The sequence below is a fragment of the Rattus norvegicus genome, chromosome 8, assembly GCF_021556685.1.
Source record: "Rattus norvegicus strain SHRSP/BbbUtx chromosome 8, alternate assembly SHRSP_T2T, whole genome shotgun sequence".
NCBI classification, from domain to species: Eukaryota; Metazoa; Chordata; class Mammalia; order Rodentia; family Muridae; genus Rattus; species Rattus norvegicus.
The window spans coordinates 42,176,773-42,248,861 of NC_141541.1; the positions used below are offsets into that span (position 1 = coordinate 42,176,773).

Genomic DNA, 72,089 nt, shown 5'->3' on the forward strand with positions numbered 1-72,089 from the left:
GCACTGCAAAGCTGAAAAGCCAATGTAAGGGTCTCATTCAGGCTCCAAACTCAAGCACCAATTGGAGCTGAGTTTGTGGCTCTGGTGAATAAATAAGCAATAGCCAGTAAAAGAGCTGGCTGTATGCTGAGATAACACATTCATGAAGGTTCATGACCACAGGAATCTACAAAAAAAAAGTTGGAAAATCGATGCAACCTCATACCATGAGAATAGACCAAGTTATCAGAATGAAAAATAGGAGTTCTGATGTGGGGTCCCTAAAGTACCACACAGCATTATGATTCTAGGGCATCTAAGAGAGAGAGATGGCAGAAAGGGACAAGAGTCTGACATTATCAGACAGTATTGTATTCAATGCATAAACAACAAAGGAAAGCATCTCTGATACAGGAAATCTTCACAGGAATCCATTTTTAAAGTTAGTATTCTATCATACTGGATTGGATGAATCAATATTTTTACTGTTTACATCCTGGTAATGAATTTCCTTTCCCACTTACAATCCAAATATAAGCCAATGTGCATGTAAACTTGAGGAACTGAACATGCTTAAGCACTACAGAGAACAGACATGAAGAGAGGTGGAAAGGAGAAAGAGAGAGAGATGGTGACATGGAGCAGGAGAAAGTATGAAGAGAAGGAAAGGAAAGTATCTTTGAGTGCGAAGAGATGAAGCAAGGGGAAGAAGTGGATATAGATATCAGAATGAAGCAGGGTCAGTTCTAACGATATCCTATTTCATGCTAATCACATCCCCTAAACTGTAGAATCAGTGTGTCTGCCTAACAGTGGCAAGTACCATCTGCCAGTACCTTACCTTGCAGGGAGCTCATGAGCAAAGACAGGACCAGTGGGAGCAGCAAGATATGCTTTCCCATTGCAGTGAGATTGATCTTCAAACCAGAAATCAGCAGAGAAGAAGAAAGAGTACACAGGACCCATATCAGGAAGGCAGGTTAATATTGTAACCTAGGTTAGGATGAGCAGCCAATGGGATACCAGGACATGGACTGAGCATACAGCCAGAGGGGAGCACAGATTTTTATTAACTTTGTGATGCTAAAATTATCATCTGTAAAACTTCCATTTAGGGAAAACTTAAATTCAAGGAAAACTGCGTCAGAGTTAATAATATTCCCCTTCGTGCTTCCAGGTCTTTTCAGGAACCTGCAGTGCAACGAACTGGCCAGAAGGAAAATTGACTTCAGGTGCTTTTTTTGTGCCTGATACTCCCAGTATCCAAGCAACTCTGCTCTCCCCATTTAGAATACTAAACTGAAATATGGTATACTCTTTTTAATAGCAACAACCAAAACAACAACCCAAAACCCAAAAATTGATAATCAGTATCTCTTTCTGTGTTTAATCAATGCATCTAGGTAATCAAAGTTTTAGCTCTTGCTGCACTTTCCACAAAAACTTTCAAACAGGTATTCATGGCTCTGAGATTCACTCGTGTGATCTGATGGCCAATACATTTGAAGCCTGATGTGCACGCTACTCTGAATTTCCACGCAGAAGAAAACTACTTGTTTCAACCTGATACATCAAACTTTTCAAATTCTGTGTTCATGGAAATGGGATATATGCCTACATATAATTTTCATAGTTCAATAAAACAGTTGTAAAATAGCAGATTTATGTTTGTCTTCCAGAGACATTCTTCTATGAAAGGTTATAAAAAAAGGAAAATTAAAGATATTTGGGGAAAGTGTGAGAAAGAAAACAGCCCTTCATTGAGGGTCTGGTTTTCCTTTTCTGTTGAAGAGTCAGCAAGCTTCAGGAAGCATGGGTAAACTCTTACAAGATAATAGATTTTCTTAGAATGTATCTGATGCCCTAGTTAGACTTTGTTGCAACCTTGACATACCCTAGAAAAGGGAATGTCAATTGAAAAATTGCCTGAATCATATTGATCTATGATTGTGACTGAGTTGTTGTTGTTGTCCAGTTGATGTAGGAGAGCACAGTATTACACAAATAGTATCAACTTTAGGCAGGAATAATCTATCTGAGAGAAATGAGTGAGTCAACCGAGAAGCAATGTGCCTCCATAATTTCTGTTTCAGTTCTTCAGCCCTTGCTCTTAAGTCCTTCAAGGACTACCATGGCCTGTAAATGTAACCAAAAATAAGCCTTTACCTCTTTCAAAGTGCATTTGGTGATAGTGTTTGTCACAGCAACAGAAAAAAAAGTTGGGAAAGATGTGAAAGATGATAAATTAACTTCATTTTTACCACCCAAATGATATATAACAATGAGTTTCTCATATTTTCCTCTAATTTTTACATTGGTAAATCCGCCTGACATCTTTGTTTCATATGAAATTTTTCTAAATATTTACCATTGTAGTAAACTATAGTCTGAACAATGATTAAAGGTATATGGTTCTCCTTTTAGGAAATAATATCCTGAATTAATTCACTTTAAATACAATTTACACAGACACTCCCTTAAGGAGCCCATTTATAAACATTTGTATTGTGAAAACACAAGCTTTCTATTTTAAAATGTGCAAAAAGAAAATATCAGGACATGATTCATGCTAACCTTCCCATGCTTCTTTGTAAACTAAGACTGTATCGGGATTATCAAAAATATGTGATTGCTTTTCTCTGGGAAGAGGAAACAGTTTGGATTACCTCCTGTAAATTAGATTTTAGTTCTGGCCAAGCTTCCTATCCTCCAGAAAACATTATACAAGTACATTTTCAAATTTTAATCTATCTAACTGAATTATTCACACCCAAACACAACAGCCCTCAAGCAAACACATACAACGAGAGAAGGGATGAGGGAAAGGGGAAAGGGAGGGAGTGAGGGAGGGAGGGGGAGGGAGACGGAGAGGGAGAGGGACAGAGACAGAGACAGAGACAAAGACAGAGACAGAGGCACATTGTGCCAAAAGGAAAGATTGGATAAAGATGAAAATCTATTTAGATTATTGTATGGGACTCAGTGGAACTTTGTCCAGGTCTTTCCTGAGAGAATTTCTTTATAAAGAACCTAATTTAGAGTCAGTGTTATATTTTTATTGGGTAATTTTATTTACATTTCAAATGTTAAACCCTTACCTGATTTCCCATCCATAAGCCCCTTATACCATCCTCCCTCCCCTTACTTCTATAACAGTGTTCCTTTCTCCAAAATCCCTTCCTTCCAGCCTCCCTGCCCTGATATTCAAAAGCACTGTGAATCCAGTATTAGCAGAACCAAGGACTTCTCCTCCCACTGGTGACCAACAAGGCCATCCTCTGCTAGATATGCAGTTGGAGCCATGGGCCTGTGCATGTGTACTCTTTGGGTAGTGGTTTAGCCTCTGTGAACTTTGGTTAGTTCGAATTCTTGTACTTATGGGGTTGCAAGCTCCTTCTATCCTTTCTCTAACACCTCCAAAGGGGATCCTAATGTCATTTCAATGTTTTCATGCTAGAATTTGCCTCTGTACTTGTCACACACTGGATGAGCCTCCCAGGAGACAGCTGTATCTGGATCCTGTCAGCATGCACTTCTTGGCAACATTGTACGGGTTTGGTGACTGTACATATATGCGCTGGATCCCCAGGACAGGCAAGCTCAGAATGGCCATTACTTCAGTCTCTCCTACAATCTTGGTCTCCAGATCTCTTCCTAGGAATACTTTTGTTAACCCTTTTAAGAAAAAGTGAAGAATCCATATTATGTTAGTCCTTCTTGAGCTTCACATGGCCTCTGGTCTTTGTCTTGGGGAAATTGAGCTGTTTGACTAATATCCACTTATCAGTGAGTGCATACCATGTGTGACTTTTGTGATTAGGTTATCTCACACAGGATTATATTTTCTAATTCCATCCATTTGGCTATGAATTTCATGAAGTCGTCGTTTTTAATAGCTGAGTTGTACTCTATTGTATAGATGTACCATGTTTTCTAAGTCCACTCCTCTGTGGACATGCCTCTGGGTTTTCTTTTCAGCATCTGGCTATTATCAATAAGGCTTCATTGAACACAAAGGATGATGAGTCCTTGTTATATGATGGAACATCATTTGGATATATGCCAAGGAGTGGTATAGCTGAGTCCTGAGGTAGTACTACATCCAAATATCTGAGGGACCACCAGACTGATTTCAAGAGTGGTTGTATTAGTTGAAAATCCTCCCAACAATGGAGGAGTTTTCCTCTTTGTAGACATCCTTGCCAGCCTCTGTTGTAATCTGAGTTTTTCATCTTAGCCACTCTGACTGGCATGAGGTGGAATCTCAGGGTTGTTTTGACTTGAATTTCCCTGATGACTAAGGATGTCGAACATTTATTTAGGTATTTTTAAGTCACTCAATATCCCTACATGAATATTCTTTGTTTGTGTCTATACCATATTTTTAATAGAGTCATTTGAATCTCGGCATTCTAAATTCTTTTGTTCTTTTTATATATTGAGTATTACCCCTCTATCACATGTAGGGTGTGTAAAGATCTTTTTCCTGTCTTTTACTTGCTGTTTTATCCTATTGACAGTGTCCTTTGTCTTACAGAAACAAGACAAAGGATACTTTGTGCGGCCAATTTTTGATACTCGATCTTAGAGCATAAGCCATTGGTGTTCTGTTTAGGAAAGTTTCCCTAGTATCCATGTGTTCAGGACTCATCCCCACTTTACTTCTATGAGTTTGAGTGTATCTGGTTTTATGTGGAAGTCCTTGATCCAATTGGACCTACATTTTGAACAGGGAAATAAGAATGAATTGGTCTACATTCTTCTTCATGGTGACCTGCAGTAAAAACAGTACCATTTGTTGAAAATGCTATCTTTCTAGATTCTGGTTACTATAAATAATGCTGATATGAACACAATGGAACATGTGTCTTTGTTGTATGTTGGAGCATCTTTGGGTATATTCCCAAGAAAGGTATAGCTGGGTCCTCAAGTAGTGGAATGACCAATTTTCTGAGGAACCTCCAGACTGATTTACAGAGTCGATGCAACAGTTTGCAATCCCTCTAAAAATAGAGGAGTGTTCCTCTTTCTCCGTATGCTGGCCAGCATCTGCTGTCACCTGAGTTTTTTATCTTAGCCATTTTGACTGGTGTGAGGTGGTATCTCAGAGTTGTTTTGATTTGCATCCCTGATGGCTAAGGATGTTGAACATTTCTTTAGGTGCTTTTCATCAATTCGATATTCCTCACTTGAGAATGTTTTGTTTAACTCTGTACCTCATTTTAATGGGGTTATTTGGTTCTCTGGAGTCTAACTTTTTGAGTTCTTTGTATATTTTGGATATTAGCCCTCTATCAGTTGTGGAATTGGTAAAGATCTTTCCCAAACTGTTGGTTGCCGTTATGTCAAGATGACAGTGTCTTTTGCCTTACACAAGATTTGCAGTTTTCTGAGGTCCCATTTGTCTATCCTTGATCTTACAGAATATGCCATTGGTGTTTTGTTCAGGAAATTTTCCCCAGTGTCCATGTGTTAGAGACACTTCCCCACTCTTTCTTCTATTAGTTTGAGTGTATCTGGTTTGATGTGGAGGTCCTTTATCCACTTGGACTGAAGCTCTGTACATGGTGATAAGAATGGATTGATTTGCAGTCTTCTATATGCAGACCTCCAGTTGAACCAGCACCATTTTTTGAAAAATACTATCTTTCTTCAATTGGATGGTTTTATCCCCTTTGTCATATACCAAGTGACTGTAGGAGTGGGTTCATTTCTGGGTCTTCAATTCTGTTCCACTGACATATCTGCTGGTCTCTGTACCAATAGCTTAAAGTTTTTTATAACTATTGCTCTGTAATACTGCTTGAAGTTAGGGATGGTGGTTTCCCCCAGAAATTCTTTCATTTTTGAGTAGAGTTTTCACTATCCTGGGTTTTTTGTTATTCCAAATAAATTTGAAAATTGCTCTTTCCATCTCTATAAAGAACAGAGTAGGAATTTTGATGGAATTGCATTGAATATGTAGATTGCTTTAGGCAAAATGGTCATTTTTACCATATTAATCTTGCCAATTCCTGAGCAAAACAATCGGACAATTCCACTACATACCAGTCAGAACGGCTAAGAGCAAAAGCTCAAGTGACAACAGATGATGACGAGGATGTAGACAAAGAGTAACACTCCTCCATTGTTGGTGTACACCACTCTGGAAATCAGTCTGGAAGTTCCTCAGAATACTGAACATTGCACTACCACTACCTCAGGATCCAGCTGTACCTCTACTGGGCTTATAACCAAGAGATACTCCAAAAAAAAAAAAAAGACACATGCTCCACTATGTTCATAGCAGCCTTATTTATAATAACCAGAAGCTGGATAGGACCCAGATGCCCTTCAACAGAGGAATGGATTAAAAAAAAGAGTGGTACATCTACAAAATGGAGTACTATTCAGCTATCAAAAACAATGACTTTTTGAAATTCATAGGCAAATGGAATGAACTAGAAAATATCATCCTGAGTGAGGTAACCCAATCACAGAAAAAAAAAAAAAACTTGGTATGCACTCATTGATAAGGTGATACTAGTCCAAAAGCTAGAATTACCCAAGATGAAATCCACAGACCACAGGAACCTCAAGAAGAAAGATGACCAAAATGTGCATGCTCCCACTCCTTCTTGACAGGAGGAAGGACTGAAAGAGTTGAAGGGCCTTGCAATCCCAGAAGAACAACAATGCCAACCAACCAGAGCTTATAGGTACTAAACTTTTGTGAGCGATGCCTTTGAAATCCTCCATTATTGATGTTATTATGGTTAGAGTTAAGTGTGACTAGGTCCATGGAAAATCCCCAGCCAGCTGCACAAGACTAATACAAATCTGATGGTCAGGATTAATAATGATATGTTAAAGTTGTGACCTTGCTGAGAAATACACCTGATGGCTGTAGAGGGCCGCAATATCATTCGCCAGCACTAGATGACGCTGGCTTCCACTGCGCCCCACGTGGAAGGCCAGGATAGACTCCGCCATTGCAAGATGGCGCCAGCCTTCGCCGCGCCAGCCGGCCCCCTTTCAGGAAGTTAACTGTGCGCATGTGCAAGAGTGCCTTCGTGTCAGGTCTTTGCCCACTCCAGGGCGTGCCTTATGAGATCATGGGTAACAAACAATCAGGTGTGGGTGCGCCGCACTAGGGTTTTATAAGTGCGCCATGTTGGCGCGGCGTGGCTTTTCCTCTTCTAAGATTAATAAAGTGGTCACAGTAAGGATTTCTAAATGTCCGCGTGCTTCTTGCCAGTGGGAGGTCGAGCGCGGGACATTTGGTGCCGAAACCTGAAACACAAAAAAGCTACATCATCGCCGGTGCCAAGAGGAAGCCTCCGTTTCACGGAAGAAATCCAGAAACTGTGGAATGCAGGTAAAAAACTCTGAGAGACTATGTTTAGCCTTGATCTGTTCCAGCTCAGTCCTCTGCCGGATGCAGCAGAAGCCGCTATGGTTGCTCTGGCAGCCCTTGGGTTGTTTCTATTGACCTTTGAGTTTCTAGCTACTGCCAAACGGCTTCAGAGGTCGCTTGCGAACTGCCCAGCTGTAACAGCAAAGTGGAGAGTGTTGGGAGAAGGGCGAAGAGGGTCAGAAACAGAGGGTAGTGAAAAGTTGCAACGAACTGATCGATCTCAAGCACCAGACCCTTCCAATTCGGAAGTGAAAGATTGGGGAAAGAACGCCCCGGGTGAGAAGGGAGGAGGTAAAAGGAACACAGTATTTTGGGAGAAAAATTTTGTCTTTGTGCCTGTTAGAAGTGTGCTTAAGGTCTGGCGCTGGCTCTGGGAACGCCGCGGCGTCCGGGCGCTGACGCGACAGCTTTACAGAGTCATACTGATCAGATTTGATAGAGGCAGACCGCCTGAAAATTTATTCAGGAGAATCAAACAAAAGGACATCTCAGTGCCCGTGCACAGCCTGATAGAGTTAATGTAATTGGGTTGTGAGTAAAAATACTCAGGGCTGTGTTTCAGTTCCATACCATTGGCGAATGTCGGTCGTACTGCTCAGATAATATCTCTCAGTATCTTACAGGAATTGGGTTTCAACACGTTGGTGGACTAGTCCAGGAATTGAGACAATCCATCGCCCATATCAACTCCACTCGAGTGGATAGTCACCGTGAACACCATCTGGTTTTTTCCCTATTTGTCTATTGTTTGTCTCTGGTGCACCAGGATGTCCCCATGTCTGTCAGTGTATGTCTGTGGTTTTTGTTTCTCGTCTAAATTTTTATGTTTCATGTTCAAAAGAAAAAATGGTAAAAACTTTACCTGCTGGTCGTGCACACCTTGACTTGGTTTTAACTCGTTTCAAAAAGGAACAAATGAATAAAAATCAGTTTCAATCAGGTTTTTAGAGCCCTGTGCCTGGAGCCAGGTGTCTAGATTAGCTGGAGAAGCTGCCCAGAGGCTAAGCATCTACACGAGCTGATCTTAAAAGCGCCAACAGCTTCTTCATACAAGAGTTGATAGCTGTTTCTCTTAGAAAAATCCCTGACTTATTACTTGACTCAACAGGTGACAAGGTGCTTCTCTTAAAATCATAACAAAAAGGGTAAAAATGGTGTTTGGTCTAAATATTAAAGATAGGTGTAGCCACTTCAATTTTGTTTCTCATTGGTTTTAAATGTATAAATATGCTCTACTTGCCTTGGTTATGGACGATTGGCTTTCAAGTTACTGGATATGGTTAAAAAGGTATAATATTGGTAACAGAAAGTTGACATAAGGCTGATAATCTAGATGGAGTCATTCTAGATAACATGTGACATGAGCCAACCTAGGGAGACAGGTCTAAATTGAGGTAATGTTTTTATGGAATTCTTATTCTAGGAACCAGGCTTCTAAAAGAATTTAGGACATTGTCCCTTGTTGAGGTATTGGAGACCACACCATTGTGCGTCCAAATGTAAGAATTGACAGTCAAACTTTGTAACATAATAGATAGACCTGGGGTGCCTTGGAGACTAGATTGTTTGTTGGAGGTTGAGTTTTGCTTTCCAAAGTTGTGGCTTACCCTAAAGCTATCAGTATTTTATGCTAATTACCACTGCCCTAAGGACAGCTGCCTAGTCACTACTCAGAACTCAAGTGACCTCGTGGCTGTGTTCTGGTGTTACAAAGAGAACTTAAAGATTGTGATTTAGGATTGCCAGTGTTACATTGACTAACTCAAACTTATTTTTAATTAAGGAAAAATCAAACAGGTAGAGATTGTTACAAGATTTACGAAGGATTGATAAGGTTTTGGAACTTGTGAGAACATTACAGCCAGTTTACTTACTCCAACTGCCATTTCAGGATAGATTTAGAGGATTGCTAACAGCCTCATATTAGGTAATTTTGTTGCTTCTTCAGTGTAAGAAGTTAGAACTTAAATCTTTCAATGTATATGGAAATTTTTACTACAAACCTTTGCTCTCAAAATGAGCTTTAATATTTGGGAGTAGCTGTTAAACTACTCCGGATAAGAATATTTGAAGCTAATTTTAAGCTTCTAAAGATATGTTAATTGGCTAAGTACCTCACCTTCCCAGAGGAATTAGGTCTTTGTTATGCACATTGGAGATAAAGCTTCAGCTGTGTTAGTACAGAGTTGTGGACTGGAGTCATGGAAGTATTTTGAATAGAAACCTGGTAAAACATATCTTATTCCAAACAACAGTTAATTGGTTACTACAAAATACTGATATTTGGCCTATTACATATACAAATTTTTCAGATGAAATTGATAATTTTACTCTTTACATGCTTTTGTACTTCCTGTATATTTGTGCATACAACCCATAGGAAATGCGCTTACTGTATTTATAGGTGGTTCATCTAATGAAAAGGCTACAGGTATGATTGGATCACTTGTTTATTCTCTTGAGTTTCTATTGCTTCAACACAGATTATTAAATTCCATAGTTTAGCCACTGTTTTTAAATCAAACTTTCTATTCACATACTGATAGCCAATGTGTGGCTTGTGGTTTACAATTGATTTTGAAAGGAAAATTATACGAATTCTAGGTCTAGAAATATAAAATTAAAAGAGTAAGCCCCAAAAGCCACAAACTCAGGGTTAAGCCCTGCCGCCAGGAATAGCAGGCCATAAAGATAAAGAAAAGGAATACAAAACCAGCTCAGGCTATCGAGGACTGACCCATAAACCATCCAAAGACATCCCCCCAGCTTACTCAGAGTCATATTTTAACCAGATGTCCTCCAGACCCTGATAAGCCTCGACTTGTGCTTTTCAGCCATTGTGTCCTACAGAGAGCACTCCAGGAAACCGGGCAGCCCAAGCCTAACCAGAGGTGTTTCAAATACAGATGCTACATCAATTTTGACAAACTTTTAAAAATAATGAGGACCTGAAGACCCAACCCTTCTCCTGATTTAGTAGCTCTGTTCCAGGAACCAGGGGGCCATAAAACCTTCTGGTGTCCCCTTATCTCCTGGAGCCATAAAACAATCCTGTAACTTGTGGTGCATTCCCCTTTGACATCCCCCATCCCCTGGTGCTCACAGCCTCTGCCTTTAAATACTCTTTTTCCCAGCCTCTCGGGGCCGACACCTCTGTCTCCTGCACGGGATATGTGTCGGCCCGGAGATCTCTGTAATAGGTCTCCGTAATAAACCTCGCCTTTGCTTATTACATCCAAAATGGTCTCTCTGTGTCTGGGGTCCGCGATTTCCCAAGACTTGAATAAGGGTCTCTCTGCGTGGGATCTTTCATAATGGGGGCTCGTCCGGGATCTGTGCGACCACCCCAGACTCCGAAGACCCCTTGGAGGTGAGTTGGATGTTTGTCTGAGTGTTTCTGTGTGAGCGGCGCCGCAATTGTCAGTCTGTGTCTGTCTCTGTTTTGGTTCCGCCATGTGTGTATATATGTATGTCTCGGTACTGGTGAAGTCTCACTCTGGTCAGTACTTAGAGAGTGGACGTGGAGTCTCACTCTGGTCAGTACTTAGAGAGTGGAAGTGGAATCTCACTCTGGTCAGTGCTTAGAGAGTGGACGTGGAGTCTCACTCTGGTCAGTACTTAGAGAGTGGAAGTGGAATCTCATTCTGGTCAGTGCTTAGAGAGTGGACGTGGAGTCTCACTCTGGTCAGTACTTAGAGAGTGGAAGTAGAATCTCACTCTGGTCAGTGCTTAGAGAGTGGACATGGAGTCTCACTCTGGTCAGTGCTTAGAGAGTGGAAGTGGAATACGTGTTAGTGTCTGTTGTCTGTATTCTGTTTCTGTGTTTGGTATCCCAGAAGCAGCTAAGGTTAAGCTGCAGTTTGGGCCAGGTACTGAAGGTACCAGGCATCTGTGAAAATTGGTTATAGGATGCTTTGTCTTGGTCTTGTTTGTCTGGTTTGTTTTCTGTGGTATTGTCGAGTGTCTTTTTGGCTTTTGTTTCGTTTTTGAATTTTGGACTGATGACTGTGTTTGAATTTGGACTGACGACTGTGTTTGAATTGAAATCTTGGACTGATGACTGTGTTTGAAATCATGAAACTGTTTGCTTTGTTCGTCAAAGAGTTTTACTTGGTCCTCCTGGTGCTTAAGTTAAAAGTTAAAAATAATTTGCTTGAGAAGAGGTCAAAATACCACTATTTGCAGATGACATGATAGTATATTTAAGTGATCCCAAAAGTTCCACCAGAGAACTACTAAAGCTGAAAAACAACTTCAGCAAAGTGGCTGGGTTTAAAATTAACTCAAATAAATCAGTAGCCTTCCTCTACACAAAAGAGAAACAAGACGAGAAAGAAATTAGGGAAATGACACCCTTCATAATAGACCCAAACAATATAAAGTATCTCGGTGTGACTTTAACCAAGCAAGTAAAAGATCTGTACAATAAGAACTTCAAGACTCTGAAGGAAGAAATTGAAGAAGACCTCAGAAGATGGAAAGATCTTCCATGCTCATGGATTGGCAGGATTAATATAGTAAAAATGGCCATTTTACCAAAAGCGATCTACAGATTCAATGCAATCCCCATCAAAATACCAATCCAATTCTTCAAAGAGTTAGACAGAACAATTTACAAATTCATCTGGAATAACAAAAAACCCAGGATAGCTAAAACTATTCTCAACAATAAAAGGACTTCAGGGGGAATCACTATCCCTGAACTCAAGCAGTATTACAGAGCAATAGTGATAAAACTTGAGAAAAATTGTTTTCTGCCAGGGAGTTTTGTCTTTCTCTCTTGAGCCTCCTCCCCAAAGAGAGAGGCCCCTCCCTTTACTCCCTTTGTCCAACCTAGCTGCTGTTAACAGTTGTGTAAACAGACATTAACAAAAACCTTGGGGAAGAAACCGCTCCTAAATAAAAAAGTTCCCCAGATTAGGCCTTCTGCTATAAAACAAGTATAGTGAGTAGAAAACTTAATTTTATTGATCCTGCTCTAGTGGAGGTGTGTTGGTTGATAGCCAACGTTAATTTTTAAAACATAGTGTTTTATCTGTGCTTGTGCTCGCAACACACAGTAGGGGGGAGCGAAATTAGCTGCGGAGCTGCTGCAGTGAGCATGGGGACTTCTCAAGTCTCACCCAATTTTTCTGGCTCTTCAGGAGCTGTTTAAAAGGAAAAGGCTTAAGGTAAAAAGAAACACTATAGAGAGATTTCTTAGTGAATTACTACACCTTGGTTCGCGATCTCTGGGAATCTCATGGTGGACAGCTGAGATAAGCTAGAAAAGGATTTAAATTTTGCTTGGGAACAAAGAATCTTAAAGGCGGAGTTTCAGCCGGTATGGCACTTAGTGCGTAGCTGCCTAAAAGATCAGAAATGCTGTCAACAGGATATAAAAAAGGGACAGGCTGTGTTAGAAATGCTACAGGAAGAATGATCTAAAAAGGCTGAGAGTGAGGTGGGGGAGGACTCTAAGGAAAACAAGAACAAGAAAGGAATTTCTGCTTTTAGTGGCCAGACCTTCAACTCTTGCTCACAGAAAGAGGGTGCTCATTAGGAGAAGTTCTTTAAGGAGCCTGCCTTATCTGCTGGCCCTATTCCAAGAGAGGGGTCAGTCTCCAGCATTAAATTACTTTTCTCACTGGTCATCATTAACATGGAGAATGCCTTTGATCCTATCCCCACAGCAGCCAGTTCCTGCCCCTGTGGTCGAAATGTCCCAGGTTGGGGGACAGAGAAGCCCCTAAAATAGTTTCAAAGAATCTACAACAAACTGTGAAAAACTTTGTTTTGTTTTGCCAGTTTGAATTTAGAACTCAGGCTTTGGCTGTGGCCAAGGTCAGGATTAATGTTTTCGTTTCCATGGGCCCTTAGCCCACTGAGACAGTTTGGTGAAGGACTACTACTGCAGTCCTGATATTCAGAGACATGGAGAGAGCTATAGTTTTTTTTATTATTAAAGGTTGGTACTATAGTATTAACAATCTCTTTATTAGATATAAGAGACAAGAAGCCCAGGTGAACTGGTTACAATTCTTTTGTCAGCTGCTTAGTATTGAAAGACCCCAGCTTAGCAGCAGTAACGCCATTTTGCAAGGCTGTACTTAAGGTGACTGGTTCAGAGAAAGGTTAAAACACTGAGTACAAAGCGGCTGCCAAGCAGGATGTGTTTGGTTGAAGGCCTGGCAACAGGACGACTGCGGTTGAGCACCTGACAATGAAAAAAAGCCCCGGGAGAGGTCCCACACCCTGGTGGGGGGCCGAGTCAGTCATTATGTTCCAAGAAGGTAGCTAAGAAACTTGCCCCTGGGCTAAACCCTTGCCATATTAGAATCCACCAATTATATCCCTGTAACCATGCATCTGCTTCTGTATGCTTGCTTCTGCTCCCCAAAATCCTATAAAAGCCCATCCTTGGTTCCGTGGTCATTAGAGTTGGAGGGTCTCCATCCTGAGGGAAAGTTCTCCCTGAGAGCTTTTCAGTATCTAACACTCAGGTTCTAACCGTCTCTCCATCCTTTTCTTATTAGTTCTTACTAGAAGCCTAGTGTCCGTCAGAGGCTGGGTTTATTGAGAGACAGAGTCACTGAGCTGGCACCAAAGGGAGGTACTCCTTAAGGGAAAATCTAAGTCCAGAGAGACAACCTGTAACAGATAGACTGCCCCTATGCTCACTTTTCTGTTTCACAGACACAAGGCTTTTTGTCCCAAGAAAGCCTCCTGGCTTAGCTGTGTGACTAAATGCTATTTGTCCTCTTCAGTGGACCTCTATTCTCAAGATTCCCTTGTTTTCTCACCATCCCATTTAAGATGCTTGTTAGTAGCTGTTACAGGTCTTCTTTACCACCGAGGAAAGACGGAATCCTACTAGAGGCCAGAAAAAGTGTTCCAGAGATGGATGGAAGGCCCTCACTTCTGCCTGCTCTCTTCAAACGCCTAAAGGTAGGGAGTGCCAGGTCTGCCACCAGGCTCCAAGGGTGGGTCTCTGAGGGGCTAAAAAATGCCCCACCAATCTGGCTAAGATAAGAAAAGGATAAAGAGAATGTTACAGAAATTTAAAGGGTTAAGTTGCTGAGAGTTAGTATAAGTTACAAAGAAAATAAGGTTAAAAAAGAAAGAGATAAAAAGAACAGAAAGCTAGAAAAGAAAAGAGACAAAAAGAAGAGGAAGTTAGAGAGCTAAAGAGAGATAAAAGACAAGAGAGGAACATATACTGGCCACAGTAGTTAGGGAACCTAGGAAGATAGTACCTGACAACAGAAGAGAATTCCTGGCTAAAGATCAGTGTGCCTAATACAAAGAAAAAGGACACTGGGTCAGGGACTGCCCAAGAAAGAACAAGAGGGGCCACTGGAGAGCTTCTTGGTCCTAGAGTGCTGGACAGGGACGCAATGCTCTGTGCTCCTATGCCCCCCAGTGGGCCAATATCCAAAGACCTTGAGTGCAAGGAGCTACTGACAATGAACAATACTTATGGACTGCCCGAAGAACAGTGGACCTTGGCGTGGGCCGGGTAACCCACCCACTAATTCATGGTCATCCCTGACTGCCCCTATCCCTTGCTCATGAGAAAATTGCTCTCCAAATTGGCTTGCGTGGGCTGAAATGGCTGGATGAGGCCATGTGTATACATATCTATAGACTGTGTATGTGGAGCTTAAGACCTGTCTCAGTACACCAGTAACTGATGCTGGGAGATGAATGGCTTAGTGCTTTTCTGCTTGGAACACATCATTCCTGCCAGCCGGGCACTAATAATTATCACCCAATCCAGGACTTAAACTGTGATAGAGTGGCTGATAGAGTGTCCAAAGATGGGACCACTGGTCAGCTGCCATGGACTAGATTCTCCACCGGTTGGGGACAATCTGGTCACCTTGCTGCCCAATCCGGACCTGGAGCCACCACAGCATGAGTGTCAAACACTGACAGAAGCACATGGGTGAAGAAAGACCTCTGTGACTGGCTGATTGACGCCTGCTGAAAGCCGAGGACCTTGTCCACAGACTGGAACAGTTCTCTTCATGAATGAAGGTCAGAGACAAGTGGGTGCTGCCATGGTGGACAACACAATGTCATCTAGAATGGCTGAACCCCAACCCCCAGCACATCAGCGCCACAGATGTCTTTGCCATCTCTTAGATGCCCTGATGAAGCCAACAACTGTGAGTACTATTCATTGCTCAGGATATCAGGAGGGAAGAGATTCAGTGACATGGGACAGTAACAAAACAGATAAAGTGGCTCGGGAAATGGCTATGCAGGAGCCTATCCTGGTTACAGGCCTACAAGAGACAGCCACTGAGAACTGAGATTAGACTAAGGGATGGCCTCACTTAGAATGTACAACAGAAGAAAAGGCCCAAGTTGTTTAAAAGATAAAAGGACAATGATACACTTGGGGAGAAAGCTGTACCCCCCCCCCAGAGAACAAACAAAAGACTCACTTTGCCAAATTAAGAAATAGACTCATTTAAGAGATAAGAAGTTTGTCCAAATAGTTAAAATATATATAATAGACTTTAAGATTTTAGCCAAGAGAGACAGTAAAAAGTATAAGATAGGTCAATAAGTAAATGCTTAACAAGCAAACAGGACAAAGAGACCTAGAGAGTTTAGTGAAAAGTCAAAATGAACTTCACTGAGATAAAACCAGAAAAATATAATCACAAGTATCTCCTAGTGCTTGTAGATACTTTTTCAGGAATAGATAGAAGCTTTCCTCACCAAACGAGAGACGGCCTCTACAATCATCAAGAAGATACTAGAAGAAATCTTCCCCAGGTCTGGAATGCCCAAGGTAATCTGGTCAGACAACGGCCCTACTTTCATTGCCAAGGTAAGCCAGGGTGTGGCCAAGTATTTAGAGGTCTATTAGAAATTACATTGTATTTACAGACCTCAAAGTTCAGGACAGGTAGAGTAAATAAGTAGAACTCTAAAAGAGACCCTAAACAAATTGACCATGGAGACTGGCACAGACTGGGTGACACTCCTTCCCTCTTGCTCTCTTCAGAGCAAAAAATACCCCTTCCAGACTCAGCTTTACCCCCTTTGAGATCTTATATGGGGCCTCAGCTCCCCTGACTGTATTAGATGATGTTACTGAACCAACATGTCATAGTGCCATAGTAATAATGATTTGTGTGCCAGGCTAAAAGACCTACAGGTGATACAGAAAGAAATCTGCTCACAGCTGACAGCAGCCTATGCCCCGGAGACCCCTGAGACATCCCATCAGTTCCAGGTCGGAAGCATCTACACTGAGCCCAGACACTCGAGCCTCGCTGGAAAGGACCGTACTTGGTGCTGCTGACCACCCTGACAGCCGTCAATTCTCAGCCCTCACCAGCCGTGTACTAGCTGTTAGGGCTGAGAGCTGGGACCTAGAGGGAAATTCAGTCATGTTTGTCCTGGGTTCCATCGAGATAGGTGTGGGGATAAGCTTGATTTCTATTACAAATGATGTAACATTACATATGTTAATACTCCTAACACTTCTTGGGACTGTGCCTCAGGGATCACAACCTGTATAAGTTTAGAAGTTCTAAAAGACAGTCATGACCTTGGTGTATAGGTTCAGATAGTGTCCAGATTGGAATCCTGATGCTAAAGACTTAGTAAGACACAAAAAAAGGAGTTGAGAATTACTTAGGGCTAGGGCTATCTAGGTGCTACAAGGGCAGCACAAGGACATCTGCTGTTGCCCTACAATACAAGGCTTATAGAGAATTCAGAACTGCCATTGACTCAGATATAAAAAGAGTAAAAGACTTTTTAGCTGACCTCCAAGAATACCTAACCTCCCTCTCAGAGGTAGTACCTGATATTTCTTAAAGAAGGAGTCTGTGTGCTATCCTGAAAAAAAATGTTGCTTCTATACAGACCATTCAGGAGTAATTAAAGACTCCATAAATAAACTTAAAAAAAGGATAGACAAAAGACAGACAAAAAAACACATCAGAGATGGTTCGAGAGCTAGTTTAGTAGATCTCCATGGATGACTACCCTACATTCTGCTACAGCTGGGCCATTATTAATAATTTTCTTGGTTTTAGTTTTTGGCCCCTGCGTGACAAACAGGTTAATTGCTTTTGTTAAAAATCGAGTGGGTGCTGTGCGGTTGATGGTTGTGAGACAACAGTACCAGTCAGTTAGGACAACTGGTGAGACCAAATACGAGACTTGATATCAAAATTCTAAGATTAGAATTATTTAGTAGGAGAAGACGGGAATGAAAGGAAAATTATACGAATTCTAGGTCTAGAAATATAAAATTAAAAGAGTAAGCCCCAAAAGCCACAAACTCAGGGTTAAGCCCTGCCGCCAGGAATAGCAGGCCATAAAGATAAAGAAAAGGAATACAAAACCAGCTCAGGCTATCGAGGACTGACCCATAAACCATCCAAAGACATCCCCCCAGCTTACTCAGAGTCATATTTTAACCAGATGTCCTCCAGACCCTGATAAGCCTCGACTTGTGCTTTTCAGCCATTGTGTCCTACAGAGAGCACTCCAGGAAACCGGGCAGCCCAAGCCTAACCAGAGGTGTTTCAAATACAGATGCTTCATCAATTTTGACAAACTTTTAAAAATAATGAGGACCTGAAGACCCAACCCTTCTCCTGATTTAGTAGCTCTGTTCCAGGAACCAGGGGGCCATAAAACCTTCTGGCGTCCCCTTATCTCCTGGAGCCATAAAACAATCCTGTAACTTGTGGTGCATTCCCCTTTGACATCCCCCATCCCCTGGTGCTCACAGCCTCTGCCTTTAAATACTCTTTTTCCCAGCCTCTCGGGGCCGACACCTCTGTCTCCTGCACGGGATACGTGTCGGCCCGGAGATCTCTGTAATAGGTCTCCGTAATAAACCTCGCCTTTGCTTATTACATCCAAAATGGTCTCTCTGTGTCTGGGGTCCACGATTTCCCAAGACTTGAATAAGGGTCTCTCTGCGTGGGATCTTTCAATTTCAACTACTTAATGCCTTATTAGAGGCAAGTTTTCTACATGAAATCAGTGAGTGATTTCAGTGTAAATTTGTCTGACAACTCACTGTCCTTTCAGTGCTCTGGCTCAGACAACTAAACAAAACCATAGACCCAGCTCTTTGAAAATGGTAATGGAGTTGATAACACACCCTCACGAAAAGAGGAAGACTCCATTTGCTTACCTTCAACTACCAGCTTCACCCTGCCAGCTCAGGGATTTCTAGTAAGACTGAATCTGGACAATATTTACAAGATTTGACATTTCTAATTAATGCTTATGTTTAGGTAAAGAAAGTTTGTGAGGTGCTAGAGAAATGGCTTAGTGGTTAAGAGCACTATATACTGTTCCTTTATAGGACATTTAAGAACCCAAACTGGATTGCCTGGGCTCTTTAGCAAGGGAGGACAAGATACCAGACAGATTATAATCCTTACATAAGAACAATTAGTGAAAAAATCTCATTCTTTATATATCCAATACAATTATGCTAGAGACAATAATTTGGTATACAAGTCAATTTATAAATACAAGTGCTCAGTGTCCTCAACTTAATCCTCGAGGACTTACCTTAATAAATAATATCTTTACTATATCTTAATAAATAAAAAGGGGGAGTTATCCCTGTATGCTAAATAATGCTCCTTTTATTTCAATTTTAAAATTTTGGATGCCAATGTTTATGGCACCCTACAACTAGGCATACTTCTGCCTAGGTGAAATAGAGAGATCCACTTATTGACATGTTCCTGTCCAGATATTTTATATGGGGAAGAGGGAATGTTTGTGTTTTTTCTACAAGATGCTACAAGAGTGTGCCAGCTGCCTGAGTGGTTGCTGAGACTTGCTGATCCTGGTTATTCAGCTCTCCTAGTTCGGGTCCCTGGAGTCATTCCTCTGCCCTGAGAGGAAGATAGAAGATTTCCCTTCATCCTTTGTCATCACAGAGATTTTGCCGTTGCTGCAGTCAGTGTTACCGCTGCGTGTGTTCCCGTCCCACTGTGGCCTACGCTCAGACTCTGTACACTGCTGCTTGCTGACTCCAGCTGTTACACTTGTCCCTTCATTTCCCTGGTGACTCTTGCTGCCTTAACTGGTAACTGGTGTTGTCAATTTACAGACTGTAGCTTCACAGAAAGCTACCTGTGTAAAGCTACAGTGACTGGAGAACTCTGTCCTGGTTATTCAGATCTCAGAAATGGTTCCATTGTCTGCTGGTTGTTCCAGAGAAGAATGACTGATCCTGAACTGTCCTGGAAAAGACCTTGACACTTTCGCTGCTATTGTAGCAGTCATTACTGCTACAGACATTGTGTCTGCAGTATCTGGAGTTCCTCCCCCAATCTATTGTTAGACAAGTACAGTGGGTGAACTTTCTGGAGTAGTTACTAACAATTGGGAATTCAAAATTTTATTATAAGAGCAGCTTGACTACGGTCCTTGGTGGTAACAGCTGAGGAGGACCAAATGAGGTGCCCACTACTTATTTGGAGTGGCTCTGTCTGGTGCAGCCCTATGCTGTGGATCAGTGTTCATACTTGGTTGGTTTGCAAACTCAGATCTCAACAGTAACATGACAAGGCTGTTATTCACTCAAGCACTTGTGGCCATTGTACTAGGGGCCTCCCCTGGAATTTGGTTATCTTGCTCAGGACTCTCTCTGTATCTGAGTTCCCTGCTCCTGCACCCCATGGATCTGTGGGTCAATTGCACTGGGAGGAGAGGGACTCTCTCTGTATCTGAGTTCTCTGCTCCTGCACCCCATGGATCTGTGGATCCATTGCACTGGGATTGAGAGAGACTCAGTGATCCTTTGATCAGCCCTTGCACATCGCTGAGGCTTCCTCATTGCACGCGATAGGGTGATCATGACTGCTATAAATTATATAAATTATAAGGGTGAGATGTAGAGGGCCGCAATAACATTCGCCACCACTAGATGGTGCTGGCTTCCACTGCGCCCCACGTGGAAGGCCAGGATAGACTCCGCCATTGCAAGATGGCGCCAGCCTTCGCCACGCCAGCCGGGCCCCCTTTCAGGAAGTTAACTGTGCGCATGTGCAAGAGTGCCTTTGTGCCAGGTCTTTGCCCACTCCGGGGCGTGCCTTATGAGATCATGGGTAACAAACAATCAGGTGTGGGTGCGCCGCACTAGGGTTTTATAAGCGCGCCATGTTGGCACGGCGTGGCTTTTCCTCTTCTAAGATTAATAAAGTGGTCACAGTAAGGATTTCTAAATGTCCGCGTGCTTCTTGCCAGCGGGAGGTCGCGCGCGGGACAGATGTCAACATACCCAAAGTGATGACCTTTCTGAAAAACCAACACCATGTTGACATCAGCTGACCACACGAATACTGTGTCCTTGGCCTGCATAAATGTTTCCCACTTGCCCCCTCTCTCTGTTACCCCTGTTATGGTATAAATTAATCCTTGGAAAAAATTAAAATTGTTGTCTTGATCAGACTCTTGTCTTGACATACTTCTTTGTGTCTCTTGTCCCCAATTCTCTTCCAGGTAACCTCAGCACCCTCGTTGACAAATGACACCTAGCATACCGCAGTTTAGAGGTCTCCTGGAAGAGAACATTGTCCCCGTGAATAGACAGGCCTGTCTTCCTTCTTCATCGGAGCCTTTGCTTCCCCTTGGAGCCTTTGCCCCTCCCTTGGAGCCTTTGCTCCCCAGCTTCTGGCAACCATGGACCACCTGACCTAGGTTCAGAGGCTTGGTGTGTTTCTACCCGGATGACACAGATCTCAGTGGTGAGTGATGGGACAAGCATTCTACAGTCACCTTTTGTGACAGGACTCATGGAGTCATTCAGAATGTGAAGAATACAGTTAAGGAAAAAGATTTAAAGAAATTCTTATACTTTATAGGAAATATTTGTCCACAGTTCCCCCAGGAGGGAACAATTGTTACAAAAGATAGTGCAGAGTTAGTGATTATTTTATGGGCCAGCCAACCCTGTTGCTGAAGTCTGCACTACTTACTGAATAGAAGTTGTGTGCTCTTTGGGTTCAAGGTTGCCTCTCCCTGCATGATGAGCAACCCCACATACGTGGATTAAAAGCATTATACCCTCATGCTATTGCAGCGGTCACTTTGTCAACCTGTGCTCTGTGGGTGGTGCTTCCGAGGTAAGGCCACTATGGGGTCTTGGTGCATCAGCTGGGAACTATGCTCCCCCTGACCACAATTAGCAAAGAGATCAGAGGTAAGCTCAAGCAAATCTGTTTTTCTGTGTTCTGTTTTACTTTTTGTTTATCTCTCTGTCATGTTGTCTCATCTTTGTTTCTGTTGTATTGTGGGTTCTGCTGTATGAAGTGTTCAAGTCCCTTCAGAGGGGGTGTCAAGTCCCTCCAAGAGAGGGGTTAGACTCCCCTCGGTGGTTGCTATGGGTCCCTTTGAAGGGCTTACAGCTGTGAGAGGCAGACGTGCTAGTTGTCACAGGCCACAGGCCCTAGAGGATGTTCTAGGAGGAGAAAAAATCTACAGGACACTCTAGAATCCGATTGGGAGGTGAGATCAGACAGTCCACCTCATCCCAGAAGCAGCTGAGGTTAAACTGCAATTTGGGCCAGGTACTGAAAGGTATCAGGCATCTGTTAGGATGCCTTGTCTTGGTCTTGTTTATCTAGTTTGTTTTCAGTGGTATTGTCATGTCTTTTTGGCTTTGCTTTCATTTTTGGACTTGGACTGGTGACTGTGTTCGAAATCATGGACTGACGACTGTGTTTGAATCATGGAACTTCCTGTTTTGTTTGTCAAAGAGTTTTACTTGGTCCTCTTGGTGCTTAACTTGGGAATGATTTGCTTGAGAGAAATTGCTTTCTGCCAGGGAGTTTTGTCTTTCTCTCTTGAGCCTCCTCCCCAAGGAGAGATGCCCCCCTTTGCTCCCCTTGTCCAGTCTACCTGCTGTTAGCAGTTCATCCCACATGTGTATGAAGGACTCCAGGTTATTGAGTGATCCAGTCTGAAGCAGGTATTAACAAGAACCTGAAACTTTTGCCTTGGATCCTGAAGAAAGGATCTATCTGTTGCTTGGACACTCAGATCTTCTAAGGAAGGGACAGCACAGAGTGAGGAAGTGTGGGTTTAAGGGTGGCAGGCAAGCATGCCTGCTAGCAAGCAAGCTGCAGGCTGTGCGCGGGCAGTGGCTCAGCTCAGGTCAAGTCTGCATAAGAGGAGTTTCAAGGCGATGAGCCCAGCTGGGGCTGAAGTTTTGACACCAAAAAGATAGTGGTGAGTTAGAGATTATTTTAAAGACTATTATGAGACCTTCGACCGTGAAAAACATTCCAGTCACTCCCTTCAGTGGCCAGAACTTCAACACTTGCTCACAGAAGGAGAGCATTCATTAAGAGAAGTTCTTTGAGGGAGCCTGCCTTATCTGCTGGCCCTATTCCAAGAGAAGTGTTGGTGTCTAGCATTAAGTCACCTTCACCATTTATCATCAGTGACATAGAGAGTGACTCTAATCCTATCCCCAGAGCAGTCAGTTCCTGCCCCTTTGATAAAAATGTCCCAGGTTAGAGGGCAGAGGAGTCCCTGTAGTTTTAGAACGAGTCTGCAGAAGACTGAGAGGAACTTTGTTTGCCAGACAGAAATTGGAATAGGCTTTTGGTGTGTTTATTCTTAGATGATAACAGGAGAAAATCTTGGTACTGGCTCTTCAGATTACTCCAACTGGGGCTGTCTGGTTCTCTGTTTTTTGGGGATCCAGGCAGTGCTGGAAGCCCCAGGAGAGCTGATAACAGAGGATTGGGATTCCACACCTGGATCTAGCCTGAGGTTGAAGGGGAACAAGGGGAGCTCTAGATGGTCCCATAAGGATAGTTATTGGCTTGACAGTGGCAAACTTGGTTTGGCTTGGTTGTAGTGGCAGTCATGGCTAGGAGCACAGGGAGGCCTTCTTTGGAAGATTAGAGAGTGGCTCTGTAGGCAAAGGCCTTCTCTGTTGTTCCCCATGTTGTATCCCAATAAAAAGAGTCAGTCCATGGTTGAAGACATTATTATAATGGCAGAGAGTGGATGAGTAAAACAGTACCCCACTTCTCAGGGTGGATCAGAGATTAAATACCTTTTCCAGAAAGAATGTCTGGGAAGGAAAATTTACTGGCTAAGCCTCCAGGTATTTAGGTGCCTCATTATAATATAGATCTGTCTTGAGCTTTTGTGACCTGTGGCCACATCCTCTACCTGTGGAGAGCCTTGAAGGATTGCCCTTACATGACTGATGACCACTAATTTATGGAAGGTTGTGGCTAGTGATGGGGGCCTGGTTTCATAGGAGTCAGGCAAAATGCCTACTGACCTTTCAGGGTCACTGGGGAATTTATAGCTGAGCTCCTCCAGAAACCAGGCCACCTTTTACAGTTCCACAGTTCCTTGTCTCCTTTGGATATGTATGGATAAGAAATTAACATTCTTTATAGTAGGACACAATGTCAAAGTTTCTTGATCATATTCAGCATGCACCTCTACCTTAAAAATTAACATTCACCATGCAGGTGATCATTAGAAACATTGATAATTCTGACTTTATATAGTTGCATTATCTCATTCACATCTTATCTCCACCATTAGAACCATTATAAAGGTAGACCAGGTTCTAATATGGCTTTTGCCATGTCCTTCCAGTCTTGGGACATTATTCTATTTTGAATACCCCAAAAAGTCAGGACTTGCTTTACAAACAGCAAAAGCATTCAAAAATTAGTGACACTTTCCTTAAATGTTGACAGTTCTAACACATCCAGTGGCTACCATTCAAATTCTTGATAATTTTGGGAATGATCATCATCTGCTGGACTTTGTTTAATACTAACTAAATAAAAAAAGTTTGTTTTTGGACAACCTTTCGTTGGTTTCCTTCAATTTTGTCTTCTGTCTCTAACTAAGCATTTTCCTTAAATATTTTCAGTTCCTCTCAAGGTATTTGCAAATATTTCATACTTGTTTCTCACCCTGTTCCATAAGTTTCCTGTATTCTCTGTTCAAGGTTCTGTTTCCACATTTTAATTTTTATATGTTTTAATTTTGATAATTCGATGTCTATTTTATTTTCATTGATTAATTTTAAAAGATTCTCCTCCAAGCCTTTCTTCCAATCCTCATTTTTTTTCTCTCTGGTGCTCAGTCTGATTTGTCACTTGTTCTAGCTTTTGCTCTAGGACATTCTGTAGCTCCTGTCTCCAATCCTTATTTTCTTCTTTCTGTACTTTTTGTTCTAGGGTCTTTTCCACTTCCCTTCTCTAACCTCCATTTTCCTCTTTCTCTGTCTTGGTATTTTTCTCACTCTGTTTTACTAAATCTTCTAATTTCCTTTTTGTCCAGATACTAAAATTTTCTCTACGGCCCAGTTTTTTAAGAAGACATAGTAAAACAAGGCACTTAACATTATAATAATGATAACTGGCAAGGTATCAATTTCATTTAAATCTATCCATTTCAAACCATTTAAAATAGCATCGCATAAAACTCAAAAGGTATCTATTGCTTCTCATCTAAACTGTCTAAAAAATATTATCATCATAAATTTAAAATTCATATTCCCTGATCTAAAGATTCTTGTTCCTTTGTCTCCCTCCGTTATTTGATTCAGAACACTTCAATCCTCTCTGATACTTTAATTCACAGAAAAAGGCTAACTGTAGAAAGATCCACCTTTTCTGTGATTCTGAGCAATTTCAGTTTTGTGCTTGGGTTGCAGCCCACAGCATTGGCACCGACCTCATGCAGCCTGTAGTACCAGTAGTTGTCCTGTATCTGGACATTCATGAAAGCAAGTACAGGAAATCTGGCTCCAAGCGGAGATGTTCAGATCAGCCTGTGAGAAGGCTATAGCTAACTGCCATTTTTTCGGCTGTTTATCCACAACTGTGAAGGTTGAATTTCAAGCAGTCATGCCCCCAGGTCCTTGATCCTTCTTTAGGCTCTCTGGAAACCCCAACTGTGTTCCAGCACTGGTGCTACCTGTGTCCCAACTCTGGCTGGGGTGCCAATTCTGGTTACTGAGAACTGTTTAGGGATTAGGGAGGGAACTTATCAGTTAGCTCTCTGTAGACCTCGTAATCCCACGGGATGTTTAATTTCCGCCCTGATGCTATAGAGGATAACTCTAGTTGTTTATGTGATGACAGGAGGTAAACAATTCAAGTTAGTTTGATTCTAAGCCTGGCTTAAGCTTCCCCAATTTGTTGCTGGAATTCCCAACCCTGTCAATGCCACATTAAAAAAACAAAAAAAAAAAAAACAAAAACAAAAACAAACAAAAAAACACCGTCCAGTTAATAAGCAACATGGTTAGATTGGTCAAATATATCACTATAGTAACTTATTCGCCAGCTATAAGACCCCTTGCTACTTGCAGTATCCCCTAACCACCACTGCCACCTCTCCTTCACTTCCTACATCCTTCGATCTCCTCTCATTTTCCTCCTTTCATTCTACCTGTCCCCTACACTTAAGCCTCCAGTTCAATCTTCCCATCCACTGCCCAATAATTAGCTTTCACTTTTGATTTACCAGTTAATATGGGGAGGAAATTCACATGACATACCTTGCTCTTCAGGGGCAACCTCTCTTCATGAAAAATTATTAACATGAGAATACAAACAGCATCAGTCCAACCTAGTACAATTTAATGTTTTGGTTATTATATATTGGGAGGATCTACTTATCTGCTCCAATCTAATTGGTTTTCTGTATGCTTCTTGTATATTTAGAGGAATTTTTGAAGGTTGGGTGTGAGTATTTTCTTCTATGACATTGTTGAAAATATTTTCTGGTCCTTGAAGCTGGGACTCTTCACCTTCTTCTTTTCCTATTGTTTTTAGGTTCCATCTTTTTACAGTATCCCAGATTTCCTGGACATTCTGTGTCATGAATATTTTAAATGTCACATTTTTTTACTAAAGTCTCATTTCTTCTATCCCATCATCTATTCCTGACATTCACTATTCATCTCTAAGATTCTGTTGCTCTATTTTTCCTGGTCTCTTTCCTGATATTTCTAGTTCCAGAATCCTTTGCATTGTGTTTTCTTTCTTCAAATTCGTTTTCAGCTCTTTAGGAGTTTTATTCATTTATTTCCCATATTTGATGGTATTTAGGCCTCTCTCATCTTTAAAAGGTTGGATTTTAGGTCATTTTTTGTACATTGGTTGTATTAGGCTATCTAGGTCTTGTTGTAATAGAACTGGAGGCTCTGGATGTTTCAAATTGTGCTGGTTATTTTTTATTGTGTTCTTTTACTGTATTCTTTTGCCATCTGGTTGTTTGTGTAGGAGCATTTTTTTTAGGATGGCGGAATCTTCTTCTATAATTTTGGTATAACAGGTTTCCGTGAAGGCTGGCCCATCTTTCATGTTTCTGATGCAGTAAGGCCTTGTGTGGGAAATCTTGTGCTGCATGTTTCTGTTGCAGCAGACTTGGTGAAGTAAGTCAGAAAATTGACAAACCAATGGAGTTTGTAGGGACAGCCTGATGCTCAGGGGATCTGTGTCAGGCCGCTGGGTGCTCTGTGGGCAGGGGATTTGTGGTGGAAAAGTTGTAACCTGGCTGCTCCTAATGCAGCAGTCCTAATGAGTTCAGATGGAGTGATGGACAGACTATGGAGCTCAGAAGGGACAACAGGTAGTTTAGGGCAGCAGGGTATGCCATAGAGGACATTTTGGTCAGGATATTAGGGGAGAAAATGGATATAAACTGATTTTTCCTGGTGTAGTAGGCCTGGTAAAGGCAGGCAGAGCAGTGGGCAGACCTCTGCGCAGCATTTTTTTTTAAACATGCATTATCAGGATAGGTATTAGTAGAGAGGTGCTCATGAAAATAAGACATTTTTGTTAAAAGAGAAAGGATTAGAAGTTCTGAAAACTAGCAGACATGAAAGAGCCTTCAGTAAAGCCCTTTAGTGAGAAGAAGACCTGGTGACTGAGAGGTGTCATGACAAAACATCACATTCAAAGCAGCATGGCATCTCTCTGCTGGAGACCATTACCAATACAACCAAGACATTAAAAAGTTAACTTAGTAGTGAAATAATAATAGAAATATGAACTGTGGATAGCATGAGAAAAGGTGGGGTGAGAAAGCATGGGTAGTACTGTGCTTGAATCCATCTGTCTCTTCTTTTATTTGTTTTTCTCTTAAGTGTTGCCTGGTTTTATTTGAGTAGCAGACTGTAGCTACAGCTTCTGATTTGGTAAGTGTTATGCATTTGTTTATGTTATTAGATTATTTGTTTAAATTATCTCTGGTACATTTATCTAGTTCAGTGGAACATAAAATTTTAAAGTATTTTCTCATTATTTTCTGAATTATCTCATTGTTGAATGGTTTCCCTTTTCATGTCTACTATTGGTAATTTGTATCTTCTTGTTCAGCTAATTTTGCTAATAGTTTGTCGATATTTTTAATATTTTTGAAGATAAAACTTTTGGGTTAAATCTTTGTATTTTTATATATTCTTAATTTCATCTATGATTTTATTTCTATGTACCTGTGCCTACTGCTGTAGAAGATAGTCCTATTTCCAAGACCTTCACATTTATCATTAGTGCTATCATAGCACATTTATCATAGCTGTGCTATTAGTTTTAGGTTTTTAATTTTTTATATATTTACAACTTACACATATAATATATCATTTTAGCACAGCCTCCATTGCATCATGTAGATTTTGGTATGTTGTGTTTTCATATTCGTTACATTCTAGAAACTTTATTAAAATTCCCTGCTTGACTTCTCCTTTGTCACAATTATCATTCAGTACTGTGCTTTTTAGTTTTCATGAGTTTGTGTACTTGTATTGTTTCTATTGATTTTGGCAGCCAGGCTTATTCCAGGCTTATTCCAATATAGTCTGATAGAATACAGCATGTTATTTCATTTTTTCTATGTTGGGGTGGATTTGAATATTACTGTGTGGGTGATTTTGGAGAAAGTTTATATGCTAATGAGAAAAATTCACTATTAATCTTTTTGAATGTTCAGTGTAATATTCTGTTAGGTCTAATTACTTTATGAACCATTGAACTCTAATGTTTCCCAGTTTAGATTCCTCCATATGACTTGTATGTTAGTCAGAGTGGAATATTAAGCTCATCTACAACAATTGGATTGGGGTTAATCTGGATTTTAGATCAATTGTTATGTCTTTTACGAGTTGGTTAGTTTATAATCAAAATTGCAATATTCTGTCAATGGATATTCCTTTAATACATATGTAGGGATATTTAATAACCACTTTTGATTACTTTTTTTCCAAACTTTATTTTGTCAGTTATTACAACAGCTGTGCTGGCTTGTTTCTTTTTTCTATTTGTTTAGATGTGGGGAATGGTTACAGTTCTGAGTGAGTGTGTATCATTGACATGGCCACAGCTCTATAATACTGTTTGAGGTCAGGTATTGTGACTCCCCCAGAAGTTCCTTTATTGTTGAGTATAGTTTTCACTATCCTGGAATTTTTGTTATTTAAAATGAATTTGCAAATTTCTCTTTCTAACTCTATGAACAATTGAGTTGGAATTTTGATTGGAGTTGCATTGAATCTGTAGATTGCTTTGGGCAAAATGACCATTTTTACTATATTAATCCTGCCAATCCATGAGCATGGGAGGACTTCCCATCTTCTGAGATCTTCTTCAATTTCTTTCTTTAGAGATTCGAAGTTCTTGTCATACAGATCTTTCACTTGCTTGGATAGGTTACAAGGAGGTATTTTATGTTATTTGGAAGAATTATGAAGGGTGTCATTTCCCTAATTTCTTTCTCAACTTGTTTATTCTTTCAGTAGAGCAAGACTACTGATTTGTTTGAGTTAATGTTATGCCAAGCCACTTTGCTGTAGTTGTTTGTCAGGTTTAGGAATTCTCTGGTGGAACTTTTCGGGTCACTTAAATGTACTACTATATCATCTGCAAATAGTAATATTTTGACTTCTATCTTCCACAATTTCTATCCCTTTGACATCCTTTCCTTGTCTGATTGTTCTGGCTAGTACTTTGAGTACTACATTGAATAAGTAGGGAGAGAGTGGCAGCCCTCTTTAGTCCCTAGTTTTAGTGGGATTGTTCAAGTTTCTCTTGATTTAGTTTTGTGTTAGCTACTGGTTGTCTATATATTGCTTTTACTATGTTTAGCCACGGGCCTTGAATTCCTCGACGTTCCAGGACTTTTATCATGAAGGTGTGTTGTATTTGGTACAGTGCTTTCCATGCATCTAATGAAATGATCATGTGCTTTTTAACTTTGAGTTTGTTTATATAGAAGATTTCATTGATGGATTTCCATATATAAGAAGGATTTGTTCATCCATGAGATGAAGCATACTTGTTCATGATGTATGATTGTTTTGATGTGTTCTGGGATTCCATTTGTGAGAATTTTATTGAGTATTTTTGCTTGATAATATGTACATAGTAATAAGAAAAATTGGTCTGAAGTTCTCTTTCTTTGTTGGGGCTTTGTGTGGTTTGAGTGTAAGCATAATTGTGCCTTCACAATAGGAATTTGGTAGTACTCTGTTTCTATTTTGTGAAATTATTTGGACAGCATTGTTTTGAGGTCTTCTATGAAGTTCTGATGGAATTCTGCACTAAACCCATTTGGAACTGGGCTCTTTATGGTTGGGAGAATTTTAATAATTGCTCCTATGTCTTTAGGATTTATGGGGCTGTTTAGATGGTTTATCTGTTCTTGATTAAACTTTGATATCTCTTATTTGTCTAGAAAATTGTCCATTTCCTCCAGATTTTCAAGTTTTGTTGAATATACACTTTTGTATTATGATCTGACGACTTTTTTGAATTTCCTCATATTCCGTTGTTATGTCTTTCTTTTCTGATTTTGTCGATTTGGAAACATTCTCTGTGCCTGCTGGTTCTCCTGGTTAAGGATGTTTTTATTTTTTGATTTTTCTCAAAGAACCAACTCCTAGTTTTGTTGATTGTTGAATAGTCCTTTTTGATTCCATGTGATTGATTTCAACCCTGAATTTGATTATTTCCTGATGTCTACTCCCCTTGGGTGTATTTGTTTCTTTTTGTTCTAGAGCTCTTAGTTGGGCTGCCAAGCTGCTGATGTGTGCTCTCTCCTGTTTCTATTTGCAGGCACTCAGAGCTATGAATTTTCCTCTTAGCACAGCTTTCATTGTGCCCCATAAGTTTGGGTACGTTGTACCTTCATTTTCATTAATTTCTAAGAAGTCTTTAATTTCTTTCTTTATTTCTTCCTTGACTAGGTTATCATTGAGTAGAGCATTGTTCAACTTCCATGCATATGTGGGCTTGCTGTCATTTTTATTACTCTTGAAGACCAGTGTTAGTCCATGATGATGTGATAGGTTGCATGGGACTATTTTGTCTTCTTGCAGTAGTTGATGCCTTTTTTGTGGCCTATTATACAGTCAATTTTGGAGAAGGTACAGTGACGTTCAGAGAAGAAGGTGTATCCTTTTGTTTTAGGAAGAATATTCTGTAACTATCTGTTAAGTCCATTTGGTTCATAACTTCTCTATGTCTCTTTTTGATTTCTGATTCCATATTCTGTCCATTGAAGAGAGTGGGGAATTGAAATCTACTATTATTGTGTGCAGTAGAATGTGTGCCTTAAGCTTTAGTAGGTTTGTTTTATGAATGTAGGTGCCCTTGCATTTGGAGCATAGATATTTAGGATTGAGAGTTTATCTTGGTGTGTTTTACTTTAGTTGAATATGAAGTATCCTTCCTTATCTTTTTTAATAACTTTTGATGTAAAGTTGATTTCATTGGGTATTAGAATGGCTACTCCAGGTTTTTTCTTTGATCAATTGCTTGGAAAGTTGTTTTCCAGCCTTTTTCATTGAGTTACTGTCTGTCTTTGTCTCTGAGTTATGTTTTCTGTATGCAGTCAAATGCTGGGTCCTCTTCACATATGAAGTCGTTCAGTCTATGTCTTTTTATTGCGGAATTATGTCTATTGTGTCTATTGATTTCAAGAGGTATAAAGGAACAGTTATTGTTGTTTCCTGTTATTTTTGTTGTTTGAGGTGGAATTATGTTTGTGTGTCTCTCTTCTTTTGCTTTCGATGCAAGGATATAACTTTGTCGCTTTTTCTACAATGTAATTTCCATACTTGTGTTGGAGTTTTTGATCTATTATAATTTATCGAGCTGGATTTGTAGAAAGATACTGTATAAATTTGGTTTTGTCATGGACTATATTGGTATCTTCATCTTTTTTTTATTAACTTGAGTATTTCTTATTTACATTTCAAGTGTTATTCCCTTTCCCGGTTTCCGGGAAAACATCGCCCTAACCCCTCCCCTTCATTATGGGTGTTCCCCTCCCCATCCTCCCCCCATTGCCACCCTCCCCCCAACAATCACGTTCCCTAGGGGTTCAGTCTTAGCAGGACCAAGGGCTTCCCCTTCCACTGATGATCTTACTAGGATATTCACTGCTACCTATGAGGTCTGAGTCCAGGGTCAGTCCATGTATATATAGTCTTTAGGTAGTGGGTTAGTCTCTGGAAGCTGTGGTTGCTTGGCACTGTTGTTCATATGGGGGTCTCAAGCCCCTTCAAGCTCTTGCAGTTCTTTCTCTGATTCCTTCAACAGGGGTCCTATTCTCACTTCAGTGGTTTGCTGCTGGCATTCGCCTCTGTATTTGCCGTATTCTGGCTGTGCATCTCAGAAGAGATCTACATCCGGCTCCTGTCTGCCTGCACTTCTTTGCTTCATCCATCTTGTCTAATTGGGTGGCTGTATATGTATGGGCCACATGTTGGGCAGGCTCTGAATGGGTGGTCCTTCTGTCTCTGTTTTAATCTTTGCCTCTCTATTCCACAGCAAGGGTATTCTTGTTCCCCTTTTAAAGAAGATATGAAGCCATCACATTTGATCATCCGTCTTGAGTTTCATGTGACCTATGCATCTAGGGTAATTCATGCATTTGGGCTAATAGCCAATAATCAATGAGTGCATACCATGTGTGTTTTCCTGTGATTGGGTTACCTCACTCAGGATGATATTTCCCAGTTTCCTAAATTTGTCTATGAATTTCATAAAGGCATTGTTTTTGATAGCTGAGTAATATTCCATTCTATAGGTGTACCACATTTTCTGTATCCATTCCTCTGTTGACGGGCATCTGGGTTCTTTCCAGCTTCTGGCTATTATAAATAAGGCTGCTATGAACATAGTGGAGCATGTGTCTTTTTTATATGTTGGGGCATCTTTTGGGTATATGCCCAAGAGATGTATATACCTGGGTCTGCAGGTAGTGCAATGTCCACTTTTATAAGGAACCTACAGACTTATTTCCAGAATAGTTGTACCAGTCTGCAATCCCACCAACAATGGAGGAGTGTTCCTCTTTTTCCACATCCTCACCAGCATTGTTGTCACCTGAGTTTTTGATCTTAGCCATTCTCACTTGTGTGAGGTAAAATCTCAGGGTTGTTTTGATTTGCATTTCCCTTATGACTAAGGTGTTGAACATTTCTTTAGGTGTTTCTCAGCCATTTGGCGTTCCTCAGGTGTGAATTCTTTGTTTAGCTCTGAACCCCATTTTTTAATAGGGTTATTTGTCTCCCTGCGGTCTAACTTCTTGAGTTCGTTGTATATTTTGAATATAAGCCCTCTATCTGTTGTAGGATTGGGAAAGATCTTTCCCCAATCTGTTGGTTGCCGTTTTGTCCTAACCTCAGTGTCCTTTGCCTTACAAGAGCTTTGCAGTTTCATGAGATCCCATTTGTCGATTCTTGATCTTAGAGCATAAGCCATTGGTGTTTTGTTCAGGAAATTTTTTCCAGTGCACATGTGATCGAGATGCTGCCCTAGTTTTTCTTCTATTAGTTTGAGTGTATCAGGTTTGATGTGGAGGTCCTTGATCCACTAGGTCTTAAGCTTTGTACAGGGTGATAAGCATGGATTGATTTGCTTTCTTCTACATGTTGACCTCTAGTTGAACCAGCACCATTTGCTGAAAATGCTATCTTTTTTCCATTGGATGGTTTTGGCTCCTTTGTCAAAAATCAAGTGCCCATAGGTATGTGGGTTCATTTCTGGGTCTTCAATTCTGTTGCATTGGTCTATCTGTCTGTCTCTGTACCAATACCATGCAGTTTTTATCACTATTGCTCTGTAATACTGCTTGAGTTCAGAGATAGTGATTCCCCCTGAAGTCCTTTTATTGTTGAGGATAGGTTTAGCTATCCTGGTTTTTTTGTTATTCCAGATGAATTTGCAAATTGTTGTGACTAACTCATTGAAGAATTGGATTGGTATTTTGATGTGGATTGCATTGAATCTGTAGATCACTTTTGGTAAAATGGCCATTTTTACTATATTAATCCTGCCAATCCATGAGCATGGGAGATCTTTCCATCTTCTGAGGTCTTCTTCAATTTCTTTCTTCAGAGTCTTGAAGTTCTTATTGTCAAGATATTTTACTTGCTTGGTTAAAGTAACAAAGAGGTACTTTATACTCTTTGGGTCTATTATGAAGGGTGTCATTTCCCTAATTTCTCTCCCGGCTTGTTTCTCTTTTGTGTAGAGGAAGGCTACTGATTTATTTGAGTTAATTTTATACCCAGCCACTTTGCTGAAGTTGTTTATCAGATTTAGTAGTTCTCTGGTGGAACTTTTGGGATCCCTTAAATATACTATCATATCATCTACAAATAGTGATATTTTGACTTCTTCTTTTCCAATCTGTATCCCCTTGATATCCTTTTATTGTCTGATTGCTCTGGCTAGAACATTAAGAACTATATTGAATAAGTAGGGAGAGAGTGGGCAGCCTTGTAAAGTCCCTCATTTTAGTGGGATTGCTTCAAGTTTCTCTCCATTTAGTTTAATGTTAGCAACTGGTTTGCTGTAGGTAGCTTTTACCATTTTTAAGTATGGGCCTTGAATTCCTATTCTTTCCAGGACTTTTATCATGAAGGGGTATTGAATTTTGTCAAATGCTTTCTCAGCATCTAATGAAATGATCATGTTGTTTTATTCTTCCAGTTTGCTTATATAATGAATCATGTTGTTGGTTTTCCTTATATTAAACCATCCCTGCATGCCTGGGATGAAGCCTACTTGATCATGGTGGACGATTGTTTTGATCTGCTTTTGGATTCGGTTTGCCAGAATTCTATTGAGTATTTTTGCGTCGGTATTCATAAGGGAAATTGGTGTGAGGTTCTCTTTCTTTGTTGGGTCTTTTTGAGGTTTACGTATAAGAGTAATTGTGGCTGCATAGAAGGAATTCAGTAGTGTTCCATCTATTTCAATTTTGTGGAATAGTTTGGATAGTATTGGTATGAGGTCTTCCATGAAGGTCTGATAGAATTCTGCACTAAACCCCTCTGGACCTGGGCTCTTTTTGGTTGGGAGACCTTTAATAACTGCTTCTATTTCCTTAAGACTTATGGGGTTGTTTAACTGGTTTATCTGTTCCTGATTTAACTTCGGTACCTAGTATCTGTCAAGGAAATTGTCCATTTCCTGCAGATTTTCAAGTTTTGTTGAATATAGGCTTTTATATTAAGATTTGATTATTTTATGAATTTCCTCTGAATCTGTAGTTATGTCTCCCTTTTCATTCCTGATTTTGTTCATTTGGACACACTCTCTCTGTCCTCTCATTATTCTGGTTAAGGGTTTATCTATCTTGTTGATTTTCTCAAAGAACCAACTTTTGGTTCTGTTGATTCTTTCTATGGTCCTTTTTGTTTCTATTTGGCTGATTTCAGCTCTGAGTTTGATTATTTCCTGCCTTCTACTCCTCCTGGGTGTATTTGCTTCTTTTTGTTCTAGAGCTTTTAGGTGTGCTGTCAAGCTGGTGAAATATGCTCTCTCCTGTTTCTTTTTGCAGTTACTCAGAGCTATGAATTTTCCTCTTAGCACAGCTTTCATTGTGCCCCATAAGTTTGGGTACGTTGTACCTTCATTTTCATTAATTTCTAAGAAGTCTTTAATTTCTTTCTTTATTTCTTCCTTGACTAGGTTATCATTGAGTAGATCATTGTTCAACTTCCATGTATATGTGGGCGTTCTTCCCTTATTTTTATTGAGGACAAGCTTTAGGCCGTGGTGGTCTGATAGCACACATGGGATTATTTCTACCTTTCTGTACGTGTTGAGGCCCGTTTTTTGACCAATTCTATGGTCAGTTTTGGAGAACGTACCGTGAGGAGCTGAGTAGAATGTATATCTTTTGCTTTAGGATAGATTGTACTATAAATGACTGTTAAGTCCATTTGGTTCATGACTTTTCTTAGTCGGTCTACATCTCTGTTTAATTTCTCTTTCCATGATCTGTCCATTGATGAGAGTTGGGTGTTGAAATCTCCTAATATTATTGTGTGAGGTGCATTGTGTGTTTTTCTTTAGTAAGGTATCTTTTACGTATGTAGGTGACATTTTAATTGGGGCATATATATTTAGGACTGAGAGTTCATCTTGGTGGATTGTTCCTTTGCTGAATATGAAGTGTCCTTCCTTACCTTTTTTGATGACTTTTAGTTGAAAATTGATTTTATTTGATATTATAATGGCTACTCCACCTTGCTTCTTCAGACCATTTGCTTGGAAAGTTTTTTCCAGCCTTTCATTCTGAGGTAGTGTCTGTCTTTGTCTCTGAGGTGTGTTTCCTGTAGGCAGCAGAATGCAGGGTCCTCATTGAGTATCCAGTTTGTTAATCTATGTCTTTTTATTGGGGAGGTGAGACCATTGATGTTGAGAGATATTAAGGAATAGTGATTATTACTTCCTGTTATATTCATATTTGGATGTGAGGTTCTGTTTGTGTGCTTTTCTTCTCTTTGTTTTGTTGCCAAGATGATTAGTTTCTTGCTTTTTCTAGGGTGTAACTTGCCTCTTTATGTTGGGCTTTACCATTTATTATCCATTGTAGCGCTGGATTTGTAGAAAGATATTGTGTAAATTTGGTTTGGCATGAAATATTTTTGTTTCTCCACCTATGTTAATTGAGAGTTTTGCAGGATACAGTAACCTGGGCTGGCATTTGGGTCTCTACAACATCTGTCCAGGATCTTCTGGCTTTGGTAGTCTCTGGCGAAAAGTCTGGTGTGATTCTGATAGGTCTGCCTTTAGATGTTACTTGACCTTTTTCCCTTACTGCTTTTAATATTCTTTCTTTATTTTGTGCGTTTGGTGTTTTGACTATTATGTGACGGGAGGAGTTTCTTTTCTGGTCCAATCTATTTGGAGTTCTGTAGGCTTCTTGTATGCTTATGGGTATCTCTTTCTTTAAGTTAGGGAAGTTTTCTTCTATGATTTTGTTGAAGATATTTACTGGTCCTTTGAGCTAGGAGTCTTCACTCTCTTCTATACCTATTATCCTTAGGTTTGATCTTCTCATTGAGTCCTGGATTTCCTGTATGTTTTGGACCAGTAGCTTTTTCTGCTTTACATTATCTTTGACAGTTGAGTAGATGATTTCTATATAATCTTCTGTTCCTGAGATTCTCTCTTCTGTCTCTTGTAGTCTGTTGGTGATGCTCATATTTACGGCTCCTTGTCTCTTCATTTGGTTTTCTATATCCAGAGTTGTTTCCATGTGTTCTTTCTTGATTGCTTCTATTTCCATTTTAAATTCCTTCAACTGTTTCATTGTGTTTTCGTGGAATTCTTTCAGGGATTTTTGTGATTCCTCTCTGTAGGCTTCTACTTGTTTATTTATGTTTTCCTTTGTTTCTCTAAGGGAGTTCTTCATATCTTTCTTTCCAACATCATGATCAAATATGATTTTGAATCTAGATCTTGCTTTTCTGGTGTCTTTGGAAATTCCGTGTTTGCTTTGGTGGGAGAATTAGGCTCCGATGATGCCATGTAGTCTTGGTTTCTGTTGCTTGGGTTCCTGTGCTTGCCTCTCGCCATCAGATTATCTCTAGTGTTACTTTGTTCTGCAATTTCTGACAGTGGCTAGACTGTCCTATAAGCCTGTGTGTCAGAAGTGCTGTCGACCTCTTTTCCTGTTTTCTTTCAGCCAGTTATGAGAACAGAGTGTTCTGATTTTGGGAGTATAGTTTTTCCTATCTACAGGTCTTCAGCTGTTCCTGTGGGCCTGTGCCCTGAGTTCACCAGGCAGGTCACTTGGAGCAGAAAAGTTGGTCTTACCTGTGGTCCTGAGGCTCAAGTTTGCTCGTGGGGTGTTGCTTATGAGCTCTCCGAGTGGGTAGCCACCAGGAGGACCTGTGCCGCCCTTTCTGGGTGCCCCTGTGCACCAGAGTCCCAGATGGAGTTTGGTGTTTCCCTCTGGAGTCAGAGAGGTGGGCAGAGTGTAGTCTCTTCTGGTTTCCCAGGCGTGTCTGCCTCTCTGAAGGTTTACCTCTCCCTCCCTCGGGATTTTGGTGCAGAGAACTGTTTATTCAGTCCGTCCCTTCAGGTTCCGGCGGTGACTCAGACGCAGGGGATCTGCTGCTTCTGTGCCCTTATCTCTATCTTCATCTATCTTAATTGAGAGCTTTGCTGGATATAGTAATTTGGGTTGGCATTTGTATTCTCTCAGGGTCTGTATGATATCTGCCCAGGATCTTCTGTCTTTCATACTCTTTTGGTGAGAAGTTTGACATAATTCTTATAGGTCTCCCTTTATATGTTAATTGACATATTTTCCCTTACTGCTTTTAAAATTCTTTTCTGTTTGGTGCATTTGTTGTTTTGACTATTATGTGATGGGAGAAATTTCTTTTCTGGGGCAATCTATTTGGAGTTCTGTAGGCTTCTTTTATATCTATGGGCATCCCTTTTTTAGATTAGGGAGGTTTTCTTCTATAATTTCGTTGAAAATATTACTGGACATTTAAGTTGGGAGTCTTCACTCTCTTCTATACCTATTTTCCTTAGATTTGATATTCTTATTGTGTCCTGGATTTCCTGGATGTTTTGGCCTATGAACTTTTTGTATTTTACATTGTCTTTGATGTTTGTGTCGATGTTTTCTATAGCATCTTCTGTCCCTGAGATTGTCTCTTCTATCTCTTGTATTCTGTTTGTGATGTTTGCATCTTTGTCTCCTGATCTCTTCCCTAGGTTCTCTATCTCAAGGCTTGCCTCCCTTTGTGCTTTTTCATTGTTTCTATTTCCATTTTAAAATCCTGGATGGTTTTGTTCAATTCCTTCACCTGTTAGGGTGTGTTTTCCTATAATTCTTTAAGGGGTTCTCTAAGGGATTTTTGTGTTTGCTCTTTAATGGCTTTTGTGTATTTACTTGTGTTGTCCTCTACTTCTTTAAGGGAGCCATTTATATCTTTTTTAAAGTCCTCCTTCATCATCATAAAATGTAATTTTTAAATGTAAATATTGCTTTATTTGTGTTTTTGGATATTTAATATTAGCTTTGTTGGGAAAACTGGGCTCTGATGATGGCAAGTAGTCTTGGTTTCTTTTGCTTAGGTTGCTATGCTTGCCTCTCACCATCAGGTTGTCTCTGGTGGCAACATTTCTTGCCATTTCTGACAGTGGCTTCACCCTTCTGTAGGTCTCTATGTCAGCACTCCTGTAAACCTCCTTTCCGGCATTCTTTCACCTGGAACTTAGAGTACTCTGCTCTCAGGCGTGTAGGCATTCCTGATAACTGTTTTTCAGCTCTTGGCACATGCACGAATCTGAAGGGTACTGCCCCTTACTGCTCCTAGGTTCCTGCGCATAGGTAGCACATATGACACTAGGTGATTTCCCCTTGGGTGGTGAATATGGGCAGAGAGTAGTCTCCTCTGATTTCTCAGGAGTGTCTGGATTTCTGAGGATCCAGCTCTCTCTGCCATGGGATTTTGGTACACATAGCTGTTTGACCAGTTGGGTTCAGCTCCAGGAGCAGATCAGAACAGCAGGCTCCTGCTGTTAACTGTTCCTATAGTCTTATGTTCAGAGGCACTATGCAATTTCCTCTTGGGCCATGGATGTGGTAAAAGTTGGGCAGAAGCGGCAGTCTGTCCTTCAGCCTCAGAATGGTCCGCACTTCAGGGTGTTCATCTCTTTCGCCCATGGCATTTGGGAGCAGGGAACTGTGGGATGAAATCAATTCAGGTCCAGGCATGGCCAGAAACTGGAAGTGCCCTGTCCCTTACGACTTTGTGGGTCCTGAATCCATCAGTCAGGTCACTTAGAGCAGAAAAGTTGGTCTTACCTCTGCTCTCAGGTGTGTAGGTGCTTCTGGTAACTGTCTTTCTTTTCTTGGTGCTGGCAGAAATCAGAAGCATCCTGCCCCTGACTGCTCCTAGGTCCCTGCGCCCAAGGGCACAGCTGTCACTGGGTGATTCTCTCTTCAGTCTGGAATGTGGGCAGAGGATAATCTCCTCTGATTCCTCAGAAGTGTCTGCACTTCTGAAGGTCCATCCCTCTCCCCCTTGGGATTTGGGTTCAGGGATATACATTTTTATTAACCATCTTGGCATTGTAATTTCCGTGTGTGTGCTTGGGTGTGTTTTTCTTTCTCTTCAGAATGATGTATTTCTTCTCATATCTTCTGTAGAATTTAACTAGTCAGTATTTATCATGGAACAATGTGTTTCTCCTTCAATTTTAATAGGTAGCTTTGTTTGGTGTAATGTTTCTTATGTATTAGAACTTGGCATACATCTTCTAGAACCTTCACTCTTTTCAAATTTCTGTGGAATAATCACACTATTCTCATGTGCTCACTTTTTTGATAAATAGACCATTTCTTTTCCTTCCTCTTGTAGCTTTCAGTATCCTTTCATTATTCCATCATTTGTTTTTTTTGCTTTTAATCTTTTGAGAGATATATGACTGCTGTTATGGATAATTATATTCTTGTCATCTCTGGTTCTGAGGACTATTCTTGACCACTGCCTGATATTGTCTCTGGCTTGGTTCCATCAGTGGTTCTGAACATTGTTCTCTTTTTGCTTTGCTTCTAGATTAGACATTTGCACTTATTCTCTGCATTCATCATTCACTAGATTTCACAATTCTTTGAGTATCTCACACACAAATCTGACAGTAAAGCCCATGGGAAAGAAGCCAGAAGAGTATATCCTACTAGGTCACAAAGTAGCAATGAGGAACCTGGATTCTCTCCAGGCAAACTGCTCAATCCATAGCCTGGCATCACTCTGCATTTCCTTCCTTGCCTGTACATGCTACTTCCTGAGTTCTCTGTCTTCTCTCTGCTACTCTTCAGTTTTAGAATCTCAGTGTAAATAGAAATTACTTCTTGGTGCCTCTGCTGGTGAACTTCCTGGAAATGAGTTCATGGCAGATGGTAGGAACCAGTGCTTGTGTGTAAACATACAGATCATGTTTTGTTCTTTTGGGAGATCTGCAATAGATGGTATTTGACTATGGTTAAATGAACTCTTCATTTCCATACCTGTACATTCTCCTTCTCCCCTTGCCACTGATATGACAATCATAGTGCTTTTCTCTTTTTCCTGTTCCTGGTCCTCTGTCAAATTGCTTATCTTCTTTCTCCTCATTTTGTTTCTTTTATACTTCATTTTCACTTTTTATTTAACTTACTTGTTCATACCCTAAATGTAGTATAAAAGGTGGGCAAGAAGAGTTCTTAATAGGATGATGATAATGAGAAAAATGGAGGAACTGTCCAATCCTGTATGGCCAGCTCAAGCAGGCTTCATCACATCTCCTATTTTCATCCTTAAAGTGTGTCCATTACCTTGATTTAGGGTGGGGAAAGATTTTTGTCCTACTTAAACCATCCTGTTTAAGAGTCAAAGTCATGATTTCCCTGCAGAGGTAAATTCAATATACATCCAACTTCTCCCCTCATTTTTTTCTTATACCGAGCCATGGGCTCAGTTCCTGTACAGTGTTTGAAGCTGGGCTCAAAATGATCCTCATACACTTGGTTTCATCCTTTCAACACTAAATTGTATTCACTTTGAACTGATCAATTCTTCCAGGATTTGTAAAACAGGAGTTAAGTACCTATAAACCTACAAAAGATCAGAAGCATCTCTAATGGATAGTTTCAATGGGTATGTAAGTCCTTGGAGATTTTAGGGTATTCTTGCATGTCTATGAGACATAAAGTTCTCTGTGATTTTTGGCAAAGATGTTGAGCATGGGAGAATGTGACTCCATGTAAAATTTGGAAAGAATTCTTCTGTTTCTGGTATTGATTGCAAATAACTGTAGGACAGGACAATAATCCAGTTCTGAGAAAATAACTGGAGGGCAGGGAGGATTCTCTTGGTGGTCTTCATGACCAGATTGATGAATGAAATCATGGTTTATAGTTTATTTACTCACAAATTTCACTAAGCATTTTTATAACAAAAATCTGAAAAAGGAATATGTATGTTATAATGACCACTCTTTATGTAACAGGATTTAAAGGCTTAAGACTTGCTTGCTGTGTTGTACTTAAGTAAGCCTTTAACCCATCTGTGTACCTTATAGCCAAATGATGTGAGACCATCAATATCTACAACTGTGTAGATTCTGACACCTGCCTTGGCTTAGCATCAGGTTTTGGTAATTGACAGGTGAATTGTCACTCTCCATTTCTAGGATTCTGGCTTCTTTACATTTCTTAATCCATACTTTCACCATTGACTGTATTAATCAGGATTCTTAGACTCACAGAACTAATAGATAGTCTCTATATGGTAATGGAATTTGTTAGGATGACTTACAGTCTGTAGTCAAATTCCCCAACAATGGTCAGCTGCGAATGAGAAGTCCAAGAATCTAGTAGTTTCTTAGTCCTACAAGGCTAGTTGTTTCATCTGATCTCCTGTAGATTCCAACAGATGTGTGGAAAGTAAATGCAAGCAAATGAAGAAGAGCTAATCTTCCTTCTATCAATGTACTTAAGTAAATATTCAACAGGTGTAGTCCAGATTAATGGTATGTACCACCACATCCTGGTTCTTGTCCTTGTTTTGTCCTAGGTTGACCTTGAACTCAAAGATCTCAGTGCCTTAGTCTCTTGCAATTAAAGGCATGTACTACCTTGACTGGTCCTAAGCTTTTCATAGCCTCTATACCTCAATATCTTCAGGCATATGTCAAAGTCAGAAACTTGTGTCTCCCAGGCTCAAGATTGGATCACAGTTGAGCCCTCCAAATCTGGATTGAATTCATTCCAGATATAGTCAAGTTGACAAACAGGATTAGCCATTACTCTTACATGTGCACTCTCCCCTTCCTCCCTTTATTGTTACCTTTTGTAACACATGTGTCTTATCTGACAAATATTGTAAATAGGGGTGGTTTCCCTGTGAATATAACAGACCTGATTAATGAAGCTTTACTTCAGCATTACCTTTTCTGTCAGGCTGACCAGCAAACAAGAGCTCCAGCATCTCACTTCATTCTTACTCAGACAACACAGGGCACATGTTAGACAGCTTTCCATGACTGTAACCAGAGTAAAACAATGAAAGAATAAAAGAATTTTATTTCATGATTTCAGAGGTTTCTACCACCATGATGGAAGGATGCAGGAGAACATAGTTATTAAACTCATGGCATTTGGGAAGCAGCAGAACTGAGTAAAATTGAAAGGAATCAAGGAAAAAAGTACATCTCTCAAAGAAACATTCCTAGTCTGATACTTCCACCCCAAGAAAACTTCCCCATCTGTTAACAATATGCCAACTGTTAAAATGCATTAATGTGTTAAACCATGGATAAGACAGAGACAACACAGGCTAATTGTGTCAGAAAATAAGAATTGTGCTTACAGAATCTCTCAGACATCCTCAGTGCCATCAAGTGACTAAGATGAGACAACACAGGTGAAGGTGCTCATACACCACCGTGTCCTTTTCCACTGTGTTCACACACATGTGATTCTTTATACTTCTGGAAACCTCACTATTTACCTTTGCTTTAGTAAATTCCATACTTTTTAAAATTGGGGGTGTTTGGGATATTTATTTTTATATTTTTCATTCTCCTAAGAAAATGTTCACAGTGCTGTTGGGAGAAAATGTTGTTAGTGATCCCATTCCAAAGATCTTTTTGAAGGTTTCCTTACATTTTAGGTGGACATTTAAAAGCTTTAGAATTATGAGTAGGTCACAATGTGAATATGTACATTTTAAAACATAAGTGTGTGTTTAATATATTTACTGAAAATATTTTTCTAAGGTGTGTTGTTGTAATATTATAAAAATAAAGCAGTCTTTTGACCCGCTCTAGGGCCGGCACCACAGTGTTCCAAGATATCTGGTAGATATCTTTGACTCAGTGAGCAAAGCATCTCATCCGCTCTGCTCCATCCCATATCACACTGCTGAAGGCCTCTCTCTGAGCCTGAAAGAAATCTCTCTAGCTATCTAATTCCAAAGGCAGGTTTCCAGGACAGAAACACATCCCAAGTCCTATGCGGCCCAGATTATCTGCCACACACTCTTTTTTTTTTTCAGAGCTGGGGACCGAACCCAGGGCCTTGCGCTTGCTAGGCAAGTGATCTACCGCTGAGCTAAATCCCCAACCCCCCTGACACACTCTTACACTTAAATCTGCACATGAAAAAACATACAACACAAAAACATTTGATCTAATTGATAAGATAAAATTGCTCACCTAATCATACAAAGCCCTGTACACATCCATCCCTTAAGAACACCTCTACCCAGCAGACTGGAAATGATAAGAAGGGGGCTCCTGATGGGGGACCTGGCTTGAGCAACAGCCAGGACCTGGACAGCGGAGTAGGCCAGACTAATGCGTGTACCCACAACTAAGAGAGCTCTGAACATGACCTGCTCAGGGATGAACCTCCCAGCACCACCAACACCCCTGGAAGCCTGCGCAAGTTCGGTCTACAAGGGGATGCCCTACAGAGCAGGGACTTCTACTTCAGCATAATTCTTTGCTAGCTGAGGGGGCAGGGCTGGGAGGGGCTGACCTTCCTGGGCTCACTGATGAGGAGTATGAACGCTGCGGGGAGCTGCTGGAGATCAAGTGCCACCTGGAAAATGGCAACCAGCTGAGTATCTTCTTCTCCCGGGCCTCCAGTGGCAACAGTGCCCTAGATGTCAACCACAATGAGAGCCTAGGCCATGAGATGGCTATGCTGGAGGAAGACCTTCGGCACCTAGAGTTCAAGTGTTGCACTATCTTGTGGGCACCGAAGATGCAGCAGTTGATGGAGTGTTGTATGAAGTTCTGGCTGCTGGAAGAAGAGAGTTTCTATGACCTGGCAGCCAGTGAGCCCAAAAAGCATGAGCTATCTGATATCTCTGAACTGCCAGAGAAATCAGACAAGGATAGCACCAGCGCCTACAACAATGGGGAGAGCTGCCACAGCACTCCACTGCTTGTGGAGCCTCTGCCTGAGAGCCCCCTGAAGCAATCTGCTGCTGGCAATTCCAACTTGAACTGTACCCCTTCTCGCCCTCCTGTCACCACCCACCTCAAGGGTGCTCCTTCACCAGGGAGCTCAGCCAAGTTCTGATAACTTTAGCGGGATCCCGAAGTGGGTCGTAGACAACACAGAAGAGCATGTCAGCCGCAGCACCAAGACAAGTGTTACTCTGGAGCGTGTGAGCCCTGTAGGTAGCCCTTACCTCTCCAGGTGCCACGGTGGCCAGGAGATCAAGCAGTACCATAGCTGTATGCAGTTGGCCCCGCCACGTACCCTGGAGGATCTGAGTCATGGCTACCTGAGCTTGGCTAGTGGTCTTCGGGTGGACAGGTTGGTGGCTGCAGCTGTTGAAGCACCCCGCATGGACTGGAAAGTGAAGGTGTGAAGTGATGGGACCCACTATGTGGCCAAGTGGCCTGTACGAGATCGGCTGCTGAAGGTCAGAGGCCTGAAGATCCGAGAGGCGTGCAGTGGTATGACCACTGATGATGATGCAGTAAGTGTGATGAAGATGGGCCGCTACTGGAACAAAGAAGAGAGGAAGCGACACCTGATTCGAGCATGGGAGCAAAGGAAGCATGGTGAGTTCATGCAGAGTTATCTGGAGTGTCTAAGGGAGCAGCAGAACGGTGACAGCAAACCTAAGCTCAACATCATTGCGCTGAGCCAGTGTAAGACCATAAAGAAGAGAAACAAGAAGATTCTGGACAACTGGATCACCATCCATGAGATGCTGGCACATGGTGCCCGCTCAGCTGATGGGAAAAGGATCTACAACACTCTGCTCTCTGTCACCACTGTCTATGCTGCTCCAGCAGGAGCCCAGCCCAGGCCTAGAGAATCTGACCCTCACGCTCCCTTAGAATCTAGTGTGTGTCGATGTGTGTGCTTGCACGATGTGCTCATGCACACTCCTACCTGTATATGTATGTGTGCATAGGACTTTGGTAAGTAGAAAGCCCCAGGAAGGAACACTTCTCTTACACCTAGTTCCTTCTCCCCAAGAAGCTATGCCAACAACCAGCATAGAGGCATACCCATAAAGAGCACCTATGTGTGCTTGCACATGGTATTCTTGCTATGTTCTTGGAGACAGGAAAGTCAGTGCGGAGAGGTGAGGTGAACTATCCTAAGCACAAGAGAATGTCCAACTTCATGCAGAAAACGACCTCTCCTCTTCTAGGAGCTGCAATTATTTGGAGACAAAGGCAACCCTGAATTTTGTGATTTTCTTGTTTTCTGTGCTTGCCAATAGTTGTTTTCTGTTTTGTGGATCTGCTCTGGGGGCTGGCAGCTCCTTTAGGTAGCCTGGCAAAGGTGAACCCCACCGAGTGCTGGCTGAGGAGGTTGAGGGGGGGGGAGAGAGATGGTTGTGTGGGAGGGAAAGGAAGAAGATGGGTTAGAATAAAAAGCCGCTGTCCTGGTGGCCTCTACACTGAGGAGTAGCAAAGGGGTTCTGCCTTGGCTTTCAAGGCTTAACCATGAGGCCCACTTCTCTCACCAGTGACTGAAGGAGAATGAGATCACAGGGATTTTGGGCACAGTATCCATTCAAAAGAATTCTTCTATGTCAACTGTGGCAGAGCCACTCTTCTCACTGGCATAAGTAAGGAGTGCCAAACCAAATGAGCAACACAGAAGACCTTATGTAGTTTAGAGATGATCTGGTGGGAGTTGGGAGTCTTGGACCCAATGAAAGGAAGGTGGGCTAAGAGATGACTAGGACCCAGATGATGTAACTTAAAAGTGCCACTTTTTTGGTGCCTCTCAGGCTTGGTGAAGCTCACTGGATTCTACAGGATGCCCCTGATCCCCAACTACATCCCAAGAATAAAGCAAGCTGCCTTTCTTAAAAAAAAAAAAACATTAGAACATTCATAACAACCTGTGAAGTAACAGCGTGGAATCTTAACATCAGTCTCCAAGTTCTCTTTCAGTGGTGGCTTCTCCTGTTCCTCCTGTCTTTTCCTCCTTTCTTTTCCAGTCTCCTCCCCTTCCCTCAAACTTTTCTCCTGCCCATCCTTCCTTCTTGTCCAGTGACAAAACTCATTCTATCTTATACCTGCCTCGCCTGTGACATCATCCCACAGAGATGTTCATTCAGTTATTGCCCTAGAATATGTCACCAAGAATCATACTAACTCAAAACCCTCAGCCCATACCATGTTTCCTACATAATGTACTTGGATACTGTTCCTATTCTGTATGATACATATACCTCTATTTTGCATTGGGTAGTCTGACATATATTGTATGCCTAATGAAACTGATTTCACTGTTCAATATGATTTCTTGGATAGTTTCAGTTCAGTTTGTTTTATTCTTATTTATTTGTATGTGTGTTGGTATGCATATTTAAGTGCCCATGTCTATAGGTCAGAGTTCAACTTGGAAAAAGCAGTGTTACCTTTCCACCATTCTGATTCTGAATTACTGGCATTATGGATGTCAGACTTCAATTCAAATGTATCAATTGAATCATCTTATCAGCCCTCGGTTTTTAAAATGACCAGTAAGATAGTTCATTAGTTCTGATAGCCTGAGTTCAACCCCAAAATATTTTTGAAACCACCAAAGAAAATATTAAATATATTGCAAAGATAAAATTTACAACCCTTGTAGCATTTTGCCATTTACTCTAAAGAATAATACAGAGAAATCCAATGTCTTGCATTATTTAACTGTAAGTATTTTCAAGATCACGTTTTTGTTTTTACTATTGAGAAAATTAGGTATACCTGATTTTGTACTATTCTCAGTCATGTCCCCTTCAAATAGCAGAGCTTCCAGGGACTAAGCCACTACCCAAAGACAATACGTGGACTGACCCTGGGCTCCAACCTCATAGGTAGCAATGAACAGCCTAGTAAGAGCACCAGTGGAAGGGGAAGCCCTTGGTCCTGCTAAGACTGAATCCACAGTAAACGTGATTGTTGGGGGGAGGGCGGTAATGGGGGGGAGGAGGGGGAAAACCCATATAGAAGGAGAGGCAGAGGGGTTGGGGGATGTTGGCCTGGAAACCGGGAATGGGAATAACATTCGAAATGTAAATAAGAAATACTCAAGATAATAAAAAAATAAATAAATAAAAAGGACAACCCTTGTACTATTTTGCCATTTACTCTATAGAATAATACAGAAAAATTCAATGTCTTACGTTATTTAACTGTAAATATTTTCTAGATCACATTTTATTTTTACTATTGGACAAATTAGGTATACCTGATTTTGTACTATTCTCAGTCATGTCCCCTTCTAATAGCATGCATATGCAACTTATCAGTTGTACATGAAGGACTACACTGATGAGTGGAAGAGCTATACTGACATTGTTGATAATGTAACTTGGAAGGGCTACATAATGCTACATTTGAAGTTCTATGGCAGGACTACAGTGGCACTGTAGATAGAGGAATGTGGAAGGAATACAGTGACACTACATAATGAAGACAACCTATAGGCCCTTGGATTCTTTCTGCAGTTGCTGTGCATTTGATTTTGCATGTGATACACATAGCATGATTAAGCCTTATTGTTTTGCTTTCACTAGAAATTATTCTCTGGAACAACTGATAGTTAGGGAAATCATGTTTGCTATATTCATCTTCATTCTACAATTTGTTCTCTAAATTTATATGGGCCCCAATTTTCATTTGTTTTTATGTTCTCTTTCATGTAAGGTGAAACTTCTGAAACAACTTCTGTGATAATAAATTGATAAGCTGATATATCATATGCATAGGAAATTTTTACTTTTAGTTAAAAACTGTATTTGGTGGGTGTAGCACTCTGACTGGGGTAAGTGTGAGTGTGTGTGTGTGTGTGTGTGTGTGTGTGCATGCCTGTTATATTTTTTTCCTTTATACCTTTCTGAATTTGAAAGCTGTCAGTCTATTGTCTCTTACCAGTGTTTTTTATGAAAATCCTGGGTTAGTTCCTGATTTTGATCACCAAATAAGCTGATCTTCTGTTTTTATACTTTTTTTCAGGAGTTCAAGGCTATTATAGCTTTAACTATTTATCCTAATTTGGATTCTTCAGTTTTCCTGGATCTGTGTTTTTTCTTTGCATTTACTATTAGAAAATATTGGTGGTTGCATTTTTCAATAAATATTCTACTATTTTCTGTAGAAAAAAAACAAAATGTTTACTGTTTTTCACAACTTGTGGATTCTGAGTGCTGTCTCTTCTTATTTTATGCATTTTTTCTTTTTTTTAGATCTAAAATGTGCATTTTATTGCATTTATATTACCATGAAATGACTGTTTTCTCCTAAGGAAATCTAGTACAGTAAAAATAAGAAGGCATTTATTGACACAGAAGGCCCGTGTCTTTGACACCCAATCTTAGCTCTTTTGGCATTCACTGAACAGGACACATTTTTTTTAACATTCTTATAGTAATTGAAGAACTGAAGGAACTAGAAAACACTGATACATAGGAAAAAAGAGTACAATACTGGAGTGAAAAAGGCCAAATAGCACTACAGTAAGTCATTTAGCTGCATTGATTTGATGCTCTTTATTCACCAAGTGAGCAATAATTTTCAAAATGTTTAAAAAACAACTGTGAAAGAAGTAAAGAGAAAGTTTAATGGCAAGCCAAATTACTTACAGATCTGAACACACTGAAACAAATAGCTAATTGGGCTTAAAAGTACATTGATCCTAAAAGCCTCTGATCCAATATTGACTGACATTAAAAGATAACAGATCCTGAACTTATTCTTCTTCAAATACTAAAAATTTTACTAATGAAGAGCAATTCAGTTCACTAAGGAAAATAATAATGGTACATAAAGTTCACATGGAAGTTGGTAACTTGCTATTTTCAAATATACCGTACTTTTTAATTAGTCTAAAAAGCATGTTAATTTTCTCAAAGCGAAAGCTTCATTACCAGAAAAAAAGTGTCATGTTTCAGTTTTTAAAAGAGCTATTTACCAAGTCCTTGAAACTATTGCCACATTGTGTATTTAAAATATCCTTCCTATAATTAAATCTATATAGTGTATTATTTCATCAGGAAATCGAGTGATATAGCTGTGATAAAAACAAAAGCCACGGGAGGGGGCTGTTTGCCCGGAAACCGGGAAAGGGAATAACACTCGAAATGTATATAAGAAATACTCAAGTTAATAAAAAAAAAAAAAAAAAAAAAAAAAAAAGGATGAAACGAAAAAAAAAAAAAAACAAAAGCCACGAAAATAATACAACAGATGCTGAAATATCCTTAGAAGAAAATTTCTATTTTACTGGATTCAGAAAAATATAGAGAGGTAGTGATTTATTCCTATATGTTAATAAATGAGAAATAGTAAATCACATAAAGTGGGAGAAAACAAACAAAAATATGTGAATTTTTGATAAAGTAAACAAATATAGAAATTACTCAACAAAATTTACCATGTATAATTTAACATCTATTACAGCAAGAACAGAAAATAAAGATTTTAAGGCCGAATTGAACAAAGCATTATGACTAGAGAACTTTGCAGGCTGTTTTACAAAAAGCTTTTCTCACACTGTACTCAGAAAGTTAGAAATATTAGGAAGAGGTGTAACATCCTGAATGATGCTGCTCATCCACACAGAAGCAAAGAGAGTTACATGGCCAGGGTGGATTTCTGTGGACCACATTCTGACTTAAAGATTTCTAGTAAGTGATCTCCCTATTGAATTTTATCAGACATGTATAGAAGAGAGAAACAAACATATAGCAATGTGTTTCATGTAAGAAGAATCATTCTGATACAAAAATTAAACAGATATTAGAAAAGAAAATAACCCATAGATAGATGGAATGGATGGATGGATAGAGAGATAGATAGATAGATAGATAGATAGATAGATAGATAGATAGATAGATAGATAGGGATAGAGCCTAAATTTCTTTTTTTTTTTCTTTTTTTTATTAACTTGAGTATTTCTTACATACATTTCCAGTGTTATTCCCTTTCCCGGTTTCCGAGCAAACATCCCCCTCCCCCCTCCCCTTCCTTATGGGTATTCCCCTCCCAGACATCCCCCCATTGCCACCCTCCCCCCAACAGTCTAGTTCACTGGGGGTTCAGTCTTAGCAGGACCCAGGGCTTCCCCTTCCACTGGTGCTCTTACTAGGATATTCATTGCTACCTATGAGGTCAGAGTCCAGGGTCAGTCCATGTATAGTCTTTAGGTAGTGGCTTAGTCCCTGGAAGCTCTGGTTGCTTGGCATTGTTGTACATATGGGGTCTCGAGCCCCTTCAAGCTCTTCCAGTTCTTTCTCTGATTCCTTCAACGGGGGTTCTATTCTCAGTTCAGTGGTTTGCTGCTGGCATTCGCCTCTGTATTTGCTGTATTCTGGCTGTGTCTCTCAGGAGAGATCTACATCCAGCTCCTGTTGGTCTGCACTCCTTTGCTTCATCCATCTTGTCTAATTGGGTGGCTGTATATGTATGGGCCACATGTGGGGCAGGCTCTGAATGGGTGTTCCTTCAGTCTCTGTTTTAATCTTTGCCTCTCTCTTCTCTACCAAGGGTATTCTTGTTCCCCTTTTAAAGAAGGACTGAAGCATTCACATTTTGATCATCCGTCTTGAGTTTCATTTGTTCTAGGCATCTAGGGTAATTCAAGCATTTGGGCTAATAGCCACTTATCAATGAGTGCATACCATGTATGTCTTTCTGTGATTGGGTTAGCTCACTCAGAATGATATTTTCCAGTTCCAACCATTTGCCTACTAATTTCATAAAGTCGTTGTTTTTGATAGCTGAGTAATATTCCATTGTGTAGATGTACCACATTTTCTGTATCCATTCTTCGGTTGAACGGCATCTGGGTTATTTCCAGCTTCTGGCTATTATGAATAAGGCTGCGATGAACATAGTGGAGCATGTGTCTTTTTTATATGTTGGGGCATCATTTGGATATATGCCCAAAAGAGGTATAGCTGGATCCTCAGGAGGTTCAATATCCAATTTTGTGAGGAACCTCCAGACTGATTTCCAGAATGGTTGTACCAGTCTGCAATCCCACCAACAATGGAGGTGTGTTCCTCTTTCTCCGCATCCTCGCCAGCATCTGCTGTCACCTGAGTTTTTGATCTCAGCCATTCTCACTGGTGTGAGGAGAAATCTCAGGTTTGTTTTGATTTGCATTTCCCTTATGACTAAAGATGTTGAACATTTCTTTAGGTGTTTCTCAGCCATTCAGCATTCCTCAGCTGTGAATTGTTTGTTTAGCTCTGAACCCCATTTTTTAATACGGTTATTTGTCTCCCTGCGGTCTAACTTCTTGAGTTTTTTGTATATTTTGGATATAAGGCCTCTATCTGTTGTAGGATTGGTAAAGTTCTTTTCCCAATCTGTTGGTTGCCGTTTTGTCCTAGCCACAGTGTCCTTTGCCTTACAGAAGTTTTGCAGTTTTATGAGATCCCATTTGTGGATTCTTGATCTTAGAGTATAAGCCATTGGTGTTTTGATCAGGAAATTTTTTCCAGTGCCCATGTGTTCCAGATGCTTCCCTAGTTTTTCTTCTATTAGTTTGAGTGTGTCTGGTTTGATGTGGAGGTCCTTGATGCACTTAGACTTAAGCTTTGTACAGGGTGATAAGCATGGATCAATCTGCATTTTTCTACATATTGATTTCCAGTTGAACCAGCACCATTTGCTGAAAATGCTATCTTTTTTCCATTGGATGGTTTTGGCTCCTTTGTCAAAAATCAAGTGACCATAGGTGTGTGGGTTCATTTCTGGGTGTTCAATTCTGTTCCATTGTTCTATCTGTCTGTCCCTGTACCAATAACATGCAGTTTTTTTTATCACTATTGCTATGTAATACTGCTTGAGTTCAGGGATAGTGATTCCCCCTGAAGTCCTTTTATTGTTGAGGATAGTTTTAGCTATCCTGGGTTTTTTGTTATTCCAGATGAATTTGCAAATTGTTCTGTCTAGCTCTTTGAAGAATTGGATTGGTATTTTGATGGGGATTGCATTGAATCTGTAGATCGCTTTTGGTAAAATGGCCATTTTTTACTATATTAATCCTGCCAATCCATGAGCATGGGAGATCTTTCCATCTTCTGAGGTGTTCTTCAATTTCTTTCTTCAGTGTCTTGAAGTTCTTATTGTACAGATCTTTTACTTGCTTGGTAAAAGTCACACCGAGGTACTTTATATTATTTGGGTCTATTATGAAGGGTGTCATTTCCCTAATTTCTTTCTCGGCTTGTTTCTCTTTTGTGTAGAGGAAGGCTACTGATTTATTTCAGTTAGTTTTATGCCCAGCCACTTTGCTGAAGTTGTTTATCAGCTTTAGTAGTTCTCTGGTGGAACTTTTGGGATCACTTAAATATACTATCATATCATCTGCAAATAGTGATATTTTGACTTCTTCTTTTCCGATCTGTATCCCCTTGACCTCCTTTTGTTGTCTGATTGCTCTGGCTAGAACTTCAAGAACTATATTGAATAGGTAGGGAGAGAGTGGGCAGCCTTGTCTAGTCCCTGATTTTAGTGGGATTGCTTCAAGTTTCTCTCCATTTAGTTTAATATTAGCAACTGGTTTGCTGTGTATGGCTTTTACTATGTTTAGGTATGGGCCTTGAATTCCTATTCTTTCCAGGACTTTTATCATGGAAGGGTGTTGAATTTTGTCAAATGCTTTCTCAGCATCTAATGAAATGATCATGTGGTTTTGTTCTTTCAGTTTGTTTCTATAATGGATCACATTGATGGTTTTCCGTATATTAAACCATCCCTGCATGCCTGGGATGAAGCCTACTTGATCATGGTGGATGATTGTTTTGATGTGCTCTTGGATTCGGTTTCCCAGAATTTTATTGAGTATTTTTGCGTCGATATTCCTAAGGGAAATTGGTCTGAAGTTCTCTTTCTTTGTTGGGTCTTTGTGTGGTTTAAGTATAAGAGTAATTGTGGCTTCATAGAAGGAATTCAGTAGTGCTCCATCTGTTTCAATTTTGTGGAATATTTTGGATAATATTGGTATGAGGTCTTCTATGAAGGTCTGATAGAATTCTGCACTAAACCCGTCTGGACCTGGGCTCTTTTTGGTTGGGAGACCTTTAATGGCTGCTTCTATTTCCTTAGGAGTTATGGGGTTGTTTAACTGGTTTATCTGTTCCTGATTTAACTTCGGTACCTGGTATCTGTCTAGGAAATTGTCCATTTCCTGAAGATTTTCAAGTTTTGTTGAATATAGGCTTTTATAGTAAGATGTGATGATTTTTTGATTTTCCTCTGAATCTGTAGTTATGTCTCCCTTTTCATTTCTGATTTTGTTAATTTGGACACACTCTCTGTATCCTCTCGTTAGTCTGGCTAAGGGTTTATCTATCTTGTTGATTTTCTCAAAGAACCAACTTTTGGTTCTATTGATTGTTTCTATGGTCCTTTTTGTTTCTACTTGGTTAATTTCAGCTCTAAGTTTGATTATTTCCTGCCTTCTACTCCTCCTGGGTGTATTTGCTTCTTTTTGTTCTAGAGCTTTTAGGTGTGCTGTCAAGCTGCTGACATATGCTCTTTCCTGTTTCTTTCTGCAGGCACTCAGCACTATGAATTTTCCTCTTAGCACAGCTTTCATTATGTCCCATACGTTTGAGTATGTTGTACCTTCATTTTCATTAAATTCTAAAAAGTCTTTAATTTCTTTCTTTATTTCTTCCTTGACCAGGTTATCATTGAGTAGAGCATTGTTCAATTTCCCCATATATGTGGGCATTCTTCCCTTATTGTTATTGAAGACTAGTTTTAGGCCTTGGTGGTCCGATAGCTCGCATGGGATTATTTCTATATTTCTGTACCTGTTGAGGCCCGTTTTTTGACCAATTATATGGTCAATTTTGGAGAAAGTACCATGAGGATCTGAGAAGAAGGTATATCCTTTTGCTTTGGGATAGAATGTTCTATAAATATCCATTAAGTCCCTTTGGCTCATGACTTCTCTTAGTCTGTCTACGTCTCTGTTTAATTTCTGTTTCCATGATCTGTCCATTGATGAGAGTGGGGTGTTGAAATCTCCTACTATTATTGTGTGAGGTGCAATGTGTGTTTTGAGTTTTAGTAAGGTTTCTTTTACGTATGTAGGTGCCCTTGTATTTGGGGCATAGATATTTAGGATTGAGAGTTCATCTTGGTGGATTTTTCCTTTGATGAATATGAAGTGTCCTTCCTTATCTTTTTTGATGACTTTTAGTTGAAAATTGATTTTATCTGATATTAGAATGGCTATTCCAGCCGTGATTGAGTTACATCATTCAGGATTGTATTTTCTAGTTTTTTTCATTTGCCAGTGAATTTTATGAAGTCATTGTTTTTGACAGCTGTGTAGTACACCACTGTGTAGATGCACCACATTTTCTGTATCCATTCCTCTGTTAGAGGGCTTCTTGGATCTTTCCAGCTTCTGGATATTATAAATAAGGCTGCTATGAACATTGGTGAAGCATGTGTCTTTGTTGTATGTTGGAGCAACTTTTGGTTATAAGCCAAAGAGAGGAATAGCTGGGTCCTCATGTGCTGCAATTCTCAATTTTCTGAGGAAACTCCAGACTGATTTCCACAATGGTTGTACCAGTTTGGAATCCCAATAACAATGGAGGACTGTTCCTCTTTCTCCACAACCTCACAGCTTTTTGCTCTTAGCCATCCTGACTGCTGTGAGATGGAATCTCAGGGTTGATTTGACTTGCATTTCCCTGATGACTAAAGATTTTGAACATTTCTTTAAGTGCTTCTTGGCTATTCAATATTCCTCAGCTGTGAATTTTTGTATAGCTCTGTACCTCATTTTTAATAGGGTAATTTGTCTTTCTGCAGTATAACTTCATGAGGTTTTATGTACATTTTGGATGTTAGTCATCTATCAGTTGTAGAATTAGAAAAAAAATTTCCCAGTCTGTTGGTTGCCATTTTGTGCTAACAACAGTGTCCTTTGATTTACAGAAGATTTGTAGCTTTATGAGATCCCATTTGCCAATTGTTGATCTTAGACAGTAAGCTATTGGTGTTCTGTTCAGGAAATTTTCTCCAGTGCCTGTGTGTTCGAGATTCTTTCCCACTGTTTCTTCTGTTAGTTTGAATATATCTTGTTTGATGTGGAGGTCCTCCACCCACTTGCACTTAAGCTTTGTACAAGGCAATAAGAATGGATCAGTTTGCACTCTTCTACATGCTGACATCTAGTTGAAACAGCACCATGTGTTGAAAATGCTATCTTTTTTCCATTGGATGGTTTTTGCTCCTTTGTCAAAAATCAAGTGGCCATAGGTATGTGAGTTCATTTCTGGGTCTTCAATTCTATTCCAGTGGTCCAACTGCCTGTCTCTGTACAAATACCATATAGTTTTTAATCACTATTACTCTGTAATACTGCTTGAGGTCAGCAATGGTGATTCCCCTGGAATTCCTTTTGTTGTTGAGGATAGTTTTAGCTACCCTGGGTTTTTTATTATTCCAGATGAATTTGCAAATCATTATGTCTAAATCTATGAATAATTGGATTGGAATTTTGATGGGGATTGGACTGAGTCTGTAGATCGCTTTTGGTAAAATGGATCTTTTCACTATATTAATCCTGCCTACCCATGAGCATGGGAGATCTTTCCATCTTCTGATATCTTCCTCAATTTCTTTCTTCAGAGACTTGAACTTATCATACAGATTTTCACTTACTTGGTTAAGGTCAAACCGAGGTACTTAATATTATTTGGGACCATTTTGAAGGGTGTCATTTCCCTAATTTCTTTCTCAGCCTGTTTATCTTTTATGTAGAGGAAGGCTACTGATTTGATTTTTTTTTAGTTAATATTATACCCAGCCACATTGCTGAAGCTGTTTTTAAGGCTTAGTAGTTCTCTGGTGGAACTTTTGAAGTCATTTAGTATACTATTATATCATCTGCAAATAGTGACATTTTGACTTCTTCCTGTTCAATTTGTATTCCTTTGACCTCCTTTTGTTGTCTGATCACTCTGGCTAGACATTGTTTCCAAGATGAAAACACACAGCATGCACCTGGGCCATTAGGGCTGTGCCTTGTTGTGTCCCTATGCCTCAATTTCAAATTGTTTAAGAATCTTAACATCGGGTTGGGGATTTAGCTCAGTGGTAGAGCGCTTGCCTAGGAAGTGCAAGGCCCTGGGTTCAGTCCCCAGCTCCGAAAAAAAAAAGAAAAAGGAAAAAAACAAAACAAAACAAAAGAATCTTAACATCATGGAACATCCAGTTTCACAGACTTCATAAGAAAAAAATGAGAAAGAAGAAGGAATGTCTGATATAATAGAACAATTATGCACACCAAGGCCAACTGAATGGCAGTCACACACAAATGAATTCTATACAGCCATTGTCCAGGGCTAAGGTTAGGACAAATGGGAACAACCAATTTTTACTAAGAGGTGCTGCGGGCTACTGAGATGTCTCCCTCCTGGCCTACTCCTGGCAGCCTCTTATTTCAGTTGGCAGGTCCCCTGGACAGATGTGTCTCCTGCTTCTCAGGGTCCCAGACAACACCCTATTTACAAGGAGCTGCTGTGGGCTTCTGAGATGTCTCCATCGCAGCCTACTGCTGGCAGTCTTTTTCATCGTATATTGTACCCAGCAACTACCATACAAAAATTATTGTTTTATAAAAATATCTAAAAAATGCAGACATATTTGACCAGAGAAATACTTTCTAATTACAGCATCTGACCTTGTCGACAGAGCATTTCTTCAATCATATATTTCAGTTCTTTGGAATTTTGAATACTTCATAATATGTATTTTCACACTGCTCCCAAACCCCTTGGGAGAGAGAGCTCACCGCCTAGACAGGTAGGCACTCCTGAGACTCCAGTGCAGGAGAGACCACCAATACTGCCCACCCCTGCCCACATCCCTGGCCCAAGAGGAAACTGTATAGGGCCTCTGGGAACCAGAAGATAGGGGCACTTGAGTGGCAGGACCCTGTGTTCCAGACACCACCCTGACTTGAAGGGACCCGGTCAACAGTTCTATGCACCCAAATCCTGTGGGAGGGGGAGCTAAACCTTAAGAGGGGCAGACACACCTGGGAAGTAAGAAAAGACTATACTCTGCCCACTTTTCTGACTCCAGAGGAAAACACCTAATGCCATCTGGGACCCTGGTGCAAGGGAGCCCCAGGAAAAGGTGGCACAGGCCCTCCAGGTTGCTGCCCTCAGGGAGAGCTCAGAAGGAGCAACCCAAGAGAAAATTCAGCCACAGGACCACAGGTAAGACCAACCTTTCTGCTCCAAGAGACCTGTGTGGTGGACTCAGGACACAGGCCCACAGGAACAGCTGAAGACCAGTAGACAGGAAAGACTACACACCTGAAAGCAGAACACTCTATTCCCATAACTGGCTGAAATAAACAAGAATATAGGTCTACGGCACCCCTGATACACAGGCTTATAGGACAGTCTAGCGACTGTCAGAAATAGCAGAACAAAGTAACACTAGAGATAATCTGATGGCGAGAGGCAAGCGCAGGAACCCAAGCAACAGAAACCAAGACTACATGGCATCATCGGAGCCCAATTCTCCCACCAAAGCAAACGCAGAATTTCCAAACACACCAGAAAAGCAAGATCTAGTTTCAAAATCATATTTGATCAGGATGCTGGAGGACTTCAAGAAAGACGTGAAGAACTCGCTTAGAGAACAAGTAGAAGCCTACAGAGAGGAATCGCAAAAATCCCTAAAAGAATTCCAGGAAATCATAAATAAACAAGTAGAAGCCCATAGAGAGGAGTCACAAAAATCCCTGAAAGAATTCCAGGAAAACACAATCAAACAGTTGAAGGAATTAAAAATGGATAGAAGCAATCAAGAAAGAACACATGGAAACAACCCTGGATATAGAAAACCAAAAGAAGAGACAAGGAGCTGTAGATACGAGCTTCACCAACAGAATACAAATGATGGAAGAGAGAATCTCAGGAGCAGAAGATTCCATAGAAATCATTGACTCAACTGTCAAAGATAATGTAAAGCAGAAAAAGCTACTGGTCCAAAACATACAGGAAATCCAGGACTCAATGAGAAGATCAAACCTAAGGATAATAGGTATAGAAGATAGTGAAGACTCCCAGCTCAAAGGACCAGTAAATATCTTCAACAAAATCATAGAAGAAAACTTCCCTAACCTAAAAAAAGAGATACCCATAGGCATACAAGAAGCCTACAGAACTCCAAATAGATTGGACCAGAAAAGAAACACATCCTGTCACATAATAGTCAAAACACCAAAGGCACAAAATAAAGAAAGAATATTAAAAGCAGTAAGGGAAAAAGGTCAAGTAACACATAAAGGCAGACCTATCAGAATCACACCAGACTTTTCGCCAGAAACTATGAAAGCCAGAAGATCCTGGACAGATGTCATACAGACACTAAGAGAACACAAATGCCACACAGGTTACTGTATCCTGCAAAACTCTCAATTAACATAGATGGAGAAACCAAGATATTCCATGACAAAACCAAATTTACACAATATCTTTCTACAAATCCAGCACTACAAAGGATAATAAATGGTAAAGCCCAACATAAGGAGGAAAGCTATACCCTAGAAGAAGCAAGAAACTAATCGTCTTGGCAACAAAACAAAGAGAAGAAAAGCACACAAACATAACCTCACATCCAAATATGAATATAACAGGAAGCAATAATCACTATTCCTTAATATCTCTCAACATTAATGGCCTCAACTCCCCAATAAAAAGACATAGATTGACAAACTGGATACACAACGAGGACCCTGCATTTTGCTGCCTACATGAAACACAACTCAGAGACAAAGACAGACACTACCTCAGAGTAAAAGGCTGGAAAACAACGTTCCAAGCAAATGGTCAGAAGAAGCAAGCTGGAGTAGCCATTCTAATATCAAATAAAATCAATTTCCAACTAAAAGTCATCAAAAAAGATAAGGAAGGACACTTCATATTCATCAAAGGAAAAATCCACCAAGATGAACTCTCAATCCTAAATATCTATGCCCCAAATACAAGGGCACCTACATACGTAAAAGAAACCTTACTAAAGCTCAAAACACTCATTGCACCTCACACAATAATAGTAGGAGTCTTCAACACCCCACTCTCATCAATGGACAGATCATGGAAACAGAAATTAAACAGAGACGTAGACAGACTAAGAGAAGTCATGAGCCAAATGGACTTAACGGATATTTATAGAACATTCTACCCTAAAGCAAAACGATATACCTTCTTCTCAGCACCTCATAGTACTTTCTCCAAAATTGACCATATAATTGTTCAGAAAACGGGCCTCAACAGGTACAGAAAGATAGAAATAATACCATGCGTGCTATCGGACGACCACAGCCTAAAACTGCTCTTCAATAACAATAAGGGAAGAATGCCCACATATACGTGGAAATTGAACAATGCTCTACTCAATGATAACCTGGTCAAGGAAGAAATAAAGAAAGAAATTAAAAACATTTTAGAATTTAATGAAAATGAATTTACAACATACCCAAACTTATGGGACACAATGAAAGCTGTGCTAAGAGGAAAACTCATAGCGCTGAGTGTTTGCAGAAAAAACAGGAAATAGCATGTGTCAGCAGCTTCACAGCACACCTAAAAGCTCTAGGACAAAAAGAAGCAAATACACCCAGGAAGAGTAGAAGGCAGGAAATAATCAAACTCAGAGCTGAAATCAACCAAGTAGAAACAAAAAGGACCATAGAAAGAATCAACAGAACCAAAAGTTGGTTCTTTGAGAAAATCAACTAGATAGATAAACCCTTAGCCAGACTAACGAGAGGACACAGAGAGTGTATCCAAATTAACAAAATCAGAAATGAAAAGGGAGACATAACTACAGATTCAGAGGAAATTCAAAAAATCATCACATCTTACTATAAAAGCTTGTATTTGGGGTTGGGGATTTAGCTCAGTGGTAGGGCGCTTCCCTGCAACCGCAAGGCCCTGGGTTCGGTCCCCAGCTCTGAAAAAAAAAAAGAAAAAGAAAGCCTGTATTCAACAAAACTTGAAAATCTGCAGGAAATGAACAATTTCCTACACAGATACAAGGTACCGAAGTTAAATCAGGAACAGATAAACCAGTTAAACTACCCCATAACTCCTAAGGAAATAGAAGCAGTCATTAAAGGTCTCCCAACAAAAAAGAGCCCAGGTCCAGACAGGTTTAGTGCAGAATTCTATCAGACCTTCATAGAAGACCTCATACCAATATTATCCGAATTATTCCACAAACTTGAAACAGATGGAGCACTACCGAATTCCTTCTATGAAGCAACAATTACTCTTATACCTAAACCACACAAAGACCCAACAAAGAAAGAGAACTTCAGACCAATTTCCCTTAGGAATATCGACGCAAAAATACTCAATAAAATTCTGGCAAACCAAATCCAAAAGCACATCAAAATATTCATCCACCATGATCAAGTAGGCTTCATCCCAGGCATGCAGGGATGGTTTAATATACGGAAAACCATCAACGTGATCCATTATATAAACAAACTGAAAGAACAAAACCACATGATCATTTCATTAGATGCTGAGAAAGCATTTGACAAAATTCAACACCCCTTCATGATAAAAGTCCTGGAAAGAATAGGAATTCAAGGCCCATACCTAAACATAGTAAAAGCCATATACAAAAAAACAGTTGCTAACATTAAACTAAATGGAGTGAAACTTGAAGCAATCCCACTAAAATCAGGGACTAGACAAGGCTGCCCACTCTCTCCCTACTTATTCAATATGGTTCTTGAAGTTCTAGTCAGAGCAATCAGACAACAAAAGGAAGTCAAGGGGATACAGATCGGAAAAGAAGAAGTCAAAATATCACTATTTGCAGATGATATGATAGTATATTTAAGTGATCCCAAAAGTTCCACCAGAGAACTACTAAAGCTGATAAACAACTTCAGCAAAGTGGCTGGGTATAAAATTAACTCAAATAAATTAGTAGCCTTCCCCTACTCAAAAGAGAAACAAGCCGAGAAAGAAATTAGGGAAACGAAACCCTTCATAATAGACGCAAATAATATAAAGTACCTCGGTGTGACTTTAACGAAGCAAGTAAAAGATTTGTACAATAAGAACTTCAAGACACTGAGGAAAGAAATTGAAGAAGTCCTCAGAAGATGGAAAGATCTCCCATGCTCATGGATTGGCAGTATTAATATAGTAAAAATGGCCATTTTACCAAAAGCGATCTACAGATTCAATGCAATCCCCATCAAAATACCAATCCAATTCTTCAAAGAGTTAGACAGAACAATTTGCAAATTCATCTGGAATAACAAAAAACCCAGGATAGCTAAAACTATCCTCAACAATAAAAGGACTTCAGGGGGAATCACTATCCCTGAACTCAAGCAGTATTACAGAACAATAGTGATAAAAACTGCATGGTATTGGTACAGAGACAGACAGATAGACCAATGGAACAGAATTGAAGACCCAGAAATGAACCCACACACATATGGGCACTTGATTTTTGACAAAGGAGCCAAAACCATCCAATGGAAAAAAGATAGCATTTTCAGCAAATGGTGCTGGTTCAACTGGAGGTCAACATGTAGAAGAAGGCAGATCGATCCATGCTTATCACCCTGTACAAAGCTTAAATCCAAGTAAATCCAGGACTTCCATATCAAACCAGTTACACTCAAACTAATAGAAGAAAATGTGGGGAAGCATCTCGAACAAATGGACACTGGAAAAAAATTCCTGAACAAAAACCCAGTGGCTTATGCTCTAAGTTCAAGAATTGAAAAATGGGAGCTCATAAAACTGCAAAGCTTCTGTAAGGCAAAGGACACTGTGGTTAGGACAAAACGGCAGCCAACAGATTGGGAAAAGATCGTTACCAATCCTACAACAGATAGAGGCCTTATATCCAAAATATACAAAAAACTCAAGAAGTTAGACTGCAGGGAGACAAATAACCCTATTAAAAAATGGAGTTCAAAGCTAAGAATGAATTCACAGCTGAGGAATGCTGAATGGCTGAGAAACACCTAAAGAAATGTTCAACATATTTAGTCATAAGGGAAATGCAAATCAAAACAACCCTGAGATTCCACCTCACACCAGTGAGAATGGCTAAGATCAAAAACTTAGGTGACAGCAAATGCTGGTGAGGATGTGGAGAAAGAGGAACACTCCTCCATTGTTGGTGGGATTGCAGACTCGTACAACCATTCTGGAAATCAGTCTGGAGGTTCCTCAGAAAATTGGACATTGAACTACCTGAGGATCCAGCTATACCTCTCTTGGGCATATACCCAAAAGATGCCCCAACATATAACAAAGACACATAATCCATTATGTTCATAGCAGCCTCATTTATAATAGCCAGAACCTTGAAATATCCCAGATGCCCTTCAACAGAGGAATGGATACAGAAAATGTGGTGCATCTACACAATGGAATATTACTCAGCTATGAAAAACAATGACTTTATGAAATTAGTAGGCAAATGGTTGGAACTGGAAAATATCATCCTGAGTGAGGTAACCCAGTCACAGAAATACACACATGGTATGCACTCACCGATAAGTGGCTATTAGCCCAAATGCTTGAATTACCCTAGATGCACAGAACACATGATACTCAAGACAGATGATCAAAACGCTAATGCTTCACTCCTTCTTTAAAAGGGGAACAAGAATACCCTTGGCAAGGAATAGGGAAGCAAATATTAAAACAGAGTCAGAAGGAACACCCATTCAGAGCCTGCCCCACATGTGGCCCATACATATACAGCCACCCAATTAGACAAGATGGATGAAGCAAAGAAGTGCTGGCCAACAGGAGCCGGATGTAGATCTCTCCCGAGAGACACAGCCAGAATACAGCAAATACATAGGCAAATGTCAGCAGCAAACCACTGAACTGAGAACGGGAACCCCGTTGAAAGAATCAGAGAATGGTCTGGAAGAGCTTGAAGGGGCTTGAGACCCGATTTGAATAACAACAGCAACCAACCAGAGCTTCCAGGGACCAAGCCACTACCCAAAGACCATACATGGACTGACCCTGGGCACCACCCTCATAGGTAGCAATGAATAGCCTAGTAAGAGCACCAGTGTAAGGGGAAGCCCTTGGTCCTGCCAAGACTGAACCCCCAATGAACGTGATTGTTGGGGGGCAGGTGGTAATGGGGGGAGCATGGGGAGGGGAACACCCATATAGAGGGGTAGTGGGAGGGGTTAGGGCCATGATGGCCCGGAAACCGGGAAAGGGAATAACAATCGAAATGCAAATAAGAAATATTCAAGTTAATAAAGATAAAAAAAAAGTTCCTATCCCAAAACACCCAGGAAATTTGAGGCACAATAAATAAGAATTATTCACTGAGACACATACCTAAAAATTATAGAAACAGAAGGGGGTGAAGATTCCCAATGGAAAAGGCCAGAAAACCTCTTTAACACAGCCATAAAAGAAAACATCCCTTTAAAAAAAGAGAGAAAGAGAAAAGCTAGTGATAAACGTAGATGCCTTCAGAACCCGAAAAAATATCCTCTTGTCATATAATAATCAAAACACTAAATGAATAGAATAAAGAATAGTAAAGCCTGAAATGAAAAAAGACTAAAATAAAAAGGCAGACCTATTAGAATTATACCAGACTTCTCAACATAGACACTAAAATCCAAACTTGAAGAGACCCTAACAGATGCCAGCCTAGATTGCTATACACAGCAAAACTCTCAGTCACTATAGATGGAGAAACCAATATATGCTATGACAAATCTATTTTAAATCAATTTCTTCTACTAATCCATTCATACAGAAAATACTAGAATTCCAACATAAGAAGGGTAACTACTCCCAATAAAACACAAGAAATTAATAATGTCACACCAAGCCCAAAAGAAGAGAACCGCACACACACACACACACACACACACACACACACACACACACACACACACAATCACCTCCAACAAGAAAAAATAACAGGAATTAGCAATCATTGTTCTTTAATATCCATCAACATCAATGGACTCAATAACCAATAAAAAGGGATGGACTGGATATGCAAAAAATGATCCATTTTACTGCATACACCATAAAACCTAAGGAAAGCAAAACAGTCAGTTAAAACCCTCCCAACCAAAACAAGCCAGGGACAAGATGGATTTAGTGCAGAATTCTACCTTCATTCTGCCTGCAGTTGAAGAAAGGGCATTCTTGCCCAGTGGCTAGTTTCCCATACTTAAAGCAAATTCTATATGTAGGCTCTTCAGTGTTCATCATCTTCTTTGAGAAGAATTGGAGTGCTGCCTAGAGCAGACTTTTCTCAAAGTCAATTGATAAAACATCATTAAGTGTCAAATTCTGAAGGTCTATGAGGTTTCTGAAATCTGTCTATCAAATATTTGAATTCTTTGTATCTAACTATTTATTATCTAATTAACCTTGAATATAGCTACATGATACCAAATAAAGGTTATTTCTGTAAGTAACTAACGTACATACAATACCACTTGCTAAATTTACAAATACGGATACATGAACATTGATTATTAAGCTTTTCAAGACAAGGTAAGTAGTTCTTCATAATTTCTGCTTTCCAACATGGCTGTCAGATGTACTGGGTCAGAAGGGTGAATATAGACAACTTTGGGGGACTGTCCAGACCACCAACTTTTTTTTTTCATTTCTGTAGTGTGAAAATATTCTTGTGTACACTTCCTGCAGAGTTGGGTAATATTTACTCCTTCTCAGATCTATGATGGGGTTGAATACTAGATAGTTACAGTCCTACATATAAGTTATTTTAAGTTGTTTAGGATTTAAGAAAATGTTTTAATGTCTATGCAAGCTGTGACAAGAATAATTCATTACAGAACTCTGAATTCACCAACATAGGATAAATAGTAAAGTATTTCCCCAAAGTTGCCGAATACATAGACACTCAACATTATAAATATAATTGTTATGTGATAGTTTTCATAATTATTATTACATTAGCTTGTTATTATAAGAAACTTATTTTGGACTAGCAGAGGAGAAAGTAGGCATACAGTTATTGTACATCATATAATGATTATCCTATATCATTCCAATGCTGATTTCTTTTCCCAATATCTGCTTACAATCCAGACATGGCATGGTAATGCTTATTCTAAGAATCTCCCATCTCAATATTGTGTAACTATTGTACTCAATTTGTCCTTTGATTTGCCAATAAAAGCTGAGCAGCTAGTGGCTGTGCAGAGAAGAGAATAGGGATGGCCTTCTGACCCCAGCCAGGAGAGGTGAAGAGAGAGAAGAAGAGAATGCTCCTTGAGGAAATGGTATAGGTGACACCATGGGAATACAACTGGAGCAGAGATAGCCACATAAATACTAACATTCAAGTATCTCAGGGATTATGTCTGGGAGATAACCATATTATCTTAAATGATTAGAATAGATTAAAAACTAGCTGCCACACCTACCGTAGAAGTGTTGAAACTAATCTCTGGTGTAAATTTTAATAGTATGATTTTATGAAGCCAAATGTAGCAGAGGTTGGTGCATATATGTTTAGAATGGTAATGTCTTCTAAGTTAGTTGTTCTCATGGTTATAATAAAATATCCTTAATCTTTTATCATTAAGTTTTATTGGAAGTCTGTTTGTCTAGCAGGCTAAACTCTGTGGGCTCTGTTACGGTTTGGTCTGGTGCTATATATTATAATATGAAATTTGATGCTTTGAAGTCTAGTATGAATAAATTCTCACAATTACCAGATTTTTTTGGGCAAATGATGTTCCTTACTTTAAGACTATTTGGCAAATAAAAATGACTACAGGAAGTAACTGGAGGAATTAGAGGTAGGCAGGTTTTTCCTTACCTGGTTGGGAGTTACAGAGAGAGAAAAAGAGGAAGCTAGGAAAGCCACATTATCACCTCACTAGATGCGGAAAAGGCCTTTGATAAAATCCAACACCCCTTCATGTTGAAAGTCTTAGAGGGATCAGAAATTTATGGCACACACCAAAACAAAGGAAAACAATATATAGCAAACCAACAGTTTAAATGAAGATAAACTAGAAGGAATCTCACTAAAATCAAGGATAAGACAAGGCTACTCACTCTCTTCCTATCAATTCAATAGTACTTGAAGTTCTAGCTAAAGCAATTGAACAACAAAAGGAGATCAAGGGAAAACAGATTGGAAAGGAAGAATTCAAAGTATCACTATTTGCAAATGAATATATATATATATATCCTACAAAATTAAAAATTAAACCAGAGAACTCCTACAATGGATAAACAACTTCAGACAAGTGGCAAGGTATACAAATAACTCAAACAAATAAATACTCTCCTTTATACAAATTATAAACAAGGCTAAGAAAAAAATTAGGGAAACAAAACCACATACAATAGTCATAAAGAATGATGATCCTAGATGGCAAATATTAACAAAACAAGCAAGCAAACAAACTAAAAAACAAATGTTGGAGTACTTACAAAATAATTCTTGTAATATCTTTGTTGTAGAAATCTCCCATCTGCCCAAGTAGTCGATTTGTATTCTTCTGCCTCTGTTTAAATTTTTCAAAGTATAACCAAGGCAGAAGCTGAGGTATAAGGATAACAGTATATATAAAATGAACAATCCAAGGTATTTCTAAACTAGTGAGATCTTCTATTCAAGGCTCACCCTTATTTAGTTATTATCTACTGGCAATCAGACATTTCAGTGACAAGTTTTCCTTTATGTCTAAATGTGTAGAGCTATTGATTACTGAGAAGACTTATTATTCTATAACAGGAAGATGCCACTACAATGGGATTATACCTTCTGCCCCTACTGTCCTCTCCTTGCTGGTGGGCTTTTTAAAAATGAGAGATTCTCGAAGATAGCTGGACTGGTGCTGCTGGAAAGATGTTCTGATTGTCAGATTGATGTGGTTGAGGCAGTGAAGAGCAGCAATTAGAACCTTATATATTCAAAAATGAATTTTAAATGCCTCATACTTGCATCCCCACATCTCCTTTCTACTTTTACCTCCCTTTGCTGCACCTACCACAGCCATCTTCCTTCCTCTTCACCCTTCAGGGTCCAGGGCTCTTCATCCAATTTTCTGTTTCCTCACCCTCTGTTCTCCACCATATGCTTCCAACTTCTCTCTCAAGACCAATACTCATCGGCCAGTTATTCCACCTTATTTTTTAAGGTCTGAAAGTTGTGTTTGACTCCAGGCAAAGAAGGTTCTTTTTATTTAGTTTTAATTAATTATTTTACTTATTTAATTTCCAAAGGTTGCCCGCCTCCCAGAGTTCTTCACCCCATTTCCTTTCACCTTTTTCTCTATAGAGGGTGCTCCCACATCCCGCTGTCATCCTCCTTCCAGGGTGCATCAATCCTCTACAGAATTAGGCACATCCATTCCCACTGAGGACAGACAAGTAGTCCTTTTGTTATTCATGTTCCAGGAGCCTCATATTAGAACTTGTACTCCCTTTGGCTGTTGACTTAGTCTCTGGGAGATCCCAGGGGTCTGGGTTTGGTGAGAATATTCATCTTCCTATGCAATTGCCATCTCCTTCGGCCCCTTAAATCCCTCCTGTATCTCTTCCATAGTGGTTTTCAACCTCAGTCCAATTAAATGTCTAAAAGTACTTGCATCTGTCTCAGTCAGCTGCTGGTTGAGCCTGTCAGAGGACAGTCATGCTAGGATGTTATCTATAAGAGCACATAGCATCACTTATAGTATCAGGGTTTGGTGCCTGGTCATGAGAAAGATCTTAAGTTGGACCCATCAGTGGACACCCTTCTCTTTAGTCTCTGCTCCAATTTTGTCCCTGCATTTCTTTTAAACAGAAACAATTTCGGGTCAATAATTTTGAAGTTGGGTTGGAAACCTAATCTCTCCAATGAGGGGTCATGTCTGATTATTGTAGGTAGTCTCTTCAGGTTCCATTTGCCCACCATTGTGCATTTTGGTAAAGGTCACCTCCACTGAGTCCTGGGAGCACTAAATATCTCAGGTCTCTGGGATTTTCTCGAGGTTCCCCCTACTTCCAACACCCAGAAGGTACATATTTCATTATTCTCCTGGCCCTCTGGGCTTCTTCCTTCTCTCCCCCATAGCTGATCTTGTCTCTCTTCACATTCTCCCTCTTCTCTCCTACCCAGATCCTTCTTTCCCTCTGACTTCCATGATTATTTTATTCCACCTTCTAAGAGAGATTGAAAAATTAACATTTGGGACTTCCTTCATGATATATTTCATACCATCCATGGATTGTATCATGGGTTTTCTGTACTTTTTGGCTAATATAGACTTATAAGTGTGTACATACTGTGTTCTTTTGGGTTTCGGTTATGTCACTCAGGATAATATTTTCTAGTTCCATCCATTTGACTGCAAAATTCGTAATGCCCTTATTTTTAATAGCCAAATAGTATTCCATTGTGTACATGAACCACATTTTCTGTATCCATTCTTTGACTGAGGGACTTCTGGATGGCTTCCAGTTTTATTACAAATGAGGCTGCTGTGAACATGGTGGAGCATGTGTCTCTTATATTTTGCAGTATTTTGGTGGTCTATGCCTAGTAGTGGTATAGCTGAGTCTTTAGGAAGATGTATTTCCAAATTTCTGAAGAACTGCCACATTGTTTTCCAAAGTGGGTTTACCAGCTTGCAATCCCAAAAGCAATCGAGGAGTGTTTCTCATTTTCCACATTTGTACCAGCATCTGCTGTCAACGAATTTTCATTCTTAGCCATTCTGCTTGGCATAAGGTAGAATCTCAGGTTTGTTTTTGTTTGCATTTCCTTGATCACGAAGGATGAGGATCATTTCTTTGGGTGCTTCTAGGCAATTAGAGATTCCTCAGTTGAGAATTCTTTGTCAATTTCTATATCCCATTTTAATTATGTTGTTTAGTACTCTGGTGCCTAACTTCTTGAGTTCTTTGTATATCATGGAAATTAGTCCTCTATTGGATGTAGAATTGCTAAAGATATTTCCCAAACTCCAGCTTGCCGATTTGCCTATTGACAGTGTCCTTTACCTTAAAAGAGCTTTTGAATTTTATAAGGTCCCATTTATCAATTTGTACTCTTAGAGCATAATCCATTAATGTTTTGTTCAGGAAATGTTCCCCTGTGCAGTTGTTTCCAAGGGTCATTCTTACTTTATCTTCTATTAAATTCACCTTATATGTTTTATGTGGAGGCCCTTGATCCACTTTGCTTTGAAATTTGTAAAAGAAGATAAAAATGGATCAATTTGCATTCTTCTGCATGCTGACAGCCAGTTGAACCACCATAATTTCTTGAAAATGCTATCTTTTTTTCTATTGTATGGTTTTGGCCTCTTTGTCAAAAATCAAATGACCACAGGTGTGTGGGTTCATTTCTGGGTCTTCAATTCTATTCTGTTGCTCCACCTGCCTGCTCTGTACTAATAGCATGCAATTTTTATCACCACTCCTCTATAGAGCAGTGCACTTATAGTCATATCTTGGAAATTGTCCATTTCCTCCAGATTTTCAAATTTTGTTGAATATAGGCTTTTGTAGTAGGATCTGATGATTTTTTTGAATTTCCTCTGATTCTGTAGTTATAACTCCCTTTTCTTTTCTGATTTTGCTAATTTGGACACACTCTCTGTGTTCTCTGGTTAGTCTGGCTAAAGTTTACCTATCTTGTTGATTTTCTTAAAGAACCAGATTTTGGTCCTTTTGTTTCTTTGCACAGACTTTTTGTTTCTACTTGTTTGATTTCAGCTCTGAGTTTGAATATTTCCTGCCTTCTACTCATCCTGGTTGTATTTGCTTCTTTTTGTTCTAGAAGCTTTTAGGTGTGTTGTCAAACTGCTCAATATGCTCCCTCCTGTTTCTTTCTGCAGGCACTCAGAGCTATGAGTTTTCCTCTTAGCGCGCCTTTCGTTTTGTCCCATAAGTTTGGGTATGTTGTACCTTCATTTTCTAAGAAGTCTTTAATTTCTTTCTTTATTTCTTCCTTGCCCAGGTTATCATTGAGTAGAGCATTGCTCAACTTCCATGTATATATGGGCTTTGTTTCCTTATTGTTTTTGAAGACCAGCTTTAGCCTGTAGTGTTCTGATATGATGCATGGGATTATTTATATCCTTCTGTACCTGTTGAACTCTGTTTTATTACCGATTACATGGGCAATTTTGGAGAAAGTACCACAAGGTGGTGATAAGAAGGTATACCATTCTGTTTTAGGATATAATGTTCTACAAATATCTGTTAAGTCCATTTAGTTCATGACTTCTCTTAATCTGCCTATGTCTCTGTTTAATTTCTGTTTCCATGATCTGTCCACTGCTGAGAGTGGGGTGTTGAAATTTCCTACTATTATTGTGTGAGGTACAATATTTGCTTTGACCTTTAGTAAGGTTTATTTAATGTACGTATTTGTCCTTGTATTTGGAGTATAGATATTTAGGATTGAGAGTTCATTTTGGTGGATTTTTCCTTTGATGAATATAAAGTGTCCTTCCTTATCTTTTTTGATGACTTTTGGTTGAAAATAGATTTTATTCCATATTAGAATGGCTACTCCAGCTTGATTCTTCAGACCATTTGCTTGGAAAGTTGTTTTCTAGCCTTTCACTCTGAGATAGTGTCTATCTTTTTTTCTGATGTGTGTTTCCTGTTGGCAGCAGAATTCTGGGTCCTCATTGCATATTCAGTTTGCTAATCTGTGTCTTTTTATTGGGGAATTGAGTCCATGTCTTCTGCAATTTGCCCTTTGACTTTCATACATGTATTAAATAAATAATCTAAATAAAAGAAATATTTATTTAAAAGCATAAAAATAAATGAAATATATAAAAAAAATCAAATAATTAAAATACCATTTCCATGCTGTTACACTTGTCCTTTCTTAAATATGCCCTGTATTGTTAAATAGCTCAGATTTACTGACTCCCAATCACCAAATTAAAGATTCAGAATATTTGTATCATTTCCAGAAATCCCTTTGGTGCTTCATTGATTATTTCCTCATATCAGAGTCTGATGTATTACTTTCCCATTATTCTATGTTCTTGTATTGATATAAAAAATGCTGTCTCCTCTCTTTTTCATTTTATTTTTTCTTTTCGGGGCTAATGGTAAACACAATTTCCTGTGCTTGCTTTGGGTGTACTATATTACAGAGCTAAACTTGAAAGCTATCTGAATGAATTTTGGTTATTATGAATTATATTGTGGTAGCTTGTACAGTCTGTTAATAGCAGACAATCCCCTTGTCATTTGACCTAAGTTTCCAGCATCTATGCTACTTCAATTAGGCCAGACCTGTTTACATTTATGTGTGTTGCTGCATATAAGTGGATTCCTACTTATAGCTCAATAATACATTAAGATTAGAACAAAATTTAAGCATTTGTTACTTGATGGGTATTTGGATGATGTCTTAGG

At 39.8% G+C, this 72,089-nt stretch overlaps 1 long non-coding RNA gene and 2 pseudogenes across 2 annotated transcripts in view; 2 read left to right on the forward strand and 1 right to left on the reverse strand.

Moving 5' to 3' along the window:
- The window catches only part of Rupl-ps1 (urinary protein like, pseudogene 1), a 3,623-nt pseudogene extending 2,652 nt beyond the window's left edge, over window positions 1-971 (reverse strand). The window contains exons 1-2 of the transcript XR_015627162.1: window positions 821-971; window positions 1-11 (exon numbers count right to left, since the gene is read on the reverse strand). The exon at window positions 1-11 is cut by the window's left edge and continues 108 nt beyond it. The product of XR_015627162.1 is annotated as a urinary protein like, pseudogene 1 (transcript). The remainder of the gene's footprint in view (window positions 12-820) is intronic.
- Window positions 972-7,105: 6,134 nt separating this feature from the next.
- Window positions 7,106-43,424, forward strand: LOC134480017 (uncharacterized). Its single transcript, XR_015627163.1, has 4 exons — window positions 7,106-7,336; window positions 20,864-21,108; window positions 27,504-27,554; window positions 42,761-43,424. It is a non-coding gene; the product is annotated as an uncharacterized LOC134480017 (long non-coding RNA).
- Window positions 43,425-43,675: 251 nt separating this feature from the next.
- Window positions 43,676-45,602, forward strand: LOC148004041 (PDZ domain-containing protein 4 pseudogene; annotated as a pseudogene).
- Window positions 45,603-72,089: the final 26,487 nt, after the last annotated feature.